The sequence below is a fragment of the Aphelocoma coerulescens genome, chromosome 5, assembly GCF_041296385.1.
Source record: "Aphelocoma coerulescens isolate FSJ_1873_10779 chromosome 5, UR_Acoe_1.0, whole genome shotgun sequence".
Taxonomy (NCBI): domain Eukaryota; kingdom Metazoa; phylum Chordata; class Aves; order Passeriformes; family Corvidae; genus Aphelocoma; species Aphelocoma coerulescens.
The window spans coordinates 53,442,386-53,514,474 of NC_091019.1; the positions used below are offsets into that span (position 1 = coordinate 53,442,386).

Below are 72,089 nucleotides of genomic sequence, written 5' to 3' on the forward strand. Positions count from 1 at the left end.
AGTGATTCCCGTCAAAAGCTTCTAAAATTGATAAGCCATGCTGGTGGAAGATGGAAATTTTGAGTTTGAGCCACTAGGCTGGGGAAGGTCTCATATTCAGAGTTTCTATAACCTGCATGAGAGCCCTTGACTTCCAATCTATAACATAAATTATAATCACCACATCCATTTTTCAGCCATTTAAGTGAATTAAGGAGTGTTCTGTTTCAGAACATTTATAGAACAGAAACATTTATATCAAGTACATTATATCCAAAGTACTTGATATAAATACCAATGTCCAGGATATGGTTTGAGTCGCTGTCAGGCTTGCACAAGCTTTTAGCTCAAAGTTTCGATAAGGGGACACCATGTCATCTTGTTACTATTACCTCTGGTTAACATAGTGCTTGCTGTGCTGTGATTCACACTCCCATTTAGAAGTATCTATCTCTTCCTTGCATCACGAGAAGGGTTTGTTTGTAGTGTCTATGTCTGTGGTTTCTTCTGAGGGATTAGATAAATCAAAGGAGGTGAATCTTATTCTGAAAATACAGGCTCTCACAGAGAAGAGGGTTAGTTAGGTTGTCCTGCTTCTGCTGTCATGGGTTAGCAAGCATGCTCCCGGAAGGGATGTCCTTGCAAAGGGGTGCTTACAGCTTCCTCTGTGACCTAACAGAACCTATCAGCTGGCCAGTTTGAATATGGACAATTCTCTAAGCCACTTAAAGTTGTGACCGCCTCTGTGATCCACACTTAAGAATAGAAAACTCCCCCCCCAGCTCTCTCTCATTTCCGGCGCTGGCACAGGTGGCTGCAGGCCCCGTGCGGGGGCCAGCGGGCCCGGCCAGGCCCTGCTCGGGCCAGGCCAGGCCAGGCCACGGCCATCCTGGAGCTGATGGGCCCTGCTCCAGCCGTGGAACCCCCCAGCACTGCTGTGGGCAGCCGGAGCGGCTCGGCTTCCCCCCCGCTCCAGTTTGGCCAAGATTCAGCTGAAGCTGCCCCGCTGTCCAGCAGAGATCATGTGACCAACAGCAATAAGTGACATTCCAGCTGCAAGGCCTAGGTGAGATTAACCCTTTTAGTGCTGTGAAGAGCTGAAAACCTGAGGGAAGAGAAAGAGGAGATGCTTAAAGCTGAAATTCTGTTGTAAAGCTGTGATGTATCAGAGTACCTGTTGTAATTTCATGAAGTCATGGGGGGTGGAGTGTTCAATTTGTGAGCAAAAGCACCTGCGCTGAGATAGGCAGATTCTGACGCAGCTGTAATTTCATGAGAAGTTTGGACAGGGAGAGGTGGAAGCGATGAGGACTTTTGCTCCAAATGGGAAAGGAGAAAACCTCAGTTCCTAGAGATGCTCCCAGAGATAGTCCTAAAGATGAAGATGAGGAAGACCCTTTGCTCCCAGGGAAGGAGAAGGGCCTCTGCTCTTAGAGATGAAATGCTCCCAGAGATGGGTGAAGAGAACTTTTGTTTCTGAACGGCTCAACCTTAAAATTGTAGCCCAAAAACCTTCAAGAGTGGACCCTCGAAAGCAGTTGCGGGAAAAGCTGCAAGTCGGGGGAAGGGACTCACATGTGAGCAGAGAACCAACGCGGGCGGCTGTCTCGTTGTGATACTGTTTTCATAGCATGGGCAAGAGAGACTCCTCTTCCTAAATGGACTGAACAAGGTAATTATGGAAGTGGTAAACAGACTGAACATCTCAAGGGTTGTCTTTTTACATTGTCACTGGGAGAAGGGAAAAAGGTGGGGGGAGGAGGAGAGTTCTGAAGGTGTGGTATAATTTTTTTTTCCCTGTTTTAGGTCTGTTAATAAACTTCTTTATATTCTTTCAAGTTTGGTGCCTGCTTTGCGTTTCTCCTAATTCTTATCTCACAGAAGGTAAACAGTAATGAGTATTTTGGACCAAACCACTACACTAAATTGGTGTTTCTTCCCAGTTACAAACCCAGCCCGCTACACTGGGGATAAAGGCAAACCTTCTTTTTCAGCATTTAAAAACAACCATTACTGAAGAACTCTTATTCACAGAATGGCTGGGTTTATATCAGTCAAAGATGTGACCTATATATGTCACAACTCCAGATTTCAATGGTGAGGGCCTAGAATCTGACAGCAGCCTCACTGGGCTGTGGAAGCTGATTCCTCCTGGTTTTGCCTCCATTCCCTGTCTTTCTTTGCACATTGAACATCTTCCAGTATTTTGTCTACTTTTCTTTTAAGCATATTCCATTGGAAACTTCTTTTTTTTCTCATTTTAAATTTAATATTATCCATTCTAAACTATTGTGCTAAATTGGTCTTTATAATTTCCAATTCACGTGGAGCATCTCATCATTTTCTCCATTTTACCAAACCATCTTCTACTTTTTTGTATCACTGCTTATCACATACATACAGGGTTGCATCTCCCAAAGTCTGTAACTTTCACCAGATTCATTTCCCACACTCGTAACAGCAGAAAACAGCCTAATTTTCATTAGAAAAGCAATCCAGTTGGAACAAAAATAATTAGGATACATCAGAAAAAAAACCGTGTGGACTGTTACAGGAGAGAAAATGCTCTTCACTTGGAATTTTCTTCTTTTCATTCTTGAATGCTTGAGAGTTTTTGCTTGATTCACAGTGATAAGATGCACTTAACGTAGTTGCAATCTAGAAATCACAGGATCTCACACAATCACAAGAGCTGAAACTAGAAGGGGCCTCTGGAGACTGTGCAGTCCAAACTGGTGCTCAAAGCAGGGTCAACTGCAGCATATTGATCAAGGCTGAAAATTCTATAACATCTCTGGGCAATGTGTTGCAGTATTCAACAGTATTCAATTAATCTGTTTATAATGTCCAGATGGTAAGGCCAGAAGAAAGCATTAGAACCATGTAGTTTAATCTCCTTCAGAAAAAAAAATAAAGACACTGTCAGTCATTTCTGCATAAAGCCACATATATTATCTGTTGCAAGACAGTATATTTCACAGGAAGGGCTTGTATCTCCAAATGCAGCTAGAAGTAATTGAGACTCTACAGCATCCATTGATGATGTGTTCTAGCAGTTATTTGCCTCTGCAAAATAGAGAGAAAAAAACCTGAAAGGACACAGAAAATAAAACAGGAAGAGACCCAGGATGCCAACTCCCTTAATGTGAAGCTGCGTCATTTATGCCTAAGCATTTTTTGATAGGTGTTTGTCTATCTTTTCCTTGATAAACTCCAGTGATGGAGACTGAGCTGTTTTGTGAACAAGTTTGGATGTGCAAAAGTTTTTCCAAGGCCTGGCTTTGAATTTTCCTTGTTAGTATTTATGTGTGAAACTTTTTGCTTTATCCCTTCATGGAGTATTGCTTAGTGTCTTCCTTACAGCTACTTTTTTCACATCTGAAAACTGTTAAAGTTCCTTTCAGATTTCTTTCCTTTAGATTATATGACCCATTCAACTCTTCTTGAACAATATTTTATTGAATTCTGTCATTCATTTTGCTCTCTTAACTCCTTTCATATGACCTAGACTATTCTCAAGGAGTAGTGCTTGTAACTGAAAACCTACTCCAGCTCTTACAGCCAGCCTTTCATTTAGGCAGTAGGTTTGCTTTTGGCAATGTTATTGGCATGTGCTCATATCTGATCCATTTTAATCCTCAGATCTTTTATAGCAGAACAGATCTGTCATTTCCTATCCTCTATCTGTGTAGTGTAATTTAAGTGTAGAACTCTTTTTCTTTTCCCTCTAATATGAATCCTGGTTTTGTAGGAATATTCTTTAACTTTTTAAGATTATTTGGAGTTCTACTCCTAGACCTTTCAGTTCTTGAAACTTCTGCAATTTTGGTATTATCTCTGTACATAGCTATTATATTATATCTATAATGTCATATAAGTGTTTTATAAAAATATATTATAATATCAGATTCTGCGATATTGTATTTAAATATACTTTCATTTTGAATGGAATATCCTAAAATAGTTGTTGATGCAACTTCCAGCTCTGAAAGTCATAAAGTTGCATATTTGTTGAAATCAGGACAGCCTACCACATAAAAGTCAAGTATATACTTACTAAACTTTTTTTATGTTCTTCCTTGACAACTGCTAGTAGCTTCTGTCAGAGAAAGGATACTCAAATCAGTGAAGTTTAATTTTGACTTATAGAATCAGAGCATCATTTACAATCGAAAGGGCTCCCGAGATCATTAAGTCCAGTCATCAACCTAGCACTGTCAAGCTGTCCCCTAAACCATATCCATAACCACCACTCCACATGTCTTTTAAATACTTCCAGGAATGGTGATTATACCACATCCTTGGACAGCTTGTTCTAATGCTTGACCATGCTTTTGGTGAAGAAGCTTTTCCTAATATCCAATCTAAACCTCCCCTAGTGCAACTTGAAGCCATTTCCTCTCATCCTGTGGCTTGTTTCTTGGGAGAAGAGACTGACCTCCACCTGGCTAGAACTCCCTTTCAGGTGGTGGTTGAGAGTGATAAGGTTGCCCTTGAGCCTCCTTTTCTTCAGACTAAACAGCCTCAGCTGCTTCAGCTGCTCCTCACAGGACTTTTGCTCCATTGCCCTTCTCTGGACACACTCCAGCCACTCAATGTCTTTCTCATTGTGAGGGGCCCAGAACTGAACACAGGATTTGAGGTGTGGCCTCACCAGTGCCAAGTACAGGGGGACAATCACTGCCCTGGGCTTGGTGGCCACACTATTGCTGATCCAGACCAGGATGGCATTGGCCTTCTTGGCCACCTGGGCACAGCTGGCTCATGTTCAGCTGCTGTCAACCAGCACCCCGGTCCTTTACTGCTGGGCAGTTTTCCAGCCACTCTGCCCCCAGCCTGCAGAGCTGCAGCGGTTGTTGTTGACCCAAGTGCAGGACCTGGCACTTGGCCTTGTGAACCTCATTGGCCTTGATCCATGGATCCAGCCTGTCCAGATCCCTCTCCAGAGCCTTCCTACCCTTCAGCAGCATGACACTCCCACCCAACTTCACATTATCTTGTGACCAACAGCTCTTCTTGTGACCAGTTCTTTTTGTCTTATTTATTTTTCACTGTTACACCTTAGTAAATCTGATCTCATACAAAGAATTAGATTAATTTACTATGATTTGATATTCAAAGGTCCATGCAGGCAGTCATGACTTTTCTGTCTTTTAGGTGTTTGTGAACGGTTTGTTTGACTCTTCATTGCAGGATTTTTCTAAAATTGAAAGTAAGCTGAGTGATTTTCTCTCCTCTAGCCTGTCTATCCTCTCTTTTCCTTTTTTTTTTTTAAATTATATGTAAGAGTGGTGTTTCTAAGTTTTGTGGAGCCTAATTTATTTTTGACAGGTTTTCAAAACATAATCATTTATCATCCACGGGACAAAAGGCAGGCTTAAGGAAAATACCTACAGAGAATTTCCACTGAGGCTATCTTAGAACCTCTCATTTACCTATTTTCCAATCTATTTATCACTGTTCTGGTTTTATTACTCATCTCTATCTCTGCAGCTCATTTTCTTAGCTGTAAGATCACAGTTGACATTTTTAGTGACGATAGAAGCAAAGATGACATTAACACTGTGACCTTCTCAAGACTCCTGTTGAGGAACAGACTAGCATTTTTTTTTAATATTCTAATACTAATAACATAAATATGCAGTATTTTCTCCTACTTGTCACTATGTTTCGCCTTTCTCATTTTATTCCCAGACTGCTGACACTCTAGTCCAGGATACTTTGTGCCTATGAATTGTTCTTTTTTGCTCCTTTTGTTTGTTTTAATAGCACTACCAGCTCTCTCAAATTCCTATTCCCCTTTTTACTGACATTATGTAAAAATCTAGCACTGCCACTTCCAAGTGTTTATTGCACTCTGCTGTCCTAAGCTCCATGATTTATGATGTTTGTGTTCTCCCTTCTAACCGTCTGAGGCTTGTTAATTCTGTCATCTATTTCATGGTCACTCTGACAGGTTGCTTTGCATCTGCACAATCTCAACCTGTTCTTCCAGGCTGGCCAGAAACACACTCAGAGGCCCTTTCCTTTACTTGCTTTCTTTACCTTTTGTAGAAACGGATATGTCACCATAAAACTTTGTTACCAACGTGTTCCTGTTTCCCCCCTTTCCAAGTGGTCTGGATGATGAAAGAGTCCACCTCAAACCTGTCCTGTGTTCTTCATACTTTTGCTGGTGGCCCAGAAAATGCATCGTCCACCTTACCTTTGTGACCAGACTCAAAACATGACAATGTCCTTTTACCTTCAACATTTTAGCAGGTTTTTATTCCTACATAACCTGGATTCAGAATAATGTCATTTATCCTTGATACACAGAGGATATGTCCTTTGTTTTATTTTTCATTGAGAGCTGAACAAGATATATAGACTTATGTCTGCTAAATAATTGAATTAGGCAGTACTGAAGCATTCAAAGCCTGGTACCTTCTCAGTCAAATTATTTGTTGGTATAAATCCCATGACTTCAATATGGTTTCTTAAGCAGAAGATGACCTGTATTTTCCCCTTGAAAATGAACAAAAAATACATTTATTTTCTTAAAATCTGAAGTTAAGTTTTGATTTGAATTTAGCAAATCACAAAACATTTTTGACCCATGTAATTGTTATTTTAAATGTTATAGCCAGGGTAGTTCATAGACCAGAAGTAGTATTATTGCAGAGAAAAATAAACAAGACTGTGAGAGCAAAGGCAAAACCCAGTACAAATAAAATCACTTTTCAGATCTTGTGGCTACTACATTATAGGGCAATGAGGATTTCCCTTTTATATGATTAAATCAGATTTTAATAAGTAAGTTCTTCTGCAAAACTGCAGTCAATTTTTCATCATTAATGTAGAAGTTCAAAAAAGTATTCTTTCTCAAGATGAAAGGAGAAAAAATATAATATTTTTGACTTTCTTAAACCTGTCTCATATGATGGATTTATGTAATGAAAATAATATAGAAATTCCTTTGACTGCGACAGGAAATACAAATCAAGTGAATGGAAAGGCAGTTGCACTGAAATAAAGACATTTCAGAAGATAATGGGTTCACTACAAAAGGGTCTTCTGTTAAGTACTTCCTATAATTCTGTTGTCAGTGGAGCACCTGATGAGAGACAGACAAAGATGCGTGTGGATAGATCACGGTTTTGTTCACTGGTAGCTGAAGATGTATTAGGGCTGTAGGCAAACCTAATGCAGTGAGGGTCAGAAGGATGGAAAATTCTTTGTCCAACCTGCAGTACTGTTTCCTGGTTAGTACAAAACCAAAAGAAACCAAGAAGAACCTACATAACTGACTTACTAATGCTTTAGTTCTGATTTAACACTTTTGGCTAAAGGGGAAAGATTATCCAGCCACAGTCATTAGAGGCATAATACCTAGAAAGATCAATCGTGTCTTCTGAGTCTCAAATGTCATCAGGAAAGGTCTACTAAGTTGTGCAAAGGTTTGTTTAGTTCTATATTAACTTTTTACCGTTTCAAATAAATTTTCTGGAAAAGAGAACATTGTGTCAGGGAGAACATTTTATAGCTTAAGGTGGTCTGTTGACTGGAATCTCGGAAACACGTGGAAAGGATGACCTAGGAATCAGCCACATCTTTATGGCTTTGAAATCTTACCACAGCTTTGAAAAAGGTACTCAGACTCAGTGCTGGTATCTGGGCTTGTAGGTTTGCACAGCATCATGGGTTGGGCAAAGAATTATAGATGACGATTCTTTCATTAAATTCAATGATCTGATGTCAAAAATATTTCTCAAGGAATACAAGAGATAATCTTTAGTAATGACAGTAGGCCTGAACACATAATTACTTGTGTTGCCTTGTATTACTCCTTGTGGGAATTTCTAAATGTTTCTTCTTGCAGTCATAAAAGAGAAAAAAACCCCTTTGTTTTCTTGTAAAAATTTTCCCCTGCACTGTTGTTTTTTTTAATTTTAATTTTAATAAAACTTGTGACTATAATAGGAAGAAAAATGGGGGGGCAGAAAATTCTGTCAATGCTATTCTCAGAATTGGTGTTTTATTACATTTCTACGCAGAGGTACAAATTCCCAACAGCAAAGAATGAAAAAATAAGGAAAATTTCCCAAAGGTCATAAAACTGGAGCAAAATTTCCAATGCCTGCAAAAGCATCACCCCAGATAGGCAGAAGTGTGTCATCAAATAGGCATCTACCTTTTTATGTGGAAGTAATTGATTCATACTATTTAAAACCTGTCCTAACTGGAGAAAAATGGTAAGTCTCACTTGAATTCACAGAAGTCGATCTCAAAAAACATGTTCACAGAGCAGCAGATACCACAACTGAAAACATCTTCAGAAATTCCATTTTAGAACGCTTGAATAAAGCCCTTCTCTATGTTAGATCTTCATCCCTGTTCTTTTTAACTAAAGCATATCTTATGCCTCATGTGCACTGGATATCAAATTCAGGAATTACATAATTTGCTACAAGAGAAATGAGTGACTGCCTTAAGGGGTCATCTCCCATTCTGCTACTTCACAATAAATCTGAATGAAATCCTATTACAATGAAGGTAGTCACTAGAGGGAAATAGAACACAATTTTGTCTCTAAATTTTAATGCTGAAACAGGAAAACTAAAAGTCACCATTCTAAAGGTGCTTTTGGTGCATCTGCCCTACTTTACAATAATTTAGAAATTCATAGATTTCCTTAAATTGATCAATTATTATTTTTTTATTTAAATGCAAAAACCTAGAAAACCCTTTATAATCATTTTTGAGAGCATGGAAAATACCAGACTAGAGGAAAAAAAAATGATTTATTTGCTATAATTTCCTCAAGCATAGGCCAACAGAACTGCTAAGATGAAATTTGCTTGTTGCCTTATTCTTTGTAACATGCCCTTCTGATAGAAAACCACAGAGCTTTCCAGTTGTTGATGGGCAGGGCATCTCTGCTGTGTGTTGAGTTAAGCTATGCATAATATGAACTCTAAAACTGTTAGATTGATAAAGGGGAGTTTTTTTAGGAGCTATTCCTTTTTTTTTTTTTTTTTGTTATGGGAAAAATAACAATTTTTTTTTTATATAGGAAACTCATATCAGCATTTCAAACTTTTCTTTCTTCTTTTCTAAGAGGTATTCTCTTATGATTTATTAAGAGGTATAGAGCATGTATTCTGCTAAAACTGTAGAGAAATCAAGTACTGTAACAATGAAATATTGTATGAAAGGATAGAAATATATTTATGCAGATTCTTGTGGAATTTTTATGTGTTTGCTGCATATAAATTAGCCTTATAACTTCACCAAGGAGAGACACGAATAAATAAGTCCTTAGAGCAGAAAAAGTTGAAATTTTAAATAACTTGCTGAAGGACAAAGCTGAAACAAAAAAGACAACAAAACAAAGTGGAAAAATATCTATTTTATTTGTTATGAATACCACTGTGGTTTCTGATATTTACATACTTGAAAGTGTAAGATTTGTGAGATGAACAGCATTCTAAGAAATGGGCATATTGGAGGAAACATTTGTGTAAATTTGATATGAGTGAGGGTTCTCTCCTTGTTCTGGATTTCATCACACAATCTTTGTGGAATTCTGTTAAATACTAACTTATTAAGAAAATTTTGCAATACAGTATAAATGAGAAAAGAATTTGCTTTATTTTGTTCAGCTTGAAACAGTTTAAATCAGAAATAAAATGATCACCCGTGCAATGGTATTGTACTTTATGAGATTTGGTTGGGAAAAGTTTGTACAGCAGAATTTAAAAAGAGAAATACCATGTCAGAGATGAAATAAATTACAGAACTAGGTATTTGTTCTTGGTATGTGAAATTATTCTTCACTCTATGAAACAAAATATATTTTTGTGAATATATTCCTAGTTGGTTCTCTTCATCTTCATGAGTGTGTGTATAATATATTAAATTACAAAACAAAGCAACACAAAAGAGCATTAGAAGACCACTAAAGCTGCAAAGAAAAAAAAACCCTAACCTTAAAGAAGACTGTTGAGAATGCAACTTACTGTGTATCATACTAGGGTTGCATTTATGGGCTGATGTTTTCTAGTAAATGGCACCTTCCTCATAGATTATCAATTCTCTAAAATATGGTTATTATACCATGACACCTCCAGTTCGCCCTTCCTCCCCCCACCCCAACTTCACTTGCACATATTAGAAGCTATAATTTATTAAATAGATGGGATTTCAAAAGACATGGGCAAAAATTTTTCCATTTACCATAATTTATCTGTGAAAATACTACCTGTCTTTATTTTCTGCTGAGTTTCAGGTATATTTTTAAAATCATAAGGAGATCCCATACTGATGAAGTAGTACATGCAAATAGCATTCAAAACTGCTACACTCATGGTTGTATTAAGATTGTATATGCAATTATAATGCTGTTGCTGACTGACTTTGAGGATCTTAATCTTCCATTTTAAGACTATTTGGTGGCAGCTGTTCAATAAAATAAGTACTTGATACATAATTTGAAAAACTTAGCAGAGAATAATATGATTATCTAAAACTGATTGCAGAAAAAATATGTGCAGTTAGAAGGAAATAAGCCTATGTAGAGAAGAAGAACTTTACAGGCTATGTTGTCACAGGAGATAATTTTTCTTCACACAATAGAAATATATTTTTCGTCCAGGATTAGGTGTTATAATATAGAGGAAAACTCACAAGTGAAGTATGGGAATTATGTTTTTACAAAAAAGTGTAGCCTTTAAACACACATCTTCTGGGACAAAGTCATTCAACATTTATGGAACTGTTTGAGTTTTCCAACAGGTCTAGGCATGTGTCTGCAAAACAAAACCTATTAAAAGTGATTTAGTGTGACACTCCTTGTGCACCAAGACAGCCAACCCCCCCTTCACTGACTGTAGACCTCACCCTGTTCAAGCTACTGGAACAGAGCCAGCAGAGATGTGGGGCCTCCTCGGAAGGGGTCACTGCCCAGAGGCTGCTGTTGGAGAGAGGCAAATAATGTTCAGCTGGGAAATTACAGTGGGACAGCAAGCTTGGATCATGGTCTCTGGTGTCTTTGCTGAGTTAAGCTTTTCCAAAACCTTCAGCCATAATATTCACAGAACCTTAGTCCTAATGTTTCCTGTAAATTTCAGGCTCATAATAGCATTACAAGCTAATTCAGGGACTCTGGTTACATTTTCAAGCAGCTGAAAGTATCCACCCTTTGACCATTGTCCTTCTCTAACTAATTCAGTTTAATGGTAAACAACAAAAAACATACTGTTCATTAGATCTGCTATGCTAAAAGCAAAGAAACAAGTTTTTTCTTTCCATATGCTAAGAATTCCCAATCAGACTCTAACAAGACAGCTTATAAAAGAAGTTATTTTCCAACATATGTAGGAGAAAAATATATAAAAAGAATAAGAAATTACCAACTGTGAAGTTAAATACAGAGTTTAGGAAGATGCTGTGTTAGCAGAAGAAGTTAATTCTTCAACATAAAATGGCAATAGAAAAGCTTGAGCTTTTATGGCTCCTTTGAAACCAGTTGCTAAAATATTTCATGAAATTTAACTATTTAGGAGTATTTAGAATTCAAAACAACTCTTGTGTAAAATGTTCATGTTACTAAAGGCTGCCCAACAACAAGAGCTTAAGATGGAGTGCGGAGAAAAATACATTGCTCAATTCAAACTGTAGAAATTATTTTATGTAGTTAGGAGGCAATTTCCTGAGTTGGATTTTGTCCAAGGTTCTGCATTTGTCACCTGAAGCTTATGGGAAAAACCACACGATCTTTCATGAGCACAAGTTACCGTGACCTTTGGTTTAATGCCTCAGAACAGAAGATTCAGAATATCTGCTTCTGACAAAGTGCTGGTACAGTACAGGTATGAGTGCCTGGGTACTATTTGCTCCTTGCTTAAGTCTCTGATTTTGTTTTTCTTGGATAAACATAAAAGATATTAAAAAAATAGAATAACTATAAAAAAATCTGGTAGACTAGAGACAAGTAGTGTTACTTTTCAGTGAAGATTGCGAGTTTGCAGACCTAAAACCCCCTATTTTGCAATGTATATGGGACTAGAATTTCCAAAACTGGAATTTTGCTTTCTGACTTCATAAAATGGCGGGGCTCTTTAAAATTCAGTATGGCAAACGTGCAAAGCATTGTGCCAGAACCCAGTGTGATTCCAAGGATGAGGATAAAAGCTCAAACTAAAGACCGAACAACAGAATATTCTCTAGGAAAAAGAAAGAGCAAAATAAATAAGTGGCAGTCTGGGGACTGAAAAGCAAAAACTTTCTTATGAACAGAGCTGTTTGACTTTAGACTGTGTTTTCCATCTGTGGATTGCAAGGCATGTTATTAATTATAATGAAAACATTGGAGTGTCTTTTTGTGGGAAGTATATGTTTTGCATATGGGTAATGATGATACTGGCCCTCATCTTCCAATACTGTTTTTGACTGTTCACTTCAAAAGCTGTAAGTTGAAATGAAATTGAGTTGTGATGATGGAAAAAATAACCAGGTTTTTGGCCTGAAATCCTTTGAACTTTTCCAGATTATTTTTTAAATGACAGTCACAGGAGTGTGCTTACACAGTGAGATTGCTCATTGTGTCTAGTTAAGCCACGTTAATTAGAAATAGGACTACAGACTCATTGTGCTATTATATTCCTCTTTATATGTAGCTCAATTGATACATTATGGCTCTGTAGACTTAATGAGTCATATGAGATGCAAAGATTCTTTTTGTTCAAACAAAGTTTAAAAAATGTCACTTCACATACTCTTTGAAGGGCTCAGGAGAAAGAACTGGCCACAGGTGCTCTATAATGCAAATGTTGTATGAATGGATGACTGGGCTGCACCTTCCATATGTGATCTTTTCTTCACAACTCCAAAAATCTTCCTCATGAAATGCATGAATCATTGTGTGGTTCATTTATTTTTGTTTTATGAACCTTACAGTCTAGCATGCAGTGAGAATGATTGTAATACATTCATAATACTTAAGCACTATCTTTTCCTGAAGGAATGCAGTCAAAGAAAAATTGAGAAGAAATAAAACAAAGTCTTTCCCATTTGTTCAAGATGTGCAAAAGTAAAAATCTTCACTTACAGATAAGTTTGGGAGCACGTTGGGTACTTCTGACAAGCAGGCAAAACTGGGTCAGAGTCATTGACTTCCTGAGGTTTGTTCCTACCTGAATTAACCTATAAGCTTATATTTGTAAAATATAATAGTTCCATACTTGTTGCCATTACACCCATGGTTGTAATCCCTTTGGATTTGTCCTAGTTGGACAGTGCTTACACTCATGAGGACTCAAAAGAATAGCACTTGGTGGAAAATAATGCATGATATTAAAACTGAAGCAAGGAAAAAGATAAACTGGTGTGGTTTGGGGAGTCAGAAGAAGTTAAAAAGCTACCACGCTCAACTTTTCCATACTTTTGAGCTTTGACAGCTTGTTGGTGGTGACTTTTAGTTTGCAAATGGCATTGAAAGGGTGAGGCAGTATTTTCTGAAACGGCTCCAGCTCAGATTTCAAGAACTTGACCCAGTCCTCGACGAGAAAATAGTTTGGTCTTAAGTATCTAGATACCAGGCACCTATACAACATGTAGAAAACACAGTTAGAATGGAAAGAATTGCTCTCAGTAAGAAATCTTAGTAAAATCTTAGTGCAGAAAGATGGCTAAAGCTGTTTAAAGATATGAACAACCAAAATAATGCGCATTTTCTTTTTTTTTTTTTTTTTTTTTTTTTTTTCCCAATTCTTGCCAAGGATTGGATCCTGGAAAGTAAATCAGAAGAGAATTTGACGTAGGCAGTTAATTCCATGACATGATCAAATTGCAGTTTGGGGAATCCTCTGCCTTCTTACCTGAATTCAGGATCCCAGGCTGTGTGCTTCACACCTTTGTCCTTTCTACATGAGTTTCAATGCTGTCATACATTTCCCTCTTCAACCTATACCTCTGTTCTCTCCAACTCTCCTCCTATAGATCTTTTCTTCCCCCGACCTGCCTATTTTTTAGCCCTGCTCTTAGGCTTTCCACCACTACTTTTATCCTTGAGTTGGCCTTCAATCATCCTCTTTCTGTTTCACCTCCATTTTGTAATTTATCTTTTGTTTTCAGGGTTCTGAGGGGTGATTGAGCAGTTTAGAACTTTTTTTTTAAGAGCTAATGGACTTAGCTCACTTCAGAGTGTACTGTACTTTTGGACCCTATAGAGTTCATGAAAGTCTGAGGAAAAAAATGGCATTATATCGATATATCCTGGCAGCTTATTGCAGTATTTCCCCATTCATCACATGCATGATGTCTGAAAGGAATGTGTTGTAACCTTCTCTTAGTGCAGCTGAAAGACCAGAATAATTTTCCTTTGATAAAGGGTTTCTGTCCCTGAACCATGAAAAAAATTCTACCTCTTTGTCAAGCTTGACGTAGATATTTGGGCACTTATACTGAGCACAGGATAGTAAATAAAAAGTTGTTAGTTTAGATTCATGTTGACACATGTGTTGGCATGACATAGATATGTTGAAATACAGGCTCTACTCTCTTACAGGGAACACCAGATAGCCCAGTGGCAGCCTGTCCAGCTCTGCAGTGTTAGAACTGATTTAATATCTGACATAAAAGAATTGTTTGAGCTTAATCAAAATTAAACACAGTTCTTTAATTTCTTGCTGCTGCTGCTGCTGTGAGTAGAAGTGATCACAAATTTTTATTTTAAAATATGGGTGAACTTCAGCCACAACTGAACCCTGGGCTGCAGACTCAACTTCCTCAATCTCCTGTACTGGGACTTGTTCTTTGAGCACAAACAAATTTATTCTAGATATGAATATGGATATGCACAGAGTGCCTCAGGATTTATGCTTCTGGCTAGAAATAAAAGTAATGTTATTGTTAAAGACACCAGTTTCCACCTCTGTTTATCTTTGTGTTTCGTGTTTATTGTTCCTTCTAACAAGACTTTGCACCCTGGACAGTGCTAACTTTTAGTAGTTATGTTTTTTAGTATTTCCTTTTTGGTCTTGGGACTGTTTTACCATTAGATTACATTTCACCAAGGAAAATGTGCAGGATATATTATTTAGTGAAAACAACTTGCCAAGACGGAGAGAGAGAATTGCTTTGATGAGGATTCTCTGAACAGGATACAAAGAAAAAGAATATTTGGAGGTCTTTGGTGCATGTATTTCATAAAATTAATTGATCCCAGTCTGTGAAAGCCTTTTATCATGCTAGAATAGTATATAAGAAAATCCAGATGACACAGTACAGCATTATATTATGCTTGTTAGGATCCTGTCTCCTTGTGGAGCTTATATACCCTTACTCAGTCCCTTCTGACCTTCAAAAAGCACTGAAGATGCTCAGAGTCCTTCCTGGGACAGTCAGACTCTCCCAGGATGAGAAGGGAATACCCATAAGTCCTCTGCAAGGGTAGTGTCACCTTCCTATGCAAAAACAACCCTTGGAACAAATTCAATTTTTTACAGTCAGTAGCTGAAATGCCATGTCTCATGGAAAACTATAGATCCTCCAGTGTTATTAATATTCTGCCTTTGGGACATACACACGTTGACCTCTATTCCCAAAATGTATTTTTGAGTGTTGGAAGTATTTTGTAAAGAATATAAGGCAAATATCTTTGCACAAAGATTATTGTATCTGATGGAAGAGGGATAATTCAGACATTCAAAATAATTACCAGAGGCAGGTGCACTTTGTAGTGTCAAAACACTGAAGTCTTTGATGCTTAACAAGGTAGTGACAAATTTCATGGCCACTGACCTCTGTTTCTGGAAGAAGCTACTGATATATCTGCCTTTCTAATTTTTTTCTCCCACTGCCCAATGTTAAAATGCACTAGTCTTTCAAAAGTTCATTCAACATCAGACCTCTTCAAGGATTTGTCAGGCTGGTAACCCAAAATAGGAACCTTGGGCAAGCTAAAAATACACAATGCAAGCATATTTAGAAGTCAACAGTGAGTTGAAAACAGGATGTGCATTGAGATTTCTGCCATGTGACACCAGAGACTTTATTGCAGTGGAGTAGCCCTTCCTCTGTAGTTTCAGCCCAGTGTATGGTGGGCATGCAAAAAGCACTGCATGCTGCACCAGTGGCAGCTTCTCTGTGGGTGGAAGTGCTGTTTGCTTGCATGTGCTGTGTTAGATGATGCAATTGCTGCTTTACTGCCTTTTCGTCACTAGGGTGCTGCATGTGGTGCTCTGGAAAGCAGCCCTGTGCCAGTGGGAAGGCTCAAACATCCAATAACATTGCAAAGCTGACAAGGAACAGGGAAATTTTCTTAAGGACCTAGTAGAGTCTGAATGGAGTTGATACAACTCAAGATGTCACTGAAAGTTGCTGGACTGGGCCATGGGCTGGGATTTTCTCTGCAATGCTCAAAAAGTCTTGTTCTCACCTTCCTATCTGTGGCTATTCCAGGGTCAGTGGGGTTGCTGTGCATCTAGAAAGAATATTTGCCTTCCACCTGGGTATCAGATATAGAAAGGGAGTAGTTAGCATATCTAATGCTTCGGGAGATAAGAGCACATTCTTCCTCTACAGGATCAGCAGCCAAAGCTCCCTCAAATGGAAGGTAGTTTTCTGTGAACATGTAAGCCTAGAATACCCAGATCGCAGCAAAATGCAGAATTGTGACTATGGAAAAGAAAGGAATATGCAAACTAAGTGCTACAGCATTTTGAGGCAAAGCCCTGAGCTATTGATGATTTGTTCTGTGCCAAGGATGTGGTATTTGCTGTATCTGGCATGTGCAGTTCCCCAGAAAATATGAAACATGGCTCTGTTTTTTTCCCCATTTTTCATGTTTCCAGTGTATCACGCAGATACACTTTGACTCCAGCCTCTCTAACAACAGGGATAGTAGAAAGAGGGATTAATTTTTTTTTTTCTTCCAAAATATGGCATTTCCACTGATTGGAAAGGGCTAGATCAAGCTCTGATAAGGGGAAAGACGACCCAAAGTATGGCAGGGTTAATAACTAGAAAGCTTCAAAGTCAAGAATGCCGTGTTCTGCAAGATTTGGTGGTGCTGCAGGTGGGTGGTATGTGTGGAAAGTATGAAAGGTGACAGCTGGACAGTAAATTCATGCAGCTGAGGAGTTTCTTTGTTTTATGCTTGAATAGCATTTGGCTCAGTGGCATTTTGGTCTGTGACTGGACTCATCAGACAAATAAATGGACTGTTTTCTTTTTGGCCCTGAAGGGAACAGGCATGTGTTTGTGCTGCATATATTATCTGAGCAAATTCAGACCCAGCATCACACTGTCACATCCAGGACAACTTCAGGTCAGAGCAGGGTTTCAACCAGCTTCTTCCAAGTTGTTTTTGGTGACTTTGTGATCTAGCTGTATTTTGATGCCCAGGGACACAGGAGCCAGCTGGCAAAGGTCCTCATCCACAGCCTCTCAAAATCTATTTTCATGGGCTTCAGTGAGATTTGAATTAGGGCTTTTAGGCTGAAGATCCCATCACTTCGTGCCAGTAATTGGGTCAGTTACTCCAAAGTGTTCAGCACTTATGATTCTTGTAAGAGCTTTCATAGTCATATTTTCCAGAGAGTCCAAACACCTGTTATGTTTATGCTATAGAAAGACCAGTCACGAATGTGCTGTTTTCATCTAGGGGATGCAGCATTCTTAATTGTTCATCCTCCACATATGCTTCAGAAAATACTGATAATGATAACATTTTCTGTGGTACTGATAAATACTGCTTTCACATACACAGCCTCAATACATCTGATACATTTCTCAGGAGAGCAGAAACAATTACAGTAGTTACATATACTGAATTCTCTTTCTTCCTTCCTACCTGTTTGCTGTTAATAAACAGAAAGCTACCAATTTTCTTTGCATGCTGGCATGCTAGAAATTAATGGAGTAAATGCACATGCTGTTTTACTTTTCCAGAGACCAGCTTATACAACAGATTTTTACTCTGTAAGACAGATTTTGCTGTATTCGTGCTTTTTTCATCTCCCCCTGAGGAGTATTAACTCAAAGCAATCACAAGACACCCAACCTTGCCTGCTGCTTCTTGAACTGCTGTATCTTCTTCTTTGCTTCTTGCTACTCTATTTGAAGCTTTTTTTATTCTTTTTTTCTTGATGAGGAAAGAGCAGCAACCAAAAAACGCAACGGGTGTCTCCTTTCCTAAAATAATAACTCTTTGATGTGAGAAAACAAACACGTAGAATGTTTCTGTTCACCCAGGATTTACTTTTAACAACTGTGTTCTTTCTACTCAAATGAAGATAGGTAGAGTGCTCTGTGAAGTACAGTGTTGGAAAAGGAAGACGTATACACGCTTGGAAAATGCTGAGCTGCTTGTGAAGCTATAGACACTGCATGTTTATGACTTGGTTTTCTAAGCAATCTCCAGAACGGATTACAGTGATATTTTAACAAGGCTGCTGGCATCCATCACCAGCTTTCACTTACTGAGAAATCTAAAAGATGGAAGAATGTAATTATTTCTACATAAGCTAAGTGCTAGTGGCTGATTGTTACAAGAACTTTGATGGTTTAAACTTCTTCATCTTCTGAAGGCAAACAGGTAAGTCTCACAGGCTTCTCTTCCAGTGCTCATTTTGGTGAGGGAGCAGGGGGTTGCAGGGGACCGGTGTCGAAGGGAAACATGTTCGATATGAAGGCAAACTGTTTGTCTCTAGATTTTAAATATGCAGTATTGCACATTGTCGTTTTCTGTCTGTCAGGTTACAAATCCATTACCTATACAAATAGCTATTACTTCTTTCCATAATCAAGATATGAATCTCACTCCAAATTAAACCCTAACTTTTATACACTTAATACTATTGGAAGAGAATGTGTATTTCAATCATCTGTGCATACTGAAATGTCCATTTCTAAATCTCTTTCAGTCATCCTATAATTACTTCTAGATTGATTGCTCTGGTAAAAACAATGTTATTTCATATGAAAAATGAAATAATATATATAGGATTGTGTTTTCTAAAGATGAGTTTTGTTGAACAGTTTTTCCCTGAAAACAGGATTTCCTGAACTGAGATCTTTGGGCAGCTTACTTTTCAGATGAAGTCTGCATTGTTGTAGAAATACTGTGGTAAACAAGGGGTTTCCTAGCTTGCAAACGGGAATCTAACAGCATCAAAAATAGATATTTCTTTCCCTTTCACCCTTGAAAGAACACTTATTCTCTTTGAGTAATGGCACTGCTGTGCCTCTAGAGGTGAGGTTTTTTATTTGAAGACTTTTAAAGTAAAAGCCCTTATTACCATTTAGAAAAAAAAAAGAAAAACCTTTGACCATAAATAGGTTTTGTCTTAATTAAGTTTTTTTGTGTCCTCTGAGAACATTTTCTACCTTATATATTGTTAGTATTGAAGGGCAAAAATTTTACATGATTCTCTAAGATTTTTGTTTACAAGAAGGACTGTCAGAGAAGGAAGTATTTTGAGTTAAAAATAAATATTAATACTTCTTGTTTGCTTGTTGTAAAATATGGTTGTTTACAGAAAGAATTAACTTAAGCTTCATTTCCAATCTGGCTGTGATAATTGAAACAAATCCTGCTGGCAGACACAATTATAAATAAACTTCTAAGAATAATTAGAAGTGTAATTAACAGAAGACTGAGTTATTATCACTTTCTCCTCCGTATAATAATTCTGCATAAAAACATGAGAAATGGCTCTCATTAAAATCTCACAGCAGGGAAATCCACAGAAGGGAGTGAGACATTAAAACAAAGCATTCAAGATGTGCAAATACTGTGATTAATTAATTAAACAGACACCAGCTCCAAGGAAAAGCCTGAAAGCAATTGGGATATTTAAGAAATAGATATATCATAAAGAGTTAACATGTTCAGGCTGGTTTTGATTTGTCTTGTTTTGCTGGTTTTTCTTTTTAAGAAGCGATAGCTCAGAGTGCCTTGTGGATCTATATTTCTGTATTTTGCTGGCATTGTTTAGCTCTGTGGAATCCTTCTGAATACCAGGACCTTATTAATCAGTAAAGTTTTCAAAATACCAATCAATGGAGTGACTATTTTGAAAGGACTTAAAAGAGCCTGGCAGAGGATTGCTGATGGAGATTTTTCCCCCACTAGCTAAGGGGCATTCTCTGTTACTTGAGAGACTTTCTGAGCTGTTCCCAGTGACTTTCACCAGAAAGATGCTTACAAAGACACCTCTACTAGTGGCAAAAAGAAAACCAAACTGGCTTCTGCATCTTTTGTGAAACAAAGAATGAACAGGCATTTGAGTGGTTTTACCAGTCAGAAAACTGGTATTCTGGAGATCAGCTGTATTCAGAATAGAAATGCCAGCAGCTACTTAAATCTGGCTTCTGTCAAATTCCTCAAGGTGCATTTATTCAAATACCATGCATTATCATGACAACGCTGATACTGTATATTTTGGAGAGTTGAATACAATTTAGGACTACTTCTGCTGCTATGAAATATTAATTCCAGCACCATCCCGTGTAGTAATTAAGAGGTTTAGGTGTGAATCATATAAATATTCAGGTTATATTACTTTTCATTAATGCTTGGAAGTTAACCCAGGAAAGGAAACCTCCACCTCTTTTACTAAAGGGGGAAAAAAATAAACCCAAATAAACAATAAAAGAGAGAAGAAAGGGGAAAAAAGAAGGAAAAAAAAAGAGGGGAGAGAGAAATTTTTGTTCTATGGTATTAAATAGTAGTGTCATGTAATACACACCCAAGAGCTTAACAGAACTGTAGTAGGACTAATTTAGCCCATGTCTGTCTAATCCCTCATTAGCATACTATTATTTTTTTTCCCAGTGGGTATACTGCCTGTTGAGAAATAATGTGAATATTTATTCAGCAGTAATAACTATTGCTGCTTGGGAGCTTTTTTTGCCACGTGTGAACACACTTATCTAGAAAAGAATTTCAGGCAGATGATCACCCATGGGATTCAATGAATTCATGCATTGCATGTCCTATCCTACTACATGGCTGTACAACAAGATTGCTGTTTTTCTAATGAGATTCCACTTTGCACACGGGCACTGCAAACACATCATTGCCTCTCAGAAAACGGTACTTGTCTCCTGGAGTGGCAATGTAAGCACAGAACTAGTCCATTTCAGCAGCATTAGAGGGGCAAGTCTGCCTCTATTTGGTGCAACAGGCTAAGCAGTTTTGCCTGAGACTGGAGGAATCTCCTAAGAACACAGCTCAGTCATCTTCCCATAAAAATAAGGAAGTATTTTTCTACCTATTGCAGAGGATTCGGATAAAACTCTTTATTTTGATATCTAACTTGTGTTTTCAATATCAATGACTTTTCCCCAAAAATACAACTGCCACTGTATATTGCATATACAGAATGGAAGTCTAGGACAAGACATCAATTTTTAAATGGGTTGAAATTCATTTGTATTTCTTTTACATCCTAAGAAGTTTATTTCAAAACAGGTTTTCTTTTTCTAAAGAAAAAAAAGATGCTTAGTGTATATATTTTCTGCAGTGAAAGTGGCTGTGCTACTAGCCAGGTAGTCATATTTTTGTGCATACATTTTTGATACAGCTGTATTGAAATGCTATTTTTAGTGCTAGGGTGATGTAAGGAAGCAGTGCTATATTGCTGGTACATAACAAATTTAAACTGAAGCTAACTCTTCAATGAACAAAAAATTAGTACTGCAATCAATTTTACTGGCTACATCGATGTAAATTAAGGGCAACTTCATTGAAATCAGTGAATGTAAGAGGTTTCCTTTTCCATAAATGAAATACAAGTCAGATCCACTAATATTTGTTTCAGACCAACTTGTGGAAGTATGAACAAACCCAACAATTATCACACACAAGCTGCAACCTTTAATTATTCTTTAGTCAGCTGGCAGTTAAGTTGTAATAAAGCAGCATTTATTAGAAAGAAAGAGAATAACAAATCTTAAATGTTTTTCATTTTACTGACTTTACTTACCATTTACTTACCATGTAGTATTTTCTTAGTGTTGCAAGTTTTTGACAACTATGGTATCCTTGTCTGATTTGCGTTGATGGAATCCAGGAAAAAAAAGAGACCAGTTGCCATATAGGATAGGGAAAATAATTATTACAATAATATTATATTTAAAATTTGTTAAATATAGAGGTTAAGGATGCTAAATGTTCTGCAGATAGATGAAACTATGTGTATATCCTCTGTCATGTTTTGGATATTTTTTTGAACAAAGGTCTATTTCTTATGGTTAGATTTTTCAATTAATTGCTGATGATCTGGAAATGCACTCACTGCGGCTCAGACTCTCCTGCGTGTATTACGGCATTTAAACTAAAAAAAGCAAGAAATCAATTCAGTTGTTTGTGCTGTAATTGACTGAATAGCAAATGTGACACAGGATATTAAAAGGTCAAAATGAGGAACATACTCAGAACACTTGCAAATAATTTTCACAAGTTTTTAATCAAAATTTGGTTAATAATTGAATTACACCTTTTATTTCATATGTTAAAGAATTTTCATTATGTGGGCACACCTTTGTATTTCTAATTAAATTACTGTGCACTTTACATACAATCCCGCATTTAAAAACCTAATTCACTTCTCGAATCACAGGTACTGGAAAAGGTTCGGCTTGCAAGGAAAAAAGTGATGGTCTTTAGGTCTTTATATTATTAAGCTGTGATTGATGATGAAGGCTAATGTTTTGGGAAGCAAGGTGTTTCATCTGCTTTCAGTGTCTGGGCCATGCTGTGGCAGGCAGCTGGGGCAGCTGGGGAGGAGGTTTCCCGTGTCACTTGATGGCCTCTGCACTGTGCTGCGGGAAGGCACCTGCTGCTGACAGGCACTGCAGGAGCTGTCTGAGCACACAAGGAGCAAGGCTGGTCCACCTCTGCTTCCAGCTCTCTGGTCTCCCTGCTCCTGACTTGCAGGGAGATTCCCGAGAGATTTTTCTGCTTCAAATTCTTAAATGTCTGACAGACTGTGCCCCCATCTTCCAAGTTGCCAGGGGTCTTTGTTTTGCTTCAGGTTAGAGGAGTGCAATTGCCCAGCACAGTAAGGAGCCCATCCACCCTGGCTGCCCTCTGTCCCTGCAGCACAGGCATTCACTCATCCAGAGAAAGGTCCCTGGCCTCAGTCACCACTTCGTGCTTGCTGCAGCACCCACTTGCCTTCTTCAAAGGCCATTTTTCCACTTGGCCCTTACCTACACTCTGGACTAGAGCATATTGACAGAAGTGTCTTTTTTCTTCCCATTTGTCTCCCTGGGGACTTTCTTCCACTATCAGGTCCTGGCAATACCATCTAAGATCAGAAATTGCCCAACCTGGTGCCATGGCTTGTTTCATGTCCCCATTATTTTGGTACCCAAGGTCCTGTAGTAGGGGGCACCATGGAAGGTGCTGCCAGGTTTTGATAGGACATCAGCAACACCATTCCCTCAGCTAATGAGGGCTGACTGGGTCCTAACTTGCTCTGGTCCTTCGGTTCACGGGACATCCATTTTCTCAAAGAGGATAATGCTACTATTGAAAGGATATAAAATTGGGAAGAGAAAAGATACATAGAAATGGAATAGGAATAGAACATATGCATTAGCCAGCCTTTTCAATGAGTAATAAAAGGCATTTATATGAGATTAAATTCAAGTCTTGTGTAAGTGAAAGAGAGATACTGTACTTGCTTTCTGTAAGAAACTGAATTTTATCTAAGCAGCTTTGCATTTTCTAAAAAAAAAAGGTAAAAAGTTGCACAAATGTCGACATCTCCAAACCTACCTCTCCTAATTTTTTAAATAATCTGATAGCTCCTTCTTACACACTAGTTTGCTTTCATCACCTGAAATCACCTGTTGTTGACTTGCTTTCTTTCTGTGGTTTTTTTGTTTTATTGTTTTGCCCTTCACCTGCCCTTCCCTGAAACTTCTAATGATATTTTCTCCAATACAGAGAACTTCAACACTGTTTGGTATTCTGCCTTGTAAAAATAAAGTACAAAAAAAATCACATTAAAATATTAATACTTTGTTGTCACACTTTTTAAAGATTGTACTGTTGGGGATAACAATAGGCATCTGCATGAATGTAAAGGAGTAATAGTGGAAAGATAAAATGACTACAACTTATCATGCTGAAAGAAATCTTTCTTTACTATGTGTTTGGTGAAATACATTCATATCAGCTCAATCATTTCTTTGCAAGAATTTGTGAAATCTCTCCACCTCTCTTTGTTCCCTTAGTCTAAATGGTCCCATATTTCTCTGGGTGTTGTACTTGGGGGATTAGGAATTCCCAGTATATGCTCATATCAATAAACATGTTGGATGAACTGAATATGTTCTGTAATCTGCTTCATACAGCAGCTCTGCTAACAGGATCTAATGATTCTTCCTGAGCTTTGAATATATGTGAAGCATCTGGCTTTGCTAAGAAAATGAGGCTAAACTGTAGATCTTTCTTTATAAAGCATGAAAGCAGAGTGTGGTGCAGCTAAGCTACTGTCAGAAATGTTACTCTCTTCCTTAACATAACTGTTCTCCTTTTCACAAAGACCTGGTGTTTGCCACTTAACTAGGTCTTACTAGATAGAGGTTGGATTTTTTCAAGGGGAGAATTAGATAATTATGCTGTGTGACTGCAAGCTAAGGCAGTTCTCATGGCCTTGCCCTTTAACTTATCACTATAACAGAATAAAGAGCTGATCTAGCTCAGATCTTTGACAGTAATCATGCATGAGCAGTTTGGCTGAGATCTAGTGTTGCACTTACTGCCAGGTCACAGGGAGAGAAATGTTGAGGTCTTTTCATTTCTTAAATCTTACCTGTGCAACCTATTCAGCTTAGTCAGTGCTGAACAAATGCCATGATCTGACTAAGGATTTATACACTACAAGAGAAATGTCCTGTTTCAGACACCGTGGTGTTTTGGGGTTTTTTTCAGACTCTAGAGCCACAGAAGTCAGTGAAAGCCCTGCCACAAATTGCAGGGGTCAGGCCCTGTTCAGGGTCCATCCCCTTGGCATCAGTCCTCTGTGCTGATCCTACTGGGCCATCAGTTGAGGCACTCTAGGAGAAACCCATTTGAGCCAGCTCCAGTTACTCAGTTATCCCATCTCTTTTGTGGACCAAAACTAAATGGCCTCTTTGCTGCTTCACTCTTCCATGGAACTTATATGTATCAGTTAAAGCAATTATAAGGTTTTGTCAGAGAGATCCATTTTCTCAAAAAAAAAGTATCAAAGATACCTAGGAAATTCCTCTGCATGGTGGTTCTGGTTTAGAGTGCACTCTTTCAGCCAGAAAAGTGTCTGCTCTGTCTGAAGTTCAACATGATAAAGAGCTCAGGAATGAGCAATAGTTACTGTTATGACAGGGACTGAGCTTAAGTGGCCATATGTTCAACTAGAAACTCACATAGGATCAGAGCAAATGACATGAAACTGTATCAGATGAGGTTTAGATTGAATATTAGGAAGGAGTCCTTAACCCAGAGGGTGGTTGGGCACTGGAACAGGCTTCCCAGAAAAGTGTTCACAGCATTAGCCTGACAGAATTCAAGAAACATTTGAACAAGGTTCTCAGGCACATGGTGGGATTCTTGGGGATGTCCTGTGCATGGCCAGGAGCTGGAACTGCATGATCCCTGTGGGTCCCTTCCTATTCAGTCTAGTCTATATTTCTGTGATAACTGTGTGACTTGTCATTTTAACATCTTGCAGATGATCTTTGCTTTCCAGAAGGTGGTTGCACTACCCTGATTCACCTACCTGTTGACATAGCTGGTTGGGTTTCCTGTGGCTACCAGCCCCACTGGCCAGGCACCCCAAGCAGGGTGGCAGAGGGGTGTTGCTGTCAGCATGAAGTGGGGCTGCTCTCCCAAGTCCTGCCAGTGCACTGCAGGCTGGAGGAGCATCCCACCCCTTCTCCCTGCTGCACTACTGGGGGCTTCTTCCTTTTTTTTGCAAAGCTTCCCTGCAGGGCAGCTAAGGACATCCGGGTAGGGTGACTGATCCTGGGAGGAGGAGAGAGGCAGGGAGACCATCCCCTCTCTCTGCTGCTGCTGCTGAAGCTGCGCTGGAACCGGAGCCTTCGATGTGGCTCCCCAGAGTTAGTTGCTCAGCAACCAGAATCAATTAATATGCTTTGCAGAAAGTGCAGGGGAAGCCCGAGCTGCTGTCAGCAAGCAGGCAGGAGGCTGAGGGTGACTCAGGATCCCACTCCTGCCTGACACCCATTTGGTCCCACCCCATCTGCTCCAAACACCCCGTTAGCCACCGTTCATTCCCCCTTTCTCCTTCCCTATGGTACTTAATGCGTGTGTCCCCAAATTCTCCAGGCAAAGTACCTCGTTGCTCAAGAAGCCTCCTGCTTCAAGGGTTTTGCTTTTAGATCTGATTTGTATTTTTGGGTTATTTGTCAGACCTTCTCCAACATTTTTCTAGAAATTCTAATATTCTTGTTCTTTGGGAAGGGAAAGAGAGAGCTGGTGTTTTTGTCACATGGTTTTAAAGATGCCTTAGGATGAAAAGGATTGCTTGGTAGTACACAGTTGAGCAGCAGTAATGAAAATGCATCATGTGTAAATTGGGAAAGTTTTGCCTCTTCCTATGTTACACATGATCAGCACTGCATATATGAGACCAAAGAGGTAGTACTGATTGTTGTGAAATACCTAGATAATAGAGTAAATGAGGGGGTGTTGTGGGATTTTTATATCTTCTCCTTTTCAGTATAGTAATTTCAGGGCTTTGGTAAGGTATTATTTTCTTTTTTTTCTTTCTTTCTTTGATTTTCTTTGGAGTCCCTCTGATGACACCGTGAATCTGGGAATGAAGAACTTCTTAGAGCTGATTGGAAATGGCATTGCGGAGCTGAAACTTAACTGGAGGAAATATATCTCCTGAAGAAGAAAATATAATGCACTGTAAGGATCTGTCTTCTGGTGAAAAATTCAAGCCTAGAGAAAACTTGTCCGCTTTGTTAGGAAGAATGGGTTGGACAATTTTCTTCAATTCCAAAGGATATCTGAATGCCATGCTGAGCTTAATCTCTGCAGCATGCTCTGTGCTTCTCATCTCTTCCTGATGCACTGCATGGTAAGGCCTTTTTCCTTCCTTTTAATAATAACCATCTTTCCGATATGGTGAGAGGTATAAAATAATAGCAATAGTGAAATGAATATTTAAAAAATGTAGAAAGGTAACAAAGAATGCTTGTTTGCATGGTTGTTTTCAGGAGCAAGTGTCCTGATTACTGCAGCAGCTTTGTAAGATAATTTCTGTCTTTCTCCCTCGCTTTGTGACTCTGTGTGTGTGTGTGTTTGTGCACACCTGTGCTGTCATTTGCATTTGGACTGGAACATCTGCAGCTGGAACATCTGCAGAAATATGTATTGTACATATTTCCATGCTAAAGAGGATGTTTAAGAATTCGCTTTGACATTTCTCTCTCTTTTTCCCTCCCTCCCTCCATTCCCCTCCTCCTGCCTCCTCTTTCTCTTGCTCTGTCTGTTTCTCTGGGGTCATAGTTCTATACCTTCCCTGCACCTCAGTTGTGCACTGACCACTAGAAGGCAAAAATGGGAGGTAAAAGAAATCTTATGTCAATGCAAGAATGGTCCTGAATTATATTATTTTAGTAAATGAAAGCTGCAGAAAGGTTTTGAATGTCTGCAATACTGGCAGGTACAAAAGATCTATTTTATTTTGTTTCCATGGGAAACACCTATCAAGTGCAGACTTGGATGCTGTGTTTTAGAAACAGTGGGAGACAGATTCTCTTACACATCAGAAAGCCGAAAATGACCACAGTGAATTATTATCCAGGTCATAAAATAAACAAATCCAGTATGGGATGTTCTTATATGAAGTAATTTTTGCTATGTATTAGAGGAATAATGAGAATTATTAGAAATATCTTCAGTGGGCATTGCAAGATACTTTTTGTTAACAGCTGTAATGTGGTTTCATCTTCCTGGGTGAAAGGTGCTAGGGGAGTGCAAGGAGATGTTATTAACTACCTGACTTACAAATGCTTTGTGTCATTGTCAAGAAATTGTCAAGCAGATCAGGAATTGCACAATGAATGTACTGAGTTGGAAGAACAGGTTTCTTTTCCAGGAAGGCTGGATTATTTGGGTCTCTGTTTCAGAAATTAGAGTAGAACTAAAAGGTTTTTGGCAACGTGAAACATATGCATTTTCTTACACATCCTGGTTGATCACTGAGTTTGGAAGAGGAAAAGTTGAGTGGCTCTTGAGTAAACTGTGGTAAGGACCTGCCTCCACTCTGAGGGCAACCCCTTGGAAATCTGACTGCTTTTGATGGACCTGGAAAAAGATCAGGAGCAGGTTTGTGTGGCAGGTCTCATGGGTTGTGCAGCCGTGTATGGAGATGACAGGCTCCTGGCAGCAGGTTTTCAGGGTGGGAAGGATGAATGAAGTCAAAGCACAAAAGCCAGGCCACAGCAGGACTCATGAACAAGAATCAGAGCTTAAATACTATTCAAAAGATGTAACTTTGTGGTAGTTCCCAATAAATTGCCTTCTTGTATGATGAAGGATTCCATAAGGCTGTTTTTAAAGAGAAAATAGTAATGCAACTTCTTCAAATCACTGCAGCAGGTGGAAGCACAGATGAAAAAACACATTGTAGTGTGAAAATATTTCGGTAGGGTACAGAGGAATCAGCCTTGATTTTAGGAATAAAGGTTCAAAACACATATATCTGAGCATTGAAGCAGAATTTTTGTGTATTTTACTATCGAAAATGTGTGACTAGTGTTAAGAACCAATAAGCAAAACTGAGGAAGGACAACACAACCCATGACTGTCATCTTCAGTGCCAGAAAGAACCTCTTACTTGTGGAAGCCATCCCCTCAACTCTCTATGTGAACAAGGACTGCATCCTGAATTCAAGTTGCCCATTGCAAACCTCACATCAGCAGCTCTATGTCAATCAGTGGGACAACTTGCATGAATGTTTTTGTTTAACCCCAGCTGGCAACTAAACACTGCAGGGCTGATTGCTCACTCTCCCCTGGTGGGATGGGAGAGAGAACCAGAGAAAGAAAAGTGGGAAAACTCATGGGTGTGGCAAAGACTGTTTAATGGGTGATGCAAAAGCCACATGCACTCAAGCAAAGCAAAGCAAGGAATTCATTCACCACTTCCCATGGGCAGGCAGGTGTTCACCCATCTCTGGGAAAGCCAGGCTCCATTGTGTGTAATGGTTACTTGGGAAGAAAATGCCATAATTCTGAACAGTCCTTCTCCCCTCTTCCTTTGTCTTTCCCCTGTTTTATATGCTGTTTTACATGTTTTATATGACACCATATAGTACAGAATATCCCTTGGGTCTGTTGGGGTCAGCTGTCCCAATTGTGACCCCCCCAATTCCTTGTGCACCCCCAGCCCACTCTCTGGTGGGGTGGGATGAGAGGCACCAAATGCCTTTGCACTGTGGAAGCTCTGCTCAGCAAGAGCTAAAACATCTCTGTATTGTAAATACTGTTTCTAGCACAAAAAATAGCCTCAAACTAATTACTAGAAAGAAAATTAACTCAATCCCAGCTAAACCCAGCACATTCTCTATTCCTTATTCTATACTAATTGCATCATACTCAGGTCCCACATTATCCAATACATCCTCATTAATCAACCCCCCTTCCCATATTTACACATAACATGCAGATAACATTCCCTTAGTCTATGGACCACCCTTGTAAAATGTCTAGAAATGTTCACAAAATGTCCATTGTTTTCATTTATTCCATGACTTTGGCTCCACCTCTTACGGTGGTCACTCAGAATGGGAGAGGTCAAAACTAGCACAGTGAGTAAGAACTACTCATGTGAATAAATTCTGAAAGATTTTATAAGACCAGGCTCTTTGATTGTCATGGCAACAAATTTATTAGGCTTCATGCATAACTTGGATTTCCCTTCTAAGAAAATAATTTTTCTTTTTACCTATGCGAATCTTTTACCTTGCAATTAGAGAAAGAAAAATAGGTTAATTACATTCTTAAAGATCATGGAACTGTACAGATACATTGTTAGTGAAAAATTATCAGAGTATGCAAAAATTTACCTTTATTAGTGGCCTCTGAATCGAACAAGTGTATTCTCATTGGAATCATTCATTGCCTTATTATTTTTCTGACAGTATTAACATAGCTACTAGGTATTTTCAATTTTTCCAGGAGCCCATCCTGGATTCATTTGAAACATCACTGATCTTACAAAATACTCACTATTATTAGGTTTAAGGATACTTACCCAGCATTTTACTACATCAAATATGTTCATTTTTTAGTTGATACATGATGTTGAGCTCTTTAGTTGATCCAGGAACTTTATGGTCTTTATGGTATAGAAACAAAATATGAAATCATAATTTTAGTAAACTTCCTAAAGAATATAGATATATATTGAAATAGGAAAGATAAAATCATCTGGATTTTATTTCTCTGTGCAATTTTGCATGCTTATAAATGACTGTATTATTAAGATATATATTACATAACAAGCAATATTTAATTAACTGTCATTTGTAAAGAACAGTTCCTTTTTGCATAGGATTTTTTTTTTCCACGAGGTTATGCATTATAGTAGAAAGAAAAATATTTTAAAAAAAGCAAGCATAACACCTTAATGCGTATCCAGTACACTAATGCAGTAATAGGTGCATTTGTTTATTTTATCCCTATAATATACATAGTGAGAATAGTGGATTCTTTTCTAAAGAGTGTGTTACTTTGAGAGAGAAGGGTTTGCATCATACAGGGTGTTCATTGTCTTCAGCATACGTTTCTGTCAAAGATTTGCTGTGACTTAAGACTCTTTAGTGACATTTTAAATAATTTAAAAACTTGCACAACAGCTGCATTTGGCTTTCCCCGTCAATTCTAAAGCAAGGAAAGTTAGTAATTTCATTTTCTTTTAAGATTCTAGTCAATAAAGGTTTGAAGCTGTGAACACCTGCATTTCATTTCAGTCCTTTGAACAGTTTCTTTAGATAAACAACGTGAATTAAATCTTGAACCATCTGCATTGTCAGGGAAGTTATATTGAGCAGTGGAAATGTTTTCCACACCTACATCAACTATTTCTAGTCAAGAAAAATGTGGCACATATGCAGTTTATGTACTCAGAATGCCTTGAGCTCTCTTGATTCATGATCCAGCAGAAACCTGATTTTTGAAAGGCCTGCAAATAATCCAAAACAAAGCCCAAACGAATCTTAAAGTTTTGGTTTTTAAGTGTAAGTGTCCATAGAAAGAATATTTCTTGGTCAAGTAATTTCTGTAGATCAGCATCTGTGTTTGTCATAAACCAGGATAAAATATTGAAATGTTTTTAAAAAGTGAAAGGTTCTAAAAATCAATATGTTTGGAAATACTTTAATTTTAATCAGACCTCCATTTGTTACAATAAATTGTACAGTTATCTGTTTATCTATTTTTCTCAGTGAAATTTTGCAACTTTTTTTTTTTTAACAGAGAAGTGTTTTGTTGTGATTTTTTTTCACTAGGTCTTTTATAGCTGTCCCAATATTTGTTGGCTCTCACAAGTCAATTCTTCAACCAGAAGCTTTCTGAAGGGTCATCTTCAGCACTACATATTACATAGCCCCATGTTACTGACACTCAGCAGCAGTTCTCACTAGGTCTGTGGTAGAACAAAATCTCTGATGGTGATTCCCTCCTTTAATTCTCCTTGTGTCTTCAACAAAAAGCAGGCCTCTATTTTTCTGAGTTTTACAGATACCAGAAGTAGTACTTTTTACTACAAAAACCTTCAAGAGGCCTTCAAAAGGCATGCAGGCAAGGAGTAGAATTAATCGAGTATTAATATCCTTATTAAATAGATAAGGAACTGAGGGACAAAGAAACTGCCCAAAGCTATACTGGCAAGGGAAGAGTTCGGAATTGAACCCAAATGTCCTTATTCTCAGTTCATCACTGTCCCTGCAAGGTTGCTCTTCATTTTGTTCATTTTTTTGCTTAATGACTTGCATTTGGACTTTTAAGTTAATACTAGCTGAAGTACCAAATGTGAAAGGGAATTACTGATGCGTACTTCCTTTCCAGTCTGCCACAGTTGTCCTAAAAATTCTTTTTTCTCTCCTGAGCCATTCGGTTTGAATGTAACCATTAATTATGTAATTACTTTTCTTCACAGGGGAAGTAGATCCTATATTAAACAGAAAATAACTAAATAGAAACATCCTAAACATGCCATCCAGGTTCTGGGGGACATACATATGTACCTGGTTATGCTGTCAGTGTTTAGGGACAGCTGTGGGGCTATGTAATGGTTTTGAAGGCTCTTGGTAAATTAATCAAATTTTAGCCCAGAAAAGAAATCCAGTTAAAACATAAAAAGACCTATGATTTGCTATCTAGGATTCACACGTCATTATGAATCCAGCACTTGTGGGGAAAAGAGGTGAAAGAGAGAATATAAGACCTAACAGGGATTCTTATTAACCCTGGTATGCCTCTTCTGTCCAAGGTAATCTTTCAGTTTTGTATCCTCTTTATGAAAAAGGAAAAGATGGTTTATATGGAAAGTACTTAGCTGCTAAAATTACTTTTCAAGTTAGGGGAAAAAATCTGACTTTTTCATCTTAATACAAAGTCAGAAAAATTTTGTACGTCAGGAAGGAAAAATAGCTTTTGCAAATGTGCCAGAGCTTTAGAATCAGTACCAAATTCCAGCAGAATATCCCAGAAGCTTAAGTGGTATCTGCCTTAGTTTGTGCAGCTCCAGGTGTTCCATGACTCTGGATGCTGACAAGTACAATACTTACCCAATTATTCAACAACATATTAATAGAGAAGAATATGAAAGTCTGATTAAAAACAATACTTTACTGGAAATCTCATCTCACTTTGGTTTTATTTCTTAGAAGTGTTAAGAAGAGAACTTAAAATGGACCATACTGCACCAAGTATGCTCTTTTATTTTTTCTGACATTTTTTTATTTTTACTGGCTTATAATGGAAAAATGTTAGAAAGGAATGCTTTTGTCAATACATACTCCATTATAGTAAGGATTTACACGAATTGCTTCAAAATAATGTTCTCCAGTGCACAGAGCTCAGGGCAGCCAGAAGGATCACCTGCAATCTAATTTCATCCACAGTGATGGTGCAGAGGGTCATCCCCAGCCTACCTCAACCTTCCATACTAAACTAGACCTAATGTCATCTGTAAATATCATAAAAGAAGTTCTGAAAGTCTTTTCTAGCTAAGCTGGCAATTTTTTCCCTGGAACCTTGGGTATTGGAGTACATAAAGATGTTTAAGTTCAAACGCATACTGGTGCTTAAGAACTTAACATATCACATGGCCTCTACTTATTTTTAAAATCAGAGGGCGTAAGAGAACCAAATACCTTTGAGGATCTGACCATGGGATTTATAATATATGCCTATTTTCTACAACATTAAGAGTCAGGAAGGTAAATCTAATTATTGTAGTTGGGTAATTACCTAACTTTGACCTGTAAAGTGGTTTTTATTCAGCTAAGAAATATTGGAGAACAACTTAAGCCCATCAACATAAATAATGAAAAATAAATAATGAATTTCATTCATTGTAAGAGCTCCAGAGAATATTAATGCAGTCCATATTCTTAACTTCTGAAAATTTGAGATTAATCATTTTATGCATATGTCTTTAGATACTCAAAAGCAACACTTTCTCCTCCATGTGAAACAGTGATACATTTGATGAAAAAAATTAGGACTTTATTTTGACACATCCCAAAACCTAGCAATACTGTCTGCAAAGGGAGATATTACTGAACTACTAAAAATGCAAGAAACTTTCCTTTAAGGAAGACAAGCCTAATGTTTGAAAACAAAACCATGTAGCTTTTTGAATGGGAAAGCTGATGACAAGCCTGTCTAAGAGCTGTGTGTTGGAATTCCTTTCCGTAGCTTGCATCTAAACAAAACACTGGGTAAAAGGGAGTTTGTCAAGGTTTTCACAGTAAATGTAACTGAATACAGAAGCACTACAAAATACTTAGCAGGAGAAGGTAGGATTTCAGAAGGGCTTTTAAAACATTCTTGAAAGTGGCTCTTAATGGATGAACACAATGGGCCTTAGGATAGTATTGTTTCTGTGCTGCTGAACACAGTACTTATTCTCTATATGTATTAAGAAAAGCTAGAAAACAAACCTTTTGAAGAGTTTCAGTGATGTCATATCCATTTGGTTTGGGTTCCTGTGGCCTCATTCCATAGCAAATGCTTTATGTTGCACCAAAATGCTTTGAAGCCTGGCACAGCTGGATGTGTTCTGAAAGCACTGCTGTGGAAATGTACGACAATCTACACTCTACCTGCTCCTCTGGAGAAATTTTGAAGTATTATTGGCTCAGCATAAGGGTGATGACATCTTTGACATTACTTCATGTAATGCTCAGCATGTTTTAATGTGTCATATCACTGGGAACACCCTGACTGTGTAATATGATGTACCTCACTGCATGGTTTTAATATCACAAGCACTTTAGAGGGGGTTAAAGAAGGGCTTGTCGATTATTTCTGTTCCTAACTGTTATCCCACAACTTCTGCATCTCTTCATGTGCTTTCAAAAGGAATTTTAAGAGATCACTGTTCTCTTTCAGTCTTGTTGTTGTCTCCACCCTGAAAACCACACAATGGACGTTTAATGCCGAAGGGTCCAGACTATCTGCTCCATTCCTCACTGAATTTCAGTCAGCTAGTAAAAGACCACAAATCACATCTGCAATGTCTCAAAAGAGGAGATAGATCAAAAGCATCACTAAAAAATCCCCAAAAAACTATAAGCAGACCATGTGTAATAGTACAGAGAGAATCCTACAATGCTTTTGCTGAATCTATCTCCAAATTAATTTGTGACCTCTCATCTGGCTTTCAGTAGATATTCTGAGTATATGAAGAAGGCACACCAAATTGGAACCACAGGGATTTCAATATCAGGAACACTAATGTTCCCTATCTCACCAACTCTTCCAATCCTTTGCTGCAGCCTCACATGGAGGTGCATTGTCTCCCTGCAGAAGTCAAGTTGTGTGTGAAGAGAGAAACAACCTTTCCGAGTCCCTCCAGGTTAAGCATATGAATAGCACAGTGTGAATATGATGTAGACAGACAGGATCAATAAGCAATTTCCTTCATAAAACAGAGACCTTCAGTTAAAATCAGCTAAAAATTTTTACCAAGTTACAGCACATGAATTACTGCATGTCTAAAGAATCTGGTGTCCTGTCTTCCTTGCCCACATCTCTATCAGATGCCTGTATGGATTCATCTTCCCTTGATCCTTTTTGTGTCTATCCCAGTCCATGTGGACACATATGTCTAAACCTCATGACAGTGCATCTGGGTACATCCATGCATTGCATGTGGGTATAAACCAAGATTCTCACCCCCTCAGTGCATACATGCACATGTCCCTCCTGTGAGGGGACACACCTGTGGGATCACACCGTGTCCTGCCTCACCAGAGACCTGATCTCCCAGTCCCCTGTGGCTTACAGACAGCTCCTCAGCTCTCAGTAACACTGCTAAGACCAGACCTCTCAGCTGCATAAGTGATGTGTGCACAGGTCTCTTAGGAAATTAAAAAAAAACCAGCCAGCATGGCCTTATGGGCCACTTTGTCTCTAGGTCTATGAGGCATGTCAGTAAGATCTTGTGGGCCATATCCATCACAGATCCTCCCTGCTCCTCAATGCAAAGCCCAAGCTCTGTGCTCAGAATTCAGTTTTCACTCATATGATGACTACTACTTTTATAAAACAATCCCACTGAGATGAGCTGAGATGCTTTGGGTAGCTGTTTGGGTAGGGAAATTACAGCCAGGTAGGACATTTCCACTTCAGCTGCTTGGTTTGCTTTACGCTTTGGGCATGAAACACAGCACTTTGCACATGAACGCGCCCCTGTCCTCAGTGCCAGGGCGAGAGATACCATCCTGCTTGTGATTGTCACAGCTGGTGTGAACTGAACAAGAGCCAGGGCAGAGCACTTAAGAAAGTCCCCACAGCCCCAGTCCCCCACAAACACAAGAGGTTGGGACAAAGCTGCTATATGCTTCACACCTCTTTTTCTCCTGGTCTGGAGGTATGACATCCCATCCTCTTTGCTTTTACAAGATGTAAAGATGCTGATCCTCCTGGAAATCAGGTTACAATCACTGCGGGAGACAGCTTCCAGATCTTTTTGTCAGGGCTACTGAACCTTGCTTGTGCGTCCCAAGGTGAGGATTAATCTGTTAATGTTTGTGAAAAGCTATGTAAATGATCTGTACCATGCTGACAGGTCAAGTACTGCATTGCTCACTGGCTGCTCTTCCTGAAAGCTTAAGATACATGCCAAACAATGCCTACCCTGTCAGACAGCATTCACTGATGTAGTTTGACTGGCTTAACCCTCTCAGGATTTGGACTTACTACTTCTAGCCTACTGATTGGGTGATAAAGCACAAATATGCAAAGCTGGTGCTTTTCACATAACCTAGAATCCAACACAGACATTGATTTATGCTTGTACAGACCATGGACTCAAAGAAAACTTCTTGGATCTATTACAGTACATGTGCAGTTCATGTCCTGAAGGACATATGGAAAGCAGTGAGGGTGAGCAGAGCTCTGTGCTGTCCTCGGCTGTGGGCAGAAGGCAGCAGCAGAAGCTGCTTTTGTGAGCCACTGGCAGGATTTGGCCCTGCTGTACCTGCAGGAGCTGCAGAAGCTCTGAATGGCTGTAAGGCTTGGCACAAGCTCATCTGAGAAAGTGAATCCTACCAAGAGGAGGATGCACTTGAAATTTGGGAACCTTTTTGTCCTGTGCTTACCACATAGATTGCAGCTAATATCAGTTACTGAGATCAGGGTCTGACAGGGGTAGATATTGAAGAAATGATAAGAGAAACAGCCTCTTCTAGAGAATTAAATTCTGAGTGAATGCAACTCCCATAACTAATTCTGCAAGCACAGAATGCCAAAAAGATAGTAACTGATTTCACTGGCTGCTTTACTACATACTTGGTCCCAGTTAGCAGAATTACATGTGGATTTTTATGTTGATTTTTGGTATTAATGATTAATACTTTCATTATCTTTAAAGCCTTTTGCAGAGAGGATCTCTTGCCACTGATCTTTACTGATGTTTCTCTGGGTGTATCTGTGCTTTTCCTTAACTACTTCAGCCAGAAAGCCATGCTGCAGCATGGTGCAGGGGCTGTTCTCTGTATAAGCTGTTACTAAACAAGAGTAGGACTGACAAGAGAATGGGACTTCCTGTGAATCTTCATTGTTGCATGGTCTTCTTCTTTGAGGTTACTGGAGCTGACAACTTACTAGGTGGGTCATTTTCAGGGACTAACACAGGGCTGTAGGGTACATACACTAGAAATTTGGGTGACTAGGTTACAACAAACTACATTTTTTCTCTCACAGTTGCTCATCTGGACAATTTTTGATTTCAAAGCCTAGTCCAATACCTGGTGGTCGTCAGTGAGAATTGTGCCATTGATTTCTTCCACAGCTGGATCACATCATTGGCTGGTTTCATCTTCACCACTCGTACAAGTTGCTGTGGTAGAAAATACGAATATACCTTGGCTTTGCACTTTGTGTCTTTACCCGAAAGTTACTTTCCATTCCTTTCCTGTTTCAGATATTTATCTGCCACATATCTGGGGCTTCAGCAAATGTTCAGGGCATACCTCTGTGTCTCTGCACAGGGCCTTTGCACACACGTCTCCACTGCTATGAGAATTACTGCTCTGCAGCTAGGTATCTCCAAGATTTAATGTACCTCTTTTTTTGTTTCTCTCAAGCAGCCTGTTTGTCAGCCACAAAACTCCATGAAAATGATTTATAATGAAAGGAACTGATTTCTTCTTTCTCCTTGTAAAATGACAGCACATCTCCATTTTAGGTCTTTGTTCACACTTGCACTAAACAATATGAATAAATGTACCCAGCTGGCATTGATCTAGCTGGATTAAGCAACAGGCAGGGGAAAGAGGGTAGGGCATGAGTTTCAGAGTGCATCTAAAGGGTGTAGCAGGACTGTGGCTGTGGTTTGAGATAGCTGTTCCTCATGGGGGTGCAGGCCTTTTATTTTCTAGGAGACTTCTGTTCCCACCTGGCTAGGTGGGAGTTACCTCAGGCACAGTCCTGTGTGCAGCAGTCCTGTAACTAGCAGAGAAATAGCTGATGTCAACTATAAGTGACTGCAAGTTGGAAAAGTTGCAACAGGATGAATTTATAAGCATTGTTTGGGAAGCTTTAAATATCTTGTTTACTGTGTTATTAAAAAAAAGCTAAATGAAGACCAATCATCTGTAAGTCTTGCTTTGATGTGATGCCTAGTAATATTCTAGTGTTTACAGTTTTGACAGTAAAATGACACAGGAAAAAATCAAAATTAGCATTTACAAGAAGTCAGGAATGAGAAAACAGAAGGAAGGCAACAGAGATTTGTGCTAACAGAGGGATTATGGCTTTTGATAAAGGGCAATATGCCATCTATAAAGCACAGTCGTTTCTGCAAATCCCTGTTTTCCTGGTTGGCAATTACCACCTGGCAACAGTGAGGAAGAAGCAGCCCATACACTGCTTTGACAAGATGGCAATCACATGCTTTAATAAAATGTTTAGTAGCTCTGCACAGCATTGTCCCAGCAGCATAAAACTGCAGAGAGAGTGCTGCTGTGCAGGGAGGAGAAAGACACCATTTCTCAGAGCCAGAATTGTTCATACTGACCAACTTCCCAACAGCAAAGGGTGTCCCTATGCTCACAAAGGTGTCCTTAGGACCCCAGAGACCCTGATTCCTCAGTCCCCACCTGGTGCTCTGGCCACACAAACATCCTTCCTGTGATAGGCAACAGTGTACACCAAAATTGTAATAGCAAGTGCAGTGTAGAAGAACTTGTTCTTAACTGGTTGTGCAGTGTACAGAAGGTGGCACCTGTTGGTTAAGCATGGTGTACCTGCAGGTACCTATGAGAAAGCTATTCTGTTCTTAAATAGTTGCAAATATCTGCATGTGGCAAAGTGTTGTGGTTTGTAAGTCATGCACATTTTCTCTTCAGTAATGTTTACTTTAGCCCCAGGGCCAGTGCAGAGCGTAGCTGTGACCAGAATGGATGACTTCATGAGAGGAGGGAACTTAGCCAGCCTCACTGACAGATTTTTATGAAGGGTTTCCCAAAGCCAGCCTGCAGCAGCGCAGCACTACAGATATGCTTCTGACATTTGTAGTTCAAGAAGCAGCAGTATGAAAAGTAAAACACTGCCAGTGGGTTTCCATAAAAAGCCTGATTCTTGGATTATTTCTGGGGGTTTCAGTGTAGCTATGAGCTGTACGACCCTAAGCTTTCTCTTGGAAGCACTCGACCAGTCTGCATCTGTCTTCCTTTCCACCACGACCAAACAGAGTGAACTGCAGCAGTGCTGCAAGCTCCAGGGAAGCAAGGACTGGAGAAAGGAACAAGAATTTGGGAGCAACTGGAAGAAAGAGACACATGAACTCAAGAAAAAAGACTCAGGAGTCCCCATAATGTTTACTTTCAGAAATAAGCCAAAGACTTCTCCTGACAAAACCTTAAATTCCTGAAAAACTGACAAAGTTAATTTAATATCCATAAAATAGGTTATCTTTTTGGAAAAATACCTGGAGTCTTTCTTACCCATACAGAATAGATTGCGCAATATTCCTATGGCTTCTGCTATAGGTCCTAGTCATGAAATGTAGGTAAATGTAATTATGATAGAGGCAGATTTATGTGTCCCCAGGCAGGTTTTAAAATAACAACAAGAGTATAAATACTAGATCTATGGAAAGAAAATGTCCATTATTAAAATCAATCCACAAGCTAGTACTGTGAAAAGCTTTCTTCTTCAATACAGCTGTCAGCCCCGCTGAGATTTTAAATTGGAGTTTGTCTAGTGTAACTCTCACTTTCTATTTAAGAAGCAAAGCCAGAAACATTAAACTTTTGTCTCTGGTTTTTAAAGTACAGGAAAGCTAGTATAATTGCTGCACTAATGTAGAGTTACGAGCTTTTAGGCTCCCCAGTTTTTGGCAAAGACAGGTTGTGTCTTTGGATTCATGGAATAAGATATTTCTCAGTACAAATTTGCCATACTCTCTCTTCACAAAAAATCTGCATCCCTTCCTCTCCTCTGGACCCTTTGGCATGGCTCTCTGGTTTGTCACTGCCTGTACTGCACTCCAAAACTGGCTGTACTTCAGTCACCAGTCACTGTGCAGTGTTTCCGTGTGAATTATTGGAGTGTGTGTGACATCTGGAGTTCTAAAGAAATGAGTATGGTTCAAATCTCAGACAGCAGCTTGAAAGGCTTATGGAGATGCAGAGCTAGGTCTGTGTCTGGCTGAGGCAATGCCCATGCCAAACTCAACAGAAAAAGTGGCTGGGCAGCAAAAGCGATCACCCATTGGACCCGTGGCATGCACAACACAGCTTTTGGTGTCAGGCTAAAAAAGAGTGGTTTAGAGGGTGACACATAATCCCTGCAAGGAGCACAAGGGTTGGATATGCCATATGTGTCAGTGAAGTTTGGAGCTAAGGACTAATGACAAGCAAAGTAGGACTTAGTTTGAGTTCTTGAATTAGACAGGCTTGTGTGAAAGCAATTAACCAGCTGGGAATTCTTTGGAGAAAAATTACTTCAAACAAAGGCAAATCTTTGGAAGGTTGTATCAGGAGGAAATAGAGAGGAAACTTGAGGATGTTTTTCTGAGTTAATTTATTTTCATTCATCATTGGCTTTGATTAACACTGGATTGACAGGACAGTGTCATTATTAAGGCTTTATTCATCATCTTCAGCAAAGTAGTCTGTGTAGTAGCAAAAAGACATTTTTCACATTTTATTTGGTGTTTTTTTGTGCCCCTCCTTGGAGTCTCTAGAGCCACAGATCAATTGTTAGTGTTTAGTGACCTGCCCAAGGGTGTAGGGCCTGTGGGTGGGTCTTCTTCTATGGCTGGCACTTGTACAGTGCATAATCTAAGATGGCACTGACCCTTTCAGACTTATAGGAATAATATTCTCAGCACAATGAATTGTCCTTGAATGTTTTCTCCAGTGTACTTTGTTACATGCCCAAACATTTATTTTCTTCTTGAGTGTATGTCCAACATTTTCTCTCTGCTCTCTTTGTTGCACGGGTTTGATTGTAGCCAACAGCAAAGGTCAAAAGCCATGTTACTATTTCTATGTTTCTGTTAAGCTGAATTAAATTGTTGGTGCTGCAAAGTGACTTCTTAAAAAGCTTATGCTGCAAGTCTTCAACCAGTATAAACTGAAGCTGAGCTGCATCAGTTTAAACAAGATGGTGCAGAGACAAAATATGGTCCAAAGAACAGAGTGCTGATCTGGAAACCAAGAAAAAGGGTTTGCTTCTCTGGAACTTCAGTGGGCAGCTTCATGAATTTAGATAAAATTTTTCACCTTCGTCTTCCTCAGGTTTTCTGGATGGGTGGTAGAGCGACACTGTATTTTAAAGCACTTTGCACATTCAATTTTTCAGTCACGCAATCTTTTTCCTTTCTAACATTTATCAGTATGATTGCCTGCTTAAACTATGTTACAGATAGATTATAAAATCATAATGTCTAGAAATACTATCGTGTCCTCAAATAGGTTAAGCATCTTTACCAGTATGAGTATTCACTAGGAGAGGCCGTTTCTCAGTCCAGAAGCAGAAGCAGAGCAGCACTGACTTTTATCCATCAAGCAGCCTTCCATTTCTTTCCTACATAGTGAAGAGAATCCAAACCTTCACTTAGAGTATGAATGATTCTGATCAGCATTTTCAGGTTAACCTGAATTAATATTTAGTTCAGCCTTCAAATAGCCTTTGGAGAAATTTGGCCTAAGTGGTTGGGGGTTTTTTTAATCTTTTATTTTTTTCAATTTGTTAGAATTTCTTCAAATGTCATGAACTGAAAACACCTGAATATCTCTGCTATGATAAGTGTTCACTTCCCAGCTTTATTTCCTGAGGAAAGTCCTTTTTCTCACCAGAGCCTGAAGAACAGAGCTATCATTTTCCATGGGTTTTAGATGGTTCATGACCATTAGCTTTTTTTTCCACTGGTATGGTCAGTTCTCCAAGGCAGCTCATCCCCGCACTCCTTGATACTGCCTTAGAGCATGAAAGAGAAGGAAATGGATCAAAATCTCCCTAGAGGATCATCTGGCTTTAAAAATGTGAGAAATGTGAGAAAAGTATCTTAATGGAGAAAGCATCAATCCTACAGAGATGATATGACAGCTGCTAGAATAAAATCCAGGTCTGTGTGAATATGCAGAACACCTTGGGCAACAATTCATAACATATAAACACTTTATCTTGAAAATAAACATTATCCAATCTACTGTTTCCAGGAAAGTTGCTATTTATTTACTTATCACACCAATTCAGTGGGACTCAGTGCTTTCCCTATGTGTTATAAGGATTCGGAGACTTAAACACAATCATTTTCAATGACCAGTTTTGCATCATTCAGATACTATGAATATTTTATTTATGTTAGCAGCCTCTTTATTGCAAGCAATATTTTTAATGATCCATTATATGTTAAAAAAAATCAGGATTAAACTTGGCTCTCTGTTCTGGGGTCATAAATCCAGATTAGCTTTCTTTTTAGCAGTAATTTTACTCAAGGTTTTGTGAATAGAATTTCACTTGGTGTCCATTGAAGAAAAATGTGGCAAAATATACATTCTTTACTCTAAATCCTAATGAAGAATTACCAATACGCTAGTGAATACTCCTAATACAGAAAGTCAGTGAAATTTATGGCTGTGGTCTTGGTCTTATTCACATTTTATATGGTCACTGTTTTAAATTACTAGCACTACATTAGAGTGTGTTAAGATGCATCATATAAACAGATACAATTTACCATGACCTTGAGGCAACACGATGTGTACATTGCATTACATTAGCTATCCAAATATGTTCCTTATGTAGTACAGTACCCACTGCAGACAGAGATTTGGGTTGTTAGGCATACTGTACAGAGTTGGAAGACATATGCAAATGATCTCTCCAGATCCATGGCCACGTCAGTAGTATCTTTATAAAGAGAATAAGAATAATCTATAAGAAAAAATAAATGGATCCAAGTGGCTCTGCTTCATAGGTGAGGTGAAATCTTTTGCTAAACCATGGAAACTTCTGCACCTCAGGAAGCATGTAACCCTGAGGGTGACCAAGCAGGGGAATAGGTTGCACAGAGAGGTCGTGGAGTCTCCATCTTTGAGATATTGAAGAACTCCCTGGACACGGTCCTGGGCAACTGGCTGTAGGGGATCCTGCCTGACCAGGGGGTTGGACCAGGTGACCTGCAGAGGTTCCTCCCAACCTCAGCCTGTGACCCTGTGATACCAACAACTCCCTGCAGCAAACACCTGCTGCCAGTGCAAAAGCAATGTGCCAGCGCACAGGGGTTAGGAAAACCAGCTCTTCCCATGATATTTTCTTCACTGCTCATCCCAATGGCCTTGTCAAACCATTTTGTGAGTTAATTGTGACCTTTTCACTCCCAAATCCCAGTTCTCTACTGTGCCACAGAGTTCTACCCCAAGAGGACATGTGTCACCTTGCCCTTGTGCTTTCCCCAATGTGTTACTCCCAGCACAGCCAGCTCATTTCCCCAGGAGCAGGGGACCTGCACAAGTTGAGCTACCATCTCTCTCCCATGCCAGGCTCACTCAGAGGACGAGCCAGAGGGGCAGCTGCTCCCGTGGATTGAGGCCCTGACTCTCCCAGCTGTGCCAGTTTGTGCAAATCGACCTTCAGCAACCCACTTCAACCTTCTGCTCTTCCTCTCTCCCTCCCTTTCTTATACTTCTTACTGTTGTAATTTTGCAAGCTGCTTGGGCTAGGTATCATTCTCCCTATCTGTGTCTGGTTTCTAGCCCAGACGTCAGCAGGGGTTGCTGCATGCTGCTGCAATATAAATGACTAATGATGATGATAAAAGGTGTGGGAGTTGGTTGCCTGGAGTGTTACCCTACTTTGATAACTTTGTTTTAGAAACTAGCTTCTTCCTCAAATTATCTGCTATTTTATCTTATTACATCTAATATTTTACAAGTGGAAAGGGATTCTCAGCTGCCTCCATTTTAGAGTTCTCGTCCAAGGGCTTTTAAAGAGGCTTTGAAATTTTCAAAGTTTGGATGGTGTTGCTGTGACAGTGCCAATAGCCTTCAGCATGAGTTGCAGGGTATTGGAACCTTTAAAAGTCAGCTGCAACTGTGTCCTAAAAGAGGCATTCAATAGAGAAGTGCTCTATTTTTAAATTTGGGCTGATACAGGTAATAATTACACACTAAACAGTATGTGAAAAGAACATTATCAAGGTTGCACAGCTCAGCACTTGAAGCTAAGAAATGCTGTAAGCAAAATTGTCTCTACTCCATTAATTTGCCACCTTGCACAGGTGCATCAGTCACAGACTATTTTTGCACAGGATCCGAGTCTCACTTGGTGTGCATAATAAATGACTCCGTTTGTGAGTTCAATATTTGATTTTCTTTTCAAGGCATAGTTCAGACTCTGCTGTGAAGGCAAAATTATTTCCCGCTGGGGCATTCCGGGGTGTTCCACCGTGCAGGTCCTTGCCACGTGCAAACACTGACTAATTTCCATTTATAGCATCTTAATAGCAATTCTGAGTATCATGGCTCCCTAGTACAGCTGGTAACCTAAGGCAAAAAAAAGAGCAAGATTACAAGTATCCATAATTGTGGGTGTCTAATGTAAATTTTTCAGAAGACCTGGCAGCACATCTTGCAGCTCCTATTACCTTCTCCTGCACTACTGGCCAGCACTTTCCACTTCCATATATTCCAACCCCCCAGGCCCAAGGCAGGCTCCCAGAAACACAGACCAGGGTACAGGTTTGAAAAGCATGGTGTGAGCAACTTCTCCTGTTCCTCAGAGCAGCGTCTAACATTTGCAGACAAAAGACTGCTGTTCCTCTTCTCAGATTCCCCTGACACCTTTAAATTCTGACCAAAAAAAAAAAAAAAATTGAACCATTCTACAAGAAAAAGCTTTTTTTTCTCCTCTTCTATGGCAAACGCGTGGTGCTCTGACTGAAGCTGAAATTTGCTGCTTTGCTAAAGCCTACCTGATAATGCATGAACAGATGGAGGCTGAATTCATTCTGGATCACCTTTAATTGTGGCATTTTTGGGTGGTCTTCGTAAATTAATTACAAAAACCCGCAAAAAATTTATTTTTAAAAGCAAAATGATAACCTTCTGCTGTTCAAATTTTCTTACTGAAAACTATCAATGTCATTTCAACCTACTGGAATGCTGCAAGGATGCACCAAGCTAGCAGAGTAATTACATAGGAAAAGAAATTACAAGAGAGGTAATTTCTTTTACAAATTTATCACTTAAACATATTTTCAGGCTCACAAAAACTTCTTCAGCATGTATATCAAACCATCTCAGCCACAATAAAATTGAGAATGCAGTCCTTGCTTCAAAGTAAAGATACTTGAGTATTTCACAGAAATGTTTGTCAGGTTTTTATAGGAAAAAACAAATGGTTTACAAGTATCATTCTTATAAACAGCAAAACTGGGTGAATTTTTTCCCAAAAAAATTTTTTTCCTGAGATAAATGGCTGGTGAGTACAATTTCAAACCAAACAGTTATAATTTTAAAATTATAAAAAAATCCCTGAACACAACTTTCCTAAATCAGAAAGTGTCGGTTGGATTTATTTGTAGTGTCCCTTAATGTAGCCATAATTACTAATCAATTTTGGAATAAAAATACAGATGGAAGTAAAAACAGAGATTTTAGGCTTTACAGATTGTTGTTTTAACCACACATTAACAGCTCTTTCCTAGAGAAACTCTGCTTCTACATCCCTCAAGCTTCTGAATGCTCTTCTGGTGCACATATGTTTTGTAAGGAGGGGGTCACATCTGAGCTAAAGGTAGTTTGATCCATTACAGGCCAAATTATCTTCTGGCCTTGGCTGAACTTGGAGATATTATATAGCAACAAATTAATATAAATTTATGCCACTTTCCCTTCTCTTAATATTTCTTAAATGTCTTTGAAGCAGCACAGTTTCCATTCCAACACGCAGTTGTGAGGGCAGATCTTCAAATAGCTTATGACAGAGGTTATGTGCCTTCTGGCAGATAACAGAGACCTATCTTTCTCTGAGACTTGGATATTGCATTTTTTCTTGTACAGGGCTTCAATGCATTTTTGCTCCTAAAAGAGAAGCCTGGAGATGCCCTTGAAATAGAAAAATAGGTCCGAAATTATAGTGATACTTCAGCATCTCATTCTTTCACAAAGATTTTTCAGCTAATACTACTTTAATCCAGGAAAAAGTTGCAAATTTTAGGAGTTCTACAGTTTTTATTTATTTATTTATTTGCTTATTTATTCATTTATTTATTTTTTATATCTGAATTTTTCAGCATCCAAATGTGCTCGTGATAGATTTTTATTGTTCTGCTTTGTTAATCTCAGGAAAGATGGGCAAAAGACTAGAAGAGAGAGCTTTGGCTTCAAACTTCTACTCTTTATCATAACTTCTTTTCTGTGGGAGGGAGAAATATTAGCCTTTTTTCTTTTATTTTCTTTTTTTTTTTAATCTTTGAATGAAAAGTATCCTTTCTACCAACCTTGATATGTGTAAAGGAAAAAATCTTTGGAGTAAAGACAGTACATCTACAGCTGACAGGCTGGACATGAATACCTGAAGCCCGGAAAGGTTTTGCCATCTGCTGCTTAAAACTCCTTCATATTAATAGAAAAGCCAGTGAGAAAGGCAAGAAAAATAATCAAAAGTGTGGAATAGCTTCTGTATGAGGATACCACTAGACAGACTCGGATTTGTCAGTCTTGAAAAAAGATGGCTACAGGGATATGGTAAGAGACTTACAGCATTCTAGGTGGCCTGAAGAAAGAAAGCCAATTACTCATTTTGTCTGGAATTACCTAATGAGGAACGAGAAACAAGTTCAAACAACAAATGGATACTTCTTCAGAAGTCCCTTAGTTATCTTTTGACCTCGTTGCTAGAGGACACTGTAATGACAGGTTCACTGAAGAGTCTGGATTGCAAAATACCAAACCAGAAAGACAACAATATCAGGTACCAAAGTCAAAGAATAATATGCTACTAAAAATAGCTGCTTTCATACACTAATTTAACTACTGACTACTCCTGGCATAAAGTGATTGCTTTTCATTTATTCAATTAATTTTGTATTTATTTAGCTTAAAGACTTTCTTGTTGCCTCCTAAAGTGAAAGGCAACCCATGAACACTGATTTCAGTGAATGTGAGAGAATATTGTCACTAACTTCCAGCAAGCCAGGATTTAATTTTGCCCTTAGTGAGCAACAAATAGAAGCAGAAGTTGGACCACCAGAGTTTTTCTTACAAAACTGAGCAATACTTGCCCAAGTATTACTGAGGAAATCTAAAGGTCTGAAAAGAACTAATGAGTACGCAAAAGGAGGAAAATGGCAAGTGTGTGATGCAGTACCACTGAGAGTCAAACAATTCTGCTTCTGAGCAGTAGCACTGAGCAACCAAGCAAAGTGCTATCAGGAAAATGGGTTGTGAACACAAAATAGGCCAGTCTAAACCAAACAGAAACACACACTGAATTTTCACCCCTGTTTAGGTTGAAACAGAAAATGAATAACCTCTGGACTTGTTAAATTTGGACTTTTAATCATAAATGCTTCTTCTGGTTGTGTTTTATATAGACTGTTAATTTTGATCTGTGACAATTCATTCTTCATAGTGCATCTCATACCAAAGGGGAAAGGGCTGTGGGTTAAAGGGTAACTTGCTCTCCCTTTGGTCAGGTTTGTTCCTTTCAGAATCTAGGAAACCAGGACTCGTGAAGCCTTATGAATCCTGACATGGGAAGCCTTGCAGTAGGTGGAGGAAGCAAAGGCTGTCAGCGAGTCTGGGGATGGCACTGCCTGCACAGTAGTAACAGCTTGGTGCTTGAGAATTATTTTTCTGCTATGGATCATAGCTTTACTACTAAGATCAGGATATCTGTATTGAAAATACTTGGTTTCTTTACAACAGAGCTTAGGTATCCTGAGCATATCAGGGCTGTGAGTAGTCCCAGAAACATAAATGCGGAGAAGGAAGGTAAAACTGTAAAAATGGCTGCAAGTCCTTTCCCACCCCTGAGTTCTAAGCTGCCTGGGGGACAAAAACTGCTGCCAAAACAAACTGGATCAGACCCAAGGTGGAGAGCAGGTTGAGCCCTGTAATACATTACTTATTTAAATTCTGCCCTCTCAGAATAACCTCTTTGCTTCTGAGTGCTTCCCTTTATTCTAGAGGGGGTCTCACATTGCTGAGACCTTTGGAAATATCCTGACTGTAGTGCTATAAATAGCAAGTATTTCCCACTGACTAAAACCTTCAGCATAGCAGCAGTCTGATGTGGGTTTATTTTCCTGCTTGAGGACTACACAAGTGCTTGTGTCCTCTCTCCGCTGAGACATCCCTTCACTTTAGACACTGGTCTCTCTGCTCACTGCTGGGGAGTGTTATTGAACCTGGCTCACATTCCTGCTCTTTCTGATCTTTTTTCTCTAATGAAAGACCTCCCCATGGGCACCTTTCCTAGTTTCCCCTCTCCCTTCTCTTATAGCAGGTCTTTGCTTCTCTTGGGTATACTGATTTCTACTGTTTATTAATTTCTGCTCATTCCATTTCAATTCCTCTGCTATTCATATATTCTGTGCACACTGCTGTGTCTGAATGAGCTTTTAGTCAAGCTTCTGATGACCCCAGAGCTTTTCTTGGCCTTATCTTGCATTTACATGATGCCTTTCAGTTCCCTGAAATCCAACTCCAAGAATAAATGCAAATGTGTTTCCCTGCACCTACCAGTGCTTCTCTGAGCAGGATCTTGATAGCTGACAGCATCCGGTGTTACTGGAGTTTAGGAGAGGACTGTCCAGTAAAAACAGCACAAGGATCAAGAGCAGATACAAAGTCATCACAGAAGTGAGGATGTGACAATGTAATCCCTAGAAAAAGAACAGCAAACAAGCCCAAATGTGTGTGCCAAGCGTGCCTTCCTCCCGCACATCACAAGCAGCAGCAATTAATGCCCTGCTCAGCATCTTGCTTGGGGACTGTCCAGGACTTGAGCCAATCACCCAACTTCCCAAGTTTGCCCTTGGAGGAAAAGGAGATTAGAAGTTCTTATAAGGAGGAAAGGAACAAAACTGCACTTGGCTGTGATGTTCAGGTGGAGTTAAATCCTCGAGGAGCCTCTCCTTCCTGTTTGGTAATTAGAGCACTTGTTTGTGAGATAAGGGAAGGTGTCAGCTCCAGCAGCATCTGAACTCACACTCCTCTTTGTATGATTTCTGTGCCCTCTTCAGTTTGCTAATCAAAACAAGTTTCCGCTGCATGTTTCTTATCCCCAGAGGGTGGAACTATCCTCAGAAAATTAAAGCTCTCTTATCTCTTAATGTGTCATCACAACTAATAGCCTGGGGACTGTAAACAAGTTTAAATATCAAAACAATTTGGCTGGTGATTGTCTGTGATTATGGATTAAGAATACAAAATTTGTGCTCACTGATATTCAAGGTAGACTGAAAACAAGGAGCCAGATCCTCAACTGGTGTAAACAGAGGTGGCTGAGCTGAACGGGGCAAGGAAGGCTGCTTTGTACCAGCTGAGCATCTGACCCTGGGAGGTTTGCAGAGATTTCCATTCTTGTTTTTCAAGGTTTTCAAAATAATACATGACAGCACAGGGCTGATCACGAGGAGCACTGAGGGCCCTGGGAGAGCCTGGACGATCTCCCCCTTCTCTGGGTTCCCAGGAGTTCAGGTTCTGCTGGCTGAGCCCTCCACTCACAGCTTCTTTGGGGAGCTCATAAATAACGACTTAGAGGAGAAATGATTTAAGATTATGAAACTTTTTCAAGATCAAGTCAAGGTGCCAGCATATTCAAAAGCTGTCAGATATGTCAGGGCAGGTGCTTTGTGAGGGATGTGCTTTGTATCTTTGATGTGACAAACATACTGCAGTAAATTCACAAATGTGCACTTGCTGCTGCCTTTTCCAAAGCCCTGCCTTCAAGCCACCACCTTTAGATCAGTCTTGTTGAGTGAAGAGATGCAAAAGGATCTTTTGCCAGAAATGCTGTTCCTGGTTCATCAGACTGTTTGCAGTGGCAGTGATGTACAGCATGTCCCACAGATTTGGGGAGATGGTAGTGGGTGTATTTCATAGCACAGCTGGATTTAAAACTTTTCGTGTTAGCATGTCCCTCTTTTGGAAATATTTGTGAGGCCTCACTTTTGTTATGAACAATTTTCTGCTGTAGGCTGAATAACCTATTCTTCAAAGAATCTCACAGATGAAAAACTAAGGCAGAGAGAGACTACGTGGATTTCCTGTAGATATATAGAAGTCAGCAGAAGTGCAAGGAGATAAATAGTGCAAGGAGTGTCCTAACGACTGAACTGTCCTTGTCTCCCATGTGCAGTGCAGAATACACAGAATATTTATCTTTTAATGGATAGCTTTTTGGAATACATATACTTTCAAAAGGCTGATGTTAGGTTAATGATGAATCTTACAAAATGAAGTAGAAAAGACATTAATTTTGATTGGGCAGGAAAGTGCTTTTCTAATGAGGTAGTAATTAAATAAGAAGGATAGTTATTAAAAAAAATCGTAAATTTAGTGTTCTCTAGCCCTCCTATCTCAGCAGTTCTAGCAGCGGTTCTGGGTAAGGAAAAGGAATGTTTCTGTCAAGCAAGAAGTACCACCAGAAAAATATAAAAGGAAAAATGTGTCATAAGAATCATAAAAATATTAAATAATGTCAAATAAATGAAATCAATATCTAGAAGAGAATAATAAAGACTGAGAAAAGGTACTCGGAAAGCCAGATGACTTTTCTATTTTCTTAATTGGGGTAATTATACTAAAACTGACAGCAAGTCTTTCCCCAGCAGCAAAAAACACCCACAAACCCCAGCCAGCAAAAATACCGCTCTGGGCATAAGATCTGTGAAGGTTGAAGGCTTGAGTCTGCCATTAGGAGAGTGCTACTCTTCTCCCAAGGTCAGTCCTTACATATGGAGAAGTAATTTTCATTCTAGTCTCCCCACTGTACAAAGTCAATGCTTACCTTGATTTCAACAGTGCTATATTTGGCAAAGTACTAATATAATTGTATTTGGTCCCAGTCATGTCCTGTTTGAATGTGAAATTCCTCTTAATACCAAGCCATTGTGTGCTCCCTCTTGTAGCTTAGGTGGTGTATAAAATAGCGAGCAGTGCTGACCAGCTGGAGCAATCCCTCTAGGAAAACCAGTGCTGCCAGTGCCCACACCACGTGTGTTTTGGGGTTTTTACTTCACACTAGCTTTTGTCTGGAACTCTACTGCCATGGGCTGAAAATTTCTTTCATTGTTTTTACAGCACATGAAGAACTCCTGCAGCACATTTTTGGGTGTAGTTTCATCCAAAAAAGATGCAGTTTATGCAGTCCCAGGCTACACCATAGCATGAGCCAAATACAGCACATAGGCACATAGAGATGACCTCCAACAAATCATACTGTGCATCACCCCATGTGTAAACTCTTAATGGCTGATGCCCCTTTGTTATTCCTTCATGTTCATCACATTCCAGCCACCAGCTTCTCTGTGCATATTTCATTGCATCACACTGAGGACTTCTCCCTCAGTTAAGGCCCCTTAGTGGGACAGAAATAACCTGGCACTCTGATTCATGTTACCTGATTTGAAACCACTCACTCTCTCCTTGCTAATAAATACAACTTGCAAAGAGGAAAAATGTGATTGTATAACCTCAGATCAGAGATTGTACAGCCCAAGGACCTCTGCCTTTCTCATTAGCCAGTAATGGGTGCCTGGGAGAGACCTTAATAATAAGGCAAAGATGTGGTGGTACTTCCCCAGAATAATTTCTTAGCCTACAAAAAATTGGCTATTCAAGGATTTGCTAAGCCAGAGGCTTTGTCTTTATAGCTAATGGCCTTTGATATGTCTCCTTCATTTGTGAATTATTTAGCTACCTTTTAGATTGATGTTAATTTTAGGATCTAGCGTTCTGCAGGAGAGAATTTGATATTGACTTCATGCTGCACAGTTTATTAAGAAAAGAATAGGGATGCTAATAACAGGAGGTCAGATGCTGTCTGAGCCCCCATGCTGCCTCTGCTCACATTAATCCTGGAATCAGGATTTCCTAGCGCATGTGGTGCAGGGTCACTGTACCAAAGTTAAGAGTGCCAGTGGCTGCAGTGCAAAGCCACCCCAGCTGGGGCTCTGCACCACTCTCTGTGGGTTTTTTGATGTGAATGGGAAACTCTGCCCAAACCACGGGGTGCAGAGTCAAATTATACCTTCTCTGGCTTTTTTCAAGCCAGAAAGGCTTGACCCACAACATGCTTGAGTATGATCATATTTCTGTGGCAACCAGAGTGCTGAATCAAGAGTGTTCAGCTCTCATGGGAACCAGCCAGAAGAACTTCACTCTCCCCTCAAATCCTTGCATTCCAGGCCTGGGATTTTATCAGACTATATTTGTAATCCTACTTGATTTCTCAAATAAACAGTGAAACACAAAGAGTTGGCCAGAGGGAAAACCTTCCAGTTACTGAAGGGGAAAAGAACACAGTATCCAAATGACTCATGGCTCTTTGGGTGAAGTAATGGCTGCATGTCATAGCCTGGGATGGGGGTTTGTGGTCTGATGCCACATGGAGTGGATGAACTTAGGTTGTGACGTTAATGAAATGGCTTTGGTAGAAATTCTGTGATTTCCCAGAGACAAGTTGCTTATTAGGGTACCATTGACTGCACAGTGGCAATTAACAAGATAGGGAGGACAGCCACCAGGTGCAGCCAAACCCTCCTCTGGACACCAGCTGGGGCAAATATGACAAAACCTTTCTGATGCTAGAAGGTGTAGGTCCTGCAGGAAGAGTTGGAGATGGCTGTGGCTGAAGGAACTCTGGAGACAGAGTTTCTGAGGGCTGGAAGGGAATCTGGAGAGGGACGGCAGGAGCCATATCCCTGTGAGGTACCTGATGCCTGTGAAGATTTGCTTTCCCAGGACAGGTTACCCAAAAACCTTCTGGATGATCATGCTCTGATGTTTGATGTTCTGGGGCTTGATGCCCTTCTCCTTGGTGCCCCCTGCCCTTGCTGGCTGCTGTTTGCTGTGGGTACCCTCAGGTTACTGGCTCCCTTGTTATTTTTTCCTCTGATCCACTGGTTACAGTAAGACAAAACGCATAACTGCTAACACAAGTGTAAGTACAAAGGCTTCTGCAGAGCCTGACTTCTGCCTTGCTTGCTACTAATCACTTATACCTGCTGGGAATCAAACACTTCCTAGGAAGTTGCCAGCAGTAACTCGCTGTCATATATGAACAACATGCAGATGTGACAAAAATGCAGGCTGTTTTGTCTGGATCCTCAGTTTTTCCTTTCAGTTTCTCCATTGCACAATTTCCTCACCTCTCCCAGTCCCCTCCTTCCTTTCAGTACTCTGGCTGCTGCTCTGTGGCTGTGCAGTGCAGGAGCAGCTCAGAGGAGCTGCAGGTCAGGAGGTCAGGACTCTCCTCTGATGATACCTGCTGGAGGGGACATGCCCAAAGAGGTGGTGGTGCATTCCTGGGGAGCCCTCACCACCCTGAACATGTACACTGTCTGGAAGCTACTGGTTTTGCTCTGTGAGTTAGAGGAGGAAGGAATTAGGGTCCACTAAAGGACCAAATCAAATCCCTCTTTTAGGTGGGAGCTGTTGGAGAGGAATTTTTTTTCTACACCCTCCCACTCCTTTCTGCTGCAGAAACACAATGGGATGTGGTCTGCAGCTTAGGATACAGCAGCAGGGCATTGCCTGAACCCAGATTTTGGCAGATCAGTTGGCATTGGGAAACCAGCCAACCGTTTTCAGTTTTCTGGGACACTCTGGTTTGCCCATGTGATTAAAATTTGCAGTGTTAGATAAACACAGATAAGAATTTATCTATTTCTAATTTGAACAATCAGATGTTTACCCATGGTGGGAAGACCCAAGGAGCTTCCTTGTGGCTTCAGCTGTGCTGGGAGCCAGGGCTTGTCCCACATTTGAAGAATCTTCTTTTTTTTAGACTCAGGCTGTTGCTTGGGAAATGGCTGTATTCTCCCTGTGGGCAGATCGATACATTTCAACTCACTGCACTGCAAGTAACTTTTCATCGTACATTAAGAATGAGGAAAATAAAAGCCAAGATGGATGTTATTTTGGTTTTGCTTTTATTTTGAATTATTTATTAAGAAGTCACTGCTGTCTTCCTTCTCGTCGGGAGACAAAATGCCTTTGTCTTTAATGATTTTTTTTTCTATTAAAAAGAAGCAAGGTCTTCCCAGTTTTATTTCCCGCACTCGTTTCCTGGTACTGGAGTGTAAATCTGGGGTTTTCAGCATGGCAAGACGATCTCCTGCAGTCCCAGTGCAGGAAAAGTCCCCACTGATGCTGGAGGAATCCCACCTTATGGTACTTTTCTGAGCAGTTTTATAATGACATTGCGGAGGAGTTATGTGTGCTAGGAGTGATTGCTGGCACATCAACAGAGGGTTATAAGCAAACCACAGACTAGCTGAACTATCATTTTAATTAAGTATTTACTAAAAAGCTAATAAAAATATTAATCCTTTTCAAGTGACTTCTTAATATAATGTGTTGTGGGGCATAAATTCTGCAGTTGGCTCCACTATTAATATGAGTTTGGATACTCCAACTAATAATCGATTTTGATGTTTTTGTTCCTAAATCTAGGTTATCCTGAAGGGAAGGATAAAGAAACTGGCCACCAAGATGGTAATCACTAGTGGAAATGAAGAAGATAAAGGCAGTCAAGAAAAGGAAAGCAAAGAAGAAACCATCTTGGCAATGCTTGGAATTATTGGGACAATTCTGAACCTCATTGTGATCATTTTTGTGTATATTTACACAACGTTGTAAACTAGAAGGCATGCAAATAGACCAGATAAAATGGCCATTAAGAGTGACAACAAACATTGCTGACTATTGACAAGTTCTTTAATCAGAATTGACTCTGTATTATATTAACACATCATAAAAGCACTGCCTGCAGGCAATGAAGACTGAAGCACAATTAATTTAACAAGACTTTTTCACACAGTAATAAGCTTAATTCTTCTCTCCTGCCCTCTCCCTTTCGGTTTGGTTTTCATTTTGGGGGAGAATGACTGCAGTTATATAAGTTGTAGCTTTGAAGAAATCCACCAGGGATATGTTGTTTTAACACAATTAAAAAAAAAAAAAGAAAAAAAGAAAAAAAAAAAAGAAAAAAGAAAGAAAAAAAAGGAAAAGAAAGAAACTGTACACTATATATAATTAGAAATGTATGCTCTATACCCACAAAGATTGAACTCAAAGATAGCTTCATAGCACAGATCACGTGTCTGTTAGGTCAAATGGATTTTTCTCTTGGTTTTTGCTTTTACTTACATTGAATCTGACAAGCTTTTTATTTAGAATGAACATATGGTGCAATCATGAAAAAAACAATCCCATTGAGCAAGGTCTGCCTAAACCTGATAAAATGTTGGGAGAAATACATTACATGGTTATTTTTCCTTTCTCATTTGCTTAACATCTGTGTCTGTTCATACCAATGTTTATAAATATATATTTTTAATAAATGTGCTATATTTTTAGCATGAACCAAATATTTGGAGACACTTGTATTCATGCAGCTAAATTTTGTTTGATGAAGTGCCCCTTTTGACAATGGATGTTATTTTTCTCGGCAATTATACAGCAGTCTTGTTTGCAGCCCTCTCACTGTGGTCTGAAGCAAGCTCACATCATGCTCATATGCATGACTTGAAGTTGGAATGTCAGCTGAAAAGCATTGCTGCTTAATACGGGAAATAGGAAAACACTGTAAGGTGACCTTTGGAGACTGGTTGCAGAAAGAAGGCTCTATTTATAGATGAAAAAGAAAGAGCAAATGTAAGGAATATTGAGGCATCTCACAAAATATTGCAAAATTCATAGAATTTGTGGCTTTCAAAATCTGGTCACGCTCTCTAAGTACTTTTGCTAAGAGAAGTGAGCAGAGGTCTATACAGCTGAAAAGAGAAATTTATAGAGCCTATAGTGAGGGGCTTAAGTGAAATCCAGACTGTAAATACAGAGTGTATTTTAAATGTGAGGATCATTAACTCTTTATGCTTCTCTGACATGTGCTTTAACTGAGTTGGTGCAGTGAAATTCTCTGACTTGTGTTTTTGACAGGAATGTACAATGATGATGATCATGATTTTTCTTCAGAGTTCAGTACCTATAAATATACGAAGCATTAAAAATATGAGACCTCAATTCTGCCTCAAGCTGCCTAAGTACATTGCCCACTAACTCTGACATATCCTCTTAAAAATAGGTCAATTAATTGTTTACTGACTTGTGATTTGGATTGGGTCCTCAGATGTACAAGGAGAGCTGGTATTGAAGTCAGCTAGAGCTGTGAAAATTTTGACCCTAGAGTCTCATTAATTTTAGCAATCAGACCTGTCCCTCCAGAATCAAGAATGAGTTTTTCACCATTTTCCAGGTTCTAGGAATGGTCTCAAAAATACAGACTTTCACTGCAGGATATAAAACCAAGCCTGGAAAATCCTGAGGGGCACCTCTTATAAACAGAGGTGTTCAGTCTCTTGTGGTATCATGCAGTCAATAACAAGACCATTAATTACAATGAAATCCAATATGAAGACTGAAGGAAAGTAGACCAAAAATAATCTTATGTTAATGAAAACACGACAGGGTGAGAGAGGTGAGAAAATGAGCAGAGATTTGAAGCAGAAAACACCACAGAAAGCCAGTGCCATGCACTCCAGCATGGCTGAGGAAACATTTGTGTTTGCATGGTGCTGGTAGAGCTGCAGGTCTCAGAGAAGACAAGAAACAGTAGTGGCACATGATAGTGTAGCTCAGTGAAGGTGATCTTGTTTTTTAATTTATAGTTACTTATTGATAATTTTAAGGAATCAGCAAACTCTACTTTTTGATCATCCTGATGGCTAAAATATATTTTGCTCCACTAGGCATTTTTTCTTCTGCTTAAACTATTGCTGCTCACAGCCTGTGGCTCTGAGCACCTGCACATGCTCCAGGCACCAGCCTAACTTCAGGCCACCCCCTCCCTACCAGGATCTTCTCTGCAGATATTTCTCTTGAACTTCTCCCCCTCCATCTCCAGCAAACACCACAGCAATATGCCTGAGGCTCGTGCTCATCTTCTAGAGGGTCAGCCTCTGAGTCAAAAGATGAGCTCTCATGCCAGATACGTCTTTGTCTGCATCAAATGGTAGTACCTGTCATCCTCTTGTGGGCATGATGATGCTTAATGAATCAAATCTCATTAAGGGCTTATACTAATATTACAAATTAAAGCTCTGCATTGTAAAACAGCATAGGATACCTCACCCACTAAAGTAGGAACTTTTGCTGCCCATCGCAGTTGCACTTATTCAGACATGGGCCAGCACCTTCAACAAGACAGGTACCACAAATAGCCCAAATAAGCTGAAATGGTGGATCAAGAGCCTAAGGATTCCATGTTTCCTCTGCTGTACTTTGCCTGTTAGTCTTGATTTAGGCAGTGTGTCCAGGTATACTATCATCCTACCCCAGCAGCAGCCCTGTGCAGTGTGCTTTGCCACAGGACTTTTATTCCTCTGAAAGAGGAAGAAAGGTTTATCCCATTCCATAAAAAGTTTAACACTTAATATTTTAGCTTTACAGGTTTCTGTTCACAGATAGTTCTAGAAATATCCTGGGGCAAGTTATTCTTAAGTAGATTCATTAAGTATTCATTTAAATAAAAATGAAGAGTTTCCTTCGAGGGCAATTTCTTTACCTTTTATTTGGTATTCATGAACACTGATAGGGGAAAAGTATTTTTTCAAGAATGACAGCGGAGGAGAAATATTTTATACAAGGACCTGAAGGTGTGCCTACCCAGGCAGTTGTGGGTAGGCCTGCTCTTGGCTCAGTGACAGCTGGAGCCAAATTACCCTCATGCTTTTTTTTGAATGCACCTGTAAGAACTATTCAACTAGGTAACATATATGTCATGAATACCTTATAGTCAGTAGCTGCTCTATAAACAGTTGAATAAAACTTCAAGAGTTGAATTGAAAATCTGCTTTGGCAAGGAAAAATCCAACTGTCTCATTTTTTGCTTGACTTGTGCATAATGCAAATAGTTACTAAAGTAAATTTTAAAAAATGTAATATTAGTCCATTAGTGACAGGAACTTCCATCTTTGCATTTGAGTAGAAGGAAATTAATATCCAATATCATAAAAAGATATTAAAGCATCACCTTTTGCTTCAGTCAACTAAGAATATGATTACATATGCTATATAGTTTGATGGTTTGTGTCATGGGAATGAAAAATATTTTCATGAGGTGACAGAAAGGTGACATCGTCCCCACTGGTATCTGGTGTGTTGGCTGATGGGTACAGAAGACTTTCAAGAAGGGAGAAGATAAAATTATTCATTTTACACACAACAACATGGGGAGAAAGAAGACAAACAAGCTACTGCCCTCCCCTCTGGTTCCTAGGACTGATATTGAAAACTTGACTCTCAGGAACCACATCTTTATACTGGAATGTATCATCCTGTGTGTCAGCTGTCAGGGCAGCTCTTTCAGTTATGTACCTTCTGCTCCTTCCTGCACCTCTGCAGCAGTGTGTGGCTCATTGTGCCTGAGGAGAGTTTGAACACAAACCCAGCCTGGCAGCCTCTGGAAGCAGTAGTTTTGCTTTACTGTGATGTAACAGTCTACTATGGGCCTGAGATTTATTATTTTAAGGACAGTCAGTAATCATCATCATGTTACTGTCTGACAATCTTGGGAATACATCACTTGTTGAATTCCCAGAAAAATCCCACCCCTGGCCTACAGGTAAAATTTTGTTCAGTAGGCATCAAAATATGAAAGAAAGCTTCAGTTACATCACAATCAAACTTCATTATGAAGCATTGCTTAAGTCCATGTGTCTTATATTTCCACTTAATCTGTACACTGGAGCTCACCCCAAATGCCCCAAGATCTAATATGTGTCAAGAGGTCTCATCTCTTCTGAGTCAGAACTACCATTTCTGTGTGAATTATGGCATATGCAGAGAACTTGGTCCATAGAAGGAAAGGATGAAAATTAACTGAATTAAAACTCCAGGGAGGCAGCACTGCACAATTTACTAATTAGTTTGAGGTTTAGCTGGAGTACTTTGTTTCTGGATAGCCAATATTCTGGAGAAAAGATGATATTGTTCCCTAGAAAGTTTCTGGAAGAAATATCACTAATTGAAAGAACCACATTGAAAATATTTCAGCAGCAATCTTCTGAAGAAAACACTTACCAGAACTGTGGGTGGCTTGCTTCCCAAGAGTACTGTTTGGCAGCCCAGGAACACAGTGCACATACATGCAAGCACCTCTTGTTTATTTAGAGGCTTTGTCTTTGGAACAGAATGCAGAGATTTACAAAGATTTACAAGTGTATGAAATAGCACATTATGCAACATCAATAACGAAAAAATCTGTTTACCTTTATTTCCAGCAGATACACTGCAGGCACTCTGCAGAACCTGCACTGCTTCCATGCCTGGCTGTGTTTTGGAGGCTCATCCCAAAAGGTCTTATAAACTCGGTGTTTCTTTCCCCACCACTGATCCAAGAGAAACAAAACCTATTCAGTGTGAAAACCTCCACACCAGACTGAAATGCCACATGCTTCCATCTGCATTTATCTACATATGAGCCATCTGGTATCCAATAAGACTTTCCTTGTCTTAGGCATTAGGTTTGCTTATCTGCATTTCACCTGGGGACTCAGAGAGTGAAAGGCAATTTGTAGAGCTGAAAGCACCCTACTGTTTCCAATGATCTAGCTGTACATAATGGAGCTGTCACCTGGAGGGTGGCTGTTCACGTGCATAGCACACCACACACCATCCTCCTTGTGTGGTCTCACACTGACACAGCCTCTGTGACACCCAGAGGGTGGGGCTGGGCTGTAACAGGCCCATACAGCCAAAAAAAGTGTGCAAGAGAGTGTTCTGTGCAAAAGCCTGGATCCCAAGTCAAGCTCTGTGGAGTGAAAGGACATTCTGCCTTGCTCACATAGCTATGTCCACCGGGACCCTTTCTCCTGCAACCTGTCCCAGTTCAGCTGAAGGTGACCCATGCACCACACTGACCCTCTTGTGGCAGCTGCAGAACTTCCTTCCCCTCAGGGAAGTAAACAGCTCTGGACTTTCCTGATCTCCTAGAACAGGGAACAAAGTCACTTTTGCACTGCAGAAATAGCAGCAGGACCATCCATTTGTGGCTGACAATGACAAAGCCACCTGTCTAGAGTGCTGATGGGAACCCTTTTCCCACCTATCATTCCTCATAGTCTGGGAAATGCAAGTTAATTACCTGGACTCCAGGTTCTTCTCCACAGGCTCAGTCACCATTTAGACTCAAGCAGACTTCTTTCATGATGCTGAGACTTTGTTAAACTCAAATGGCTCCTGGAGCCAGGTCTGCAGGAACATATAAAATATTGTGTTACCTTAATCTGGCCTCGGTATTGTGAAGGTGTCATCGTAACAAGTCTTGGGCATTGTCCATCTCTGCCAACAAGGTGTTAAGGGAAAAGCATTGCAAGGGACACCATATGGGAGCCATGAGCAGCCAGAGGTAACGCACAGGGGCTGCTTTCCCCAGCACTTACCCTCCTGAGGAGCAGTGGTGTCGTGGTGGATTGATATTGGTGGTGGGTAAATGTAATATAAATGTTTGTGTAGCAGGGTGTGATTTCTCACCTTTACTTCCTGCAAACTTAATGGGAAAGGCTTTATAAAGAATTCTGGCTTTGTCAATTTAAAATATGGATTAAAATTTACTATATATGTTTTCAAATTTTAATGTGCTGCTTTTTTTTCCCACTTACCGACAAATTCAATTTTAGTTTTGCAGATGTTATTCTTGTTTCTGTAATAATGATGGCTAATACAAAAGCACTGGTACTGGATGCAAAAGGAAGGAATTATTATATTGTCAGTGTTGTATTATTCTGTTCTTGTGAGCAGGATAAGATAGTGGTTTTCTTTGCATCCAGTGCACATAGTTAGCAGTATTTTTATAATTTGATACCATTATTTCTGGAATTCTGTGGGACAAAGTTCCATCATTTAGAGCTGTGTATATTCAAAAAATGTCAGCAAACTGAGAAGTATATGAAATGTTTGTATTAGCTAAAAGAAAACAATGTCAGACACGTATATTTTGAGCAGATTCAAACTCAAAAGTGAGACCTCACAACTATCATTCTTACACCCCTACTGACATTGTATAATGCACACCAGGACATAATTTAGAAGCTCACTCTGCTAAGACTATTCATGTACATAACTCAGACTAAGGGGCTAAGTTCCTTCACAGTTAATATGCATATGAATATGTATTTGCAGGTTTGGGGCATTAGTTGGCAGTTAGCTGACAATTCAGCTGCAGCAAAAATGCAGCTAATAAAACAGGGAAAAATAAGAAATTTCCTGTACAACGAGCTTTTTTTCTTTGTCTCATTGACCTTACCTTAAGTCAGCTGATTTGTTTCAGATTGAGTGATGGATGGGAATGATGCTAAAGATTGCCTAACCAATGAAAGAATAAACACCACGGAGGAATATTACATCTACATTTTCTATCAGAAACTAAGCATTTCCCTAAAAGGGTTTTAAAAAATCTCAGTGCTGAATGTTTTACATTTTCCTTTATATTTCACCGTCAGCCAACACACTATTTCTATTTGATTGTATAATAATATTTATGTCCACTTTCACTGAGCTGTGCAAACACCAGCAAATGGATTTTGCATCCTTTGTTGCTTTTTAAGTTTTATAAGCCTCTTTCTAGTACATACCCATCTCCTGTTTTAAAGATAAAGAGGAGAAATATACCACGTCCTAAAGTAGTATACAATTATGCAAACCTCACTACAATCTTAGATTGAAAGTATATGACCATTTACACAAAACACGGGTGTTATTTCTTGAGACTCTTCATATGGCCCAAGTGACCCTGATATGGTGCTGCATACAATATTACATTCTTTTGGTTATAGAAAAAAAAGAGTCCAGCTGTGAAACTCCTTGAAGCAGTGCATTGCACCATAGTTGCAATTTACAGAGCAGGGCAAAAAATCTGATGACCACAGCCAGTGCTCAGCTCCTGGCTGACCTTCTCCCATAGGGCAGCAGCCCTTGGTGTACCCTGACAGACCAAGTGTTCAGTGCCCTCTACACTTGATGAAAGGAAATAATAGTCAAGTAATTAACATCCCAAAATTTGAAATGTCACCATTTTCTGTCTGGTTTCACTGGTCCAGAGAAAAAACCATCACCAAGTAGTAGCCTAACATAAAACAGAAAAGCAGCCAGTGATTTCTTAAGGTGGTCCTGGATGTCTCTCCTCAAAATACATCTTTTTAGAAAGCTCTCAGGAGCTTTGAAGGGCCCTTGGGAGCACCTGGTGCCATCCTCATTCCCAGAAGTCACCACTGCTTTGACTCAAGTGACCTGAAAAGGCAGCTTCCTAAATGGGACCATGCCAACTGCCCAGAGAATGTTGTGTGATGCTGCAGTCCCTACTCTCCATATTCTCCTGTATGGGTACTTTCCAATAGAATAGAATAGAATAGAATAGAATAGAATAGAATAGAATAGAATAGAATAGAATAGAATAGCTTTAGTTGGAAGGCATCTACAACAACCATCTGGACTGTCCAAAAGCTAGAGCACATTACTAAGGGCACTGTCCTAATGCCTCCTAAGGACTGACAGGTTTGGGACATCAGCCACCTCTCTAGGAAGCCTGTTGCAGATCTATTCTAGGCCACCTTCTTGGCAAAGAAATGTTTCCTAATGCCATCTCTGGACCTCCCCTGATGAAGTGCTGGACACCATTCCCAGGCCATATATCACAAGATCCCAGGGAGAAATGTTCAGTACCTTCCTCCCTACTTTCCTCAGGAAGATGTAGAGATCCTCCCTCAGCTTCCTTTTCTGCAAACTAGACAATCCTAAAGTCCTTGTCCAGTCCTCATAGGAGCTGCCTCACTTCTTGACAGAGTTTGAAAACGGAGCAGTTTTCTGCATCTGTGTTCCTCAGATTCCTGCCACCTCCATGTGACAGGGTGGGTGGGAGGACCACAGAGGAAGGCCTGGGTATCCAGCTGATCCTCTTCTTCCCTAAAATTTGACTCTGTTTGGTTTAAAATTCTCAGATTCTTTAAAGACAATTTTTAAGTGCAGCTCAGATTTTAAGAGTCACTTATATGAGTCTTATTTGACTTGTGAGCACTTCCATGACATGGTGGTGTAAGAATTGCAGTAGTGGCATGTTTCATCCACGGTGCCTGGAGTGCTCACAAATCCTTCATGGAATTGCAGGGATATTCCCATCATCTCAGACACTAAATGAGATACAAAACTAACAATCAGAATAGAATCACAGAATGGTTTAGGTTGTAAGGTCATTTCATTCCAACTCCCCCTGCCATGGGCAGGGACACCTTTACTAGACCAGGATGCTCAGAGCCCCATCCAACCTGCCCTTCACCACATCCAGGGATGGAACATCCACAGCTTCTCTGTGCAACCTGCTCCAGTAATTCACTACTCTCACAGTAAAGAATTCCTTCCTATCTGATCTAAAATTTGCCCTTTTTCAGTTTTCAGTGGAGGCACTTAGCTCCCCAGTCCCCATTCTGCTGTTCATTCACTCGAGAGGTGTGGGAACAGAGGTTGCCATTGAAAACTGAGGGAAAAATTTTTCGAGTACCTCAGCCTTCTTCTCATCCATTACCAGTTTTCCAGCATTGCTTATCAGAGGGATGACATTGTCTTTGACCTTCATTAGTAGAGGTTAATAATTTGAATTGATTCAAACATTGCTTGTCTGAAAATAAAGGGTCCTTACAAAATTAGTGGCAAAAGTAGGATTCTTTTCATGCCATGAAACCTGAAGAGGATAAAAGTTGCATGTTATTAAAATATCATAATTAATACTAGCTGAAACCCACTTTTAGTTCTGAGACATCTCTGCAATTGTCAAATGAGCTCAGAAATTTTGTATACCTTTTTGTCATTTTGCAGAAAAAGGTAAAAGGTCTGAAAACAGTGATCTTTGTGCTGCAATTCCACTGCCTGGAAACTAAATAAAGAAATCAATAGGCATGAAGAGTGTTCCTCCACCAGCCCATGCTCAGTTTCCAGAAGGAAGTACTGAAGTGTGGCTTAACAGTAAAACAGGATCTGTCTGGTACTTTCCAATATCCTTTCAGATCAGTAAGTTTTTATTTATAGTCTTGTCCCCTGTACAGAGGATGGATAGTCTTCCTTTCAACCAGATGGTTTCCTCCTTCTGTATGTGTTTTTACTGATCAAGTCCTGAGTGATAACATTGTTGATATGCCATTGCTGAGAAGTAGATTTAAGACAAGAAATTAAATAATCTAGCTGTAAAAATAAAACATATCTGTTTGTATCAATCAATTCAAGCTCCACTGACCAAAACATATAGAAACCTGTAAGAAATAAGTACTTTTTAGAGGCCATGATTTTCTGAGGAGTGGTAGAAGGAGAAGGATATACAGCATATATCCAAGGGCTCTTTGAAAACAACCTTGAAAATTATAACTTTATTATGTAAAAGTTAAATATATTAGTTCAATTCAGTGTTTTTCCTTTGGTAAGATCTTTTTCATTACATTCACATACACACATGGTGGTGTTTCCCAGCTGTCAGTCCAGCCTTTATTGAAGTTACATGACTGGAGCTGAAGGCAGACTCTAGCTCCCAGGTCTGAATCCAGCAGACCATTTATATTCATAATTCTCTCCAAGAAAGTGCATGGTCCTGTTGGCTTTCTGGGCTGCCCATAAGCTTGAAAGTAAGTATGTGCTGAAGTGCTTCACTGGAGCAGGGCAGTGTCCTGCAGCTGTGTTGAAACACTCAGTCCATTTCGATTTTTAGGGAGGTTATTACTGGTTAAAAGAAGTATTTCTCTGAAATAGAAGGGAACAAATGTCCCAGAGCATTCATTAATTTCCCTCTCAGTCCTTTTTTTCCTTTCTGCAACTCCCTTCTTTTTTACTGGCTCATCACATCGGCCTTGTCCATCCCTTACAAAACATCACAGCTAAACAGTCTTGCTTAAATGGCTACTCTCTCTGCTTTATGTGCCTCAGATTTAAATTAAAAAGCTCTTCTTTGCCCAAGGCTCTATTTTATTTTCTGATCCCATTTCATCCACTGGTGTCACCAGTTGTGCTGAGCATCATCATTTCCCACAGCCAGAACAGCTGTGGGGTGTTCCTATTGTATACCTGCCATGCTTTGCCCTTTCTACCAGCTCCACTCCTTCCCTCATTTAAACCTTGCCAAAAATACATCCCCACCACATGGTGATAATACAGGTAGCCCTCAACAGAGCTTTTCTGGCTGGGAGCAAAAAAGGCTGGTGAGTGAGACCCAGTATCAGGGCAGATACAGAGAGGACTCTGCAGGGTGGTATAAGCTACCAGAACTTCTTGGACTGAAGTACAAACATCAGAGCCTGTGGTGAAACACTTTGAGCCCTAAAGGAAGATCAGTATACAGGAAACTGTGACTGAATGTTGCAATCAGTGCTGCATTGCAAGGACTGTCTAAAATTCCTTCCTTACACACTTTGGTTAATAGAGAAAGACCTGAGGGGTGGAGATGTCAGAGTCTCTTATAATGAGGCCCCTGAGGTTTTTGATAAAGCTGCTTAGAAAAAAGAAATCACTTTTGTTCATTGTCTGGTACTGTCCCATTCTTCCTGCCACTCTAGTCTTACAGAACTAGTGATTGTGTTCAAGCTGATTTCATGGTCACGAGGTCACAGCTAATCTAACTGAACCTTTGCAGCAGTCTTTAAGAAGCTGATGTCCTAAAAATCTGCCTGTTTGTGCTTCTGCATGGGTTTTGAGCTTTATTTTGTTTCAGAGGATTGGAAAAGCCTTAGAAGACACAGGCAGATCTATGGTTGGTCTTCAGATCTTATGTGCTCTGTTACAGCAGATGTGGCCATGCTGGTGGTGAGGAGGATTTGGGATCAGGCGAGCATCCTCAATGGAGGCAGCATGATTCTGTGAGCAAACACACGCTGCTCAGGATGGCTAAGAGCAGGCTTCAAGGAAACACTGGAAAAAAGCAGGGAAGTATGAGTCATCTGTGGAATGTCAGTTTGCATGTGTCTTTATGTAGCATGTAATTATTTTTATACACATGTTTAATTAATTTTTCTTTGTGTTTCGCTGGGGACTACATTTGTTTGTCATTCTCCTTGCTGGGTATATCAACACACTGCTACACTGTCAATGACTGCTTCGGCAGTGGGAGGCCCTTGAAGAACACTGCAGTGAATGTGGCTGCCCCCAAAAGCAGTCCAAGCTTGAGACAACAGCCTGAAGGCATTCTGTGATGAAAATTATATATTCTGTTGCACAACTCTGTCCTACACCTGTGTCTGAGGCCAAAGGTATTGGTCAGGGCAGAGCTGCTTCAGCTTTGGGTGGCCCTGGCCCTCCCCTGGCTGCAGAGAGACAGAAACTTACCATATGAGCACCTTGTCCTGCAGGGCATCCTGGAGAAGGGCAGATACATTTGGGGCAGAGCTGACACGCTGATGAAACCCCAAAGCTGAGGTAGCAAGGAGTGCTTGGGAAAACAAGATGTATAGAGCCAGCTTCTACCAAGTGCAAGCACAGGGAAGTGGTCTCAGAGGAGGAGAGCTGCGAATCTGATGTGGTAGCTGGAGGTCTGTGGAGGCAGCTGAGGAAGGGGCAAGGGCAATTTCCCTGCTCATCCCTGTTCCTTCATCTCCACAGGGATAACTGAGGCAAAGGTTTAGGCTAGGAAGAAAGAGAAGTGTTTTGTCCAAAGAGAAAAAAAAGACAGTAGATTCACCCTTGACATCAGGAGAAAGGCTATATCTTAGGGCATTGGACATTTGTTGATTTTATGGGTTTTTTTTTATCCCATTACCCATGAGAAAAGGGCTCTGATTTTTCTGGAGAAGTAAATTGTTAAAGGTGTTCCCTGAAGATTTGATTTGCTCATGCAAGGTGAAAGCAGCCCATGGCTTCCCCGTGTAATAGAGCCTGGGACAAGAAGGAGAGAGGAAATCTTCCTGCAGTGAACATCAGTGTTGCTTTTAGCTATTAATACACTTATTTCTGTTACATATGAGTTTAACTCATTAAAATCTTTGGCTTTTCCTTATTTAAATAACCACGTGCCATTAGAGTCCCCTGTGACAGCTGCCCTCTGGGCATGTGGTGGGTAGCAAATGGGAGGGGGTCTGCTCTACCCAGGCTGGGGTACCACTGAAGCAAAGGCATGAGGGTATCTCTTGCCAAGGCTGTGAACCCCCTTATGTCACCTAGATAATATACCAGTGCCATTAAAACCACTACAACATCTGACAAAACTGGGCAAATTAAGGAGTACCAGCCTTCTGTCAGAGGCACAAAGAGTTTTTGAGGATGCCCCTACCCTGAGGAGTAAAACTGAAATAACCCTGTTCAGCACAGTGGAGTCTCTCAAGGAATGAAGTTAGTTTAAGCAGAATGAAAATCCTGTCTGCCACTTGTTTCTGGCATTTTCCCAGCATGTCTTCTGAGCACAGGATGCTCACTGCCGGCCACCTCCCCTTGTCCTCTCTCTCTACCATCTCACTGGCATTATTTCAAGGTTTGCACTGGTGTTATCAACCCCTTTTTGCTGGCTAGTTTAGCCTTTCATTTATAAGAGATGCGACATTTTGCCATCCTCTTCAGTGTTTTTAATTTTGGTGTGTGTTTAGCCTATGTGCTTTGAAGCATACAATTTTCTTATATTTCTTCATTTGCAGTATTTGGAAATTAAATTTTGATATTGTGCCTTTAAAGAAAGGCATGATGCTTTTATTTCCTTTCTTTGTGGCTACCTCATAACATGGGTTTGACCCTTTCTGTGCAAAATCCTTGCCAACATTTTGCTTGTTCTAGCCTTTTGAAAGCCATAAATAACGCTGCATTCTTGCATATTTTCTAAGAGTGAAAATGCACTGGAAAATGTATTTTTTCTGTCCTATATTATAGGGCAGGAGAGGCAAGGAGTAACTCTGTCATTTACTTCAGTATCCCTATACTTACAGCTAGGGATGTGAGTTGTGGGTTCTGCATCAGTGCTAACAGAGCTCTTCATACTCTTCGTAGCAACTTCAGCTGGTCCATCTCCACCCACGTGTGAGAAGAATGGTGTGCTTTCCTCTCATCTCTCTGTATTTACAGGGTATCACAGGTAATGACTTCACTTTTCCTGGAACAAGCCAACAAGTGCTGGCATGAAAAGATCCCTCTCACTCTACATGAAAGTAAATCAGGAGTTTCATAACTGCAGGGACCAGACAATAAAAATTGAAAACTGCAAAATTAAAATAAATTTCTCTTGTCTATACTCATAAGAAAAATGATCAATTTAGTAGCAGAAAACTTTTCTGACTTGTCATATGTATTAAGATGTTATTTATGCATCTGCACTTTTTTGAAGGTACTTCTTGTCTTTCTAAAAAAAAAAAAAAGATAAATTCCCTGTGTTTAACAGTGTGGTTCAGAGCTTCCACTTCAGAAAAAAAATTGTACAATGCAGCATGCACTGTGGACAATTAAGTAGAGACAGGACACCTTTATAGAGCTAAGTTTGAGGTGTAGTGAAACACCATAAATGGAGAAAAGCTAAAGCTTTGCCATTTCCCATGAAGATGACTAAAATCTAGAAGCCTTGATCTAAAATCTCATTAATATTTTTAGTTGAAACCTTTGAAGAGCATTTTGCATTTGACTCCATCTTCCCTCAAGTTAACAGAATGGGCAGAAAGTATTCCACAGTTCCCAGATCATACTTGACTGTGGAGGAAGCCCACACTGTACAGTGAGTGTGTGTTTGAGGAAAGGTTTGATTGATCCTTGAGACAGCCTGATTTAGAAGGGGTTCTTCCAATACAGATGAATTCATCAGTGGTGTCCTGGAGAGGAGGAACGCTGAGTACTGGTGACACACAAGGTGCAAATCTTGGATGGTCCTTTGAGATGTGCTGCAGTTTCCTGGGATATTGCTCCCTATTGCAGTGACACTGGTGGCTGCTCCTGAACAGGAAAATATTTGTTGAATTGTAGGATTAGTCTGTCCCAATGAATGTTTCACATTCGTTGTGTCTTTTGTCTTCATTGCTGGTCAGGATGTCTCCTCTGTGGATATATGGGCAGACACAGAGGCTGTCAACTGACTGGTACAGACTGCAGTCCAAAAGCCTTACCCAGGGTGATCCTCTGTGTGGTGCATCAAGAATATTCAAAACTGAACATTCCTATTCTGATGATCCTTTCCCTCTGTTTTGGTTTGAGAGTCCGTGGATCTTTTCTGTGAGATATGAAGCACTGGGCTCCTTAGGCCTGTGTTCCCCTCCCAGCTGTGGAGGAACCCAGCATCTAAACAGGATCTGTCCCTGCAGAGCTGCTTGTGGAGTAAGTTGCCAGCTAGCTGTAGTTTGTGTTCCCCCATGGCTTGAAATATTGTCAGAGGGAGAATCTGTGGAGGATTTCTTGTAATCTGATTGCACTATTTTTCAGCCACACAAGCAATAAATATTTAAAGTCTGGTTGTAGGCGATATAACAACTCTGTAAATACATGCTTCTGAATACAGAAGTAAGAGGCTGATCTTTTCTTTTAAGAGGAAACAAATACATCTCTGTTTGGCATAAAGTGTCCTCCTCCCCGTTCTGTATGGAAGAATATGTTGAGGTAATTTTTCTGCTATGAATGAAGATGAAAACTAAAGGCAGAAAAGTACTGCTGCATATTTATTGCTACCTTCTGGCGATCCTCTGCTCTTTTCCATTTGTCAGATCAAGGTATTAGATCAAAGCCCAGGAAAGAAAGGCAAAGAGTGAGAGAGGGAACTGAGAGAAATTAACAGCTTCACTCTTTCTCCTGCTGCATTCTCTCTCCCTGCCTGTCCCCACCCTGTTTTATTCTTGAAGAGAGAAGCTGTGAACAGTAATAGAGATAAGGAGCAGTATGAGAGTTCCTGTGACATTTTCTATCTTCTCTACAGCATTGCATGAACTTCCACTATTCCAAGTAATTTGGTTTTACAGGAGTACTTACAGTTAGCTTTCACAAACTGAAATTGAGTATCAGCATGAGCCTGAAGATACTGGGCCAATATCAGCACTAGTGCAAAAGGGTGGGGGTGGCCAGAGAGGTGAGAAAGACCTGTGGATGTGACTCAAAAATGAGTGCACTATCCTTGTCCTTGGACATTGACCACAGACTTTGTGTAGTGCAGAAATAAATCCAGGCTTGTTTTGATGTCCTTTGTTATGATTAAACTAGATTTTTTGCCTCTAGAATAGTTCTGGAAGGAAAAAAATGTACTCTGGTATTGACTGAAGGGAGATCTAGGGTCTCAGCTGATTTAAGCCAAGCAGCAGAATTATGGCAGTGGGGAAGTATCTGGTTCTGCACATTGCCCTCTCTAGCTTTCCTGTTTTTTCTTTTTTCAAAAGAGCTTCCTGTATTTTTGGAGGTGATTTTATGAAGTGCTTTTGCAATTGAGAAGTAACTTGGTGATTTGACTCCTGTGGTTTGTTTCTCCTCTGTGAGGCATAGTTAGTAAAGTTTTTTGAATATATAAATGATCAGCTAAATGTGATGATGTGTGAAGAATCTTACACCTCTGCTCTTTCTGAAATCCATTTAATGAACAAATTCCTTAGTGGTCATCTCAGAAACCATTATCAAACAACTCTTACCTACTAAGAGAAATTTCTTTTTCAAAAATCCTAGTTTAGGCATGGTAGAATATTTATTACATGGCTGGCAGTATTCTTCTGCCTGAGGGATGGACTGCAATTACAGCATGGTAAATATTTCATTAGAACAAAGCAAAACTGCATGGGAAGTGGCCTTCCCTTTATTTAAAACATTTATTAAAATACAGCGTTAGAATCTACATGGGAATAATTCTTTCTACCTAATCTACCAACTAAGCTACAATTTTAGGCGAGACATTTTGTTATTACAAAACCTTGCATATTAGAGCAATCTATCTTCTCCTCAGAGAAAGATGGACATCTTAACACAGATGAAACTTACTGTACACTGATGTTCCTTATACCATTTTGGCTTTTTCAAGGAAGAAAGAGCAGGTGCAATGATTTCAGTGCCCTTACAAAATCCCTTCCCTTCAAAATGACAATGTAAATGTAATTTAAGTACAAGACCTAAACACAAATGGATGTTGAATTCTGCACACAAGAGTGGGAAGTAGTCACTTGATAGTGCATAAAGATGCATGTGCAGTTTTGGAGAGTAGTGTTCTACATTAAACACTTCCTGAGTTCCACTAGTTTTAAAATCGTTCACTTCTCTGGACAGTGAAAATAGGGACAAAGACAATTTATGAGGGCTCATCCATATTATCTATCCATCTATTGTTAATGAATAGAAAAACCATCTATGAGTATATATGAGGAATGAGGTCTTACTGAACATTAATCTGCTGTAACTCCTTTTCACTGGAGATCATCTTTCTACCAGAGCACCAGGTTATACAACGTTGTCCTGGGCAACCCAAAGTGTTATTGTATTCCATATCTACCTGTTCCCAAAATTATTACTGTCTCTCTAAGACCTGGCAGCTGGACACGGAACCACAGAGGTCAGCGTGGCAGGTCCTTTTAAGGTCAGGATAGCTCAGGCAGAATTCTCTTGCCCTTTCCCTTTCTTTCTTTAGGGGAAGCTGAGACAGGGCAAGGCAGAAGCCTTCTTTTGTTCTCTGTGAGCTCCTTGCCTGCTTGCAAGGAATGCATTTTGCAATGCTA

At 39.7% G+C, this 72,089-nt stretch overlaps 1 protein-coding gene across 1 annotated transcript; it reads left to right on the forward strand.

The window, feature by feature from the left end:
- The first annotated feature begins 27,037 nt into the window (after window positions 1-27,037).
- On the forward strand, window positions 27,038-55,059 carry TUNAR (TCL1 upstream neural differentiation-associated RNA). The gene is made up of 2 exons (XM_069016120.1): window positions 27,038-27,068; window positions 54,874-55,059. Exons 1-2 carry the CDS (start codon window positions 27,057-27,059, stop codon window positions 55,057-55,059), a joined length of 198 nt encoding a protein of 65 aa, XP_068872221.1. The 5' UTR covers window positions 27,038-27,056.
- Window positions 55,060-72,089: the final 17,030 nt, after the last annotated feature.